General features: G+C 48.5%; 2 protein-coding genes and 1 long non-coding RNA gene across 4 annotated transcripts; 1 reads left to right on the top strand and 2 right to left on the bottom strand.

The window, feature by feature from the left end:
* The first annotated feature begins 9,971 nt into the window (after window positions 1-9,971).
* Window positions 9,972-30,052, top strand: MOB1A (MOB kinase activator 1A). The gene is made up of 6 exons (XM_074285470.1): window positions 9,972-10,186; window positions 14,449-14,615; window positions 20,337-20,430; window positions 22,708-22,841; window positions 24,567-24,730; window positions 25,784-30,052. Exons 1-6 carry the CDS (start codon window positions 10,173-10,175, stop codon window positions 25,859-25,861), a joined length of 651 nt encoding a protein of 216 aa, XP_074141571.1. The 5' UTR covers window positions 9,972-10,172; the 3' UTR covers window positions 25,862-30,052.
* Window positions 10,978-11,949, bottom strand: LOC141553982 (uncharacterized). 2 transcript variants are annotated; one of them, XR_012485745.1, is made up of 3 exons: window positions 11,807-11,949; window positions 11,525-11,727; window positions 10,978-11,210 (listed from the first exon to the last, which is right to left on the bottom strand). It is a non-coding gene; the product is annotated as an uncharacterized LOC141553982 (long non-coding RNA). The 2 variants fall into 2 exon arrangements; XR_012485746.1 differs by having other exon boundaries at window positions 10,978-11,200.
* Window positions 30,053-36,853: 6,801 nt separating the features above from the next.
* On the bottom strand, window positions 36,854-46,284 carry BOLA3 (bolA family member 3). The gene is made up of 4 exons (XM_074285471.1): window positions 46,120-46,284; window positions 40,655-40,778; window positions 38,630-38,718; window positions 36,854-37,859 (listed from the first exon to the last, which is right to left on the bottom strand). The coding sequence occupies exons 1-4, from the start codon at window positions 46,180-46,182 to the stop codon at window positions 37,794-37,796; spliced, it is 342 nt and encodes a 113-aa protein (XP_074141572.1). The 5' UTR covers window positions 46,183-46,284; the 3' UTR covers window positions 36,854-37,793.
* Window positions 46,285-67,362: the final 21,078 nt, after the last annotated feature.

The following is a 67,362-nucleotide window of genomic DNA, read 5'->3' as shown; positions in this document are numbered from 1 at the left end:
GGGATGGTCTGAAGGGGAGGCTGGTTGAAGATGGCCTGGGAGCACCATGGGAGGGAGTGCTCTGCCCAAGGAAGGGGATCCCACTCTCAAACCTGCCCTGCCAGTCTCTGGGCCGGGAGAGAACAGTGGAGCCTCTGCCCTCAGAGCTTATGTTCTGCTGCTCGAGGGAGAGGCAGGAGCCCCAGAAGCTCGCTCAGGGCCAGGGAATTGCAGCGGGGTAAGAGGCATAGAGTCAGAGACTTAGGGAGTAAGAGCTCTGAGGTCGTCTCCTTCTTCATCCCCATTTTTCTCTTGAAAACTGAGGCCCAGTGAGATGAACGACTCCAAATCCAAACTCCTTGGGAATAAGGTTTATTTGTTTCATTCATTTTCTTTGTATCCCCATTCCTAGCATACAGTAGGTGCTCAATAAATGCTCTTTAGCGTTTATTGCCAAAATGAGTCAGCATTTGAACTCAGGTCCTCCCACTCCAAGGTTCTTGTATTTTCCCACTGGTGGAAAACCAGCTTCTGGAGAGACCTCAAGGTCAAGCTCTGGGTGGACACAAGACGCCACAGACAAGCTGCCAGTGACTCTGGTCTGGAAGGACTGCGGGGGACCACTAGGAACTCCAGACTAGGAGCAGCTTCTAACCCAGGCCACAAGATAAAAGAGTGCCCCCTGAGCAGAAAGATGGGGACGTGAACCCCAGCAGGTTGGAAGGGTCCTGCAGTGACTGTAGACAACCAGCAGAGGGCAGCCCTCTCCTGGCCAAGCCCAGTGTAGACAGCCAGCATGGGCCCAACCCAGAGGCAGCAGGGGTCACTCTCCTGCCCTGACATAGGGTGAGCCCAGTGACGGCAGGAAAAGCAGGAGTGACATCGGGCGTCCCGTCCGAGCATGAGGTATTCAGTCACTGATGTAAACAGAATAAAAATAACTTTACCAGCTCACGGAGCCACACGACTGAAGACTTTCAAGCCCTTTCGCCGAGGGCTCCATCGCTCTTAGAGGGCACAGAACAAACATCGTTGTGCCCACTTTACAGAAGAGGAAACTGAGGTTCACAACTAGGAAGCATGAGCACTCAGATCCTATTCTAATTAGTCAATATGCATTTATTAAGCACCTACTGTGTGCTGGAGGTTAGAAGGAGGCAGTGTCCCTGCCCTCAAGGAGCTCAACTGATACAGATCCCTCTAAATCAGGAGTTCTTAATCAGAATCCCTGTTCAGGACAGATTTTAGAAGCTCTATGAGCTACGTCTTTATTTTCACTAAATTCTAACTGAAAGTTATTCCCTTTCATTTTTTTTTACATGCATGTGTGTATATGTGTGTGCATTCATTGTTTTGGTTGAAAAGATTATGCTTTTATTATATTATTATACTATACTATATTGTATTATGGGAACTGTTGCATAAAGAGCTATGAGCTTTTTGGTGACTTTTTCTTGTTTTGAGAAAAGAGAAGTGAGTGGACGTGGCGACCTTCACTTCCTCACTCTCACATTATGTGTGTGTGTGTATGCACACCATATATATGATTCTCAGACTCAATGTGCTTCCCCAGACTGGTAAAGAAGCCCTTCTTTCAAAATCAGTTGAAGATGTCCTGCTCTGCCTCAGGCTGGTAGAGATTAAGTCATTTACCAGGGTCACACAGCTAGTAGAGAGGCAAAGGTGAGATTAGAACTCAGCTCTTCCTGGCTCAGAGGAAATCTCTATCACATCCAATTGTTTAAAAAAAAAAAAAGGAGAAAGGGGCAGCTGGATGGTGCAGTGGATAGAGTGCTAGCTCCAAAGTCAGGGGACCTGAGTTCAAATCCAGCCTCAGATACTTAACACTTCTTGGCTGTGTGACCCTGGGCAAGTCACTTAACCCCAATTTCCTCAGGGGAAAATAAAAGGAGAATTAAAGTTTTAAAGAAATCACTTATGTCCCCAGAGAAGCAAACCACTGACTGGAATATAAATGCGCACCAGCCATAGCCTCCATCCTCTCTGCCCCTTCCGGCTGACCTCCCCGAGGCGGCCTCTCTCCTACCTCATGGGAGGCTCTGAGGGATGCTAGCGTGCACAGAGGTGCCCATTGTGCATAAAGTGATGAGGTGGGGCTCGCTTCCCTTTACTGGAGAAACTTAGAATAAGGCGAAGAAAAGGAGCGTGTCCATGTCACACAGAACGGTCCCTGGCTGTAACTTTTCTCTCTCTCCCATTCTCTGGCCCCCCAGGGTCCCCTCAGTGCAGGGGCCAGACTTGCAGTCTGGGATACCTGGCTTTGAATCCTCCCTCTGTGAGCACAAAAGGTGTGGCCAGGAGTGACTCACTTAACCTGAGGCTCTGCCTTCTCCTGTGTAAGGAAGGTGAAAGAACTCATGGTTCCCTGGAGCTTTCTGGAGCCTTCTGTAATCCTCACAATGGCTCCGAGAGGTCCAGAGGAGGGGTTCGGAGCTCTTTGGGTGCCATTGACTCCTTGGGCCTCTAGAGAATCTGGGGGTGGATGGACCCTTCCACAGAGCTGTATTTTTAAATGCAGAAAAAATAAAGTAAAATCCAAAGGAAAGCAAATATACAGAAACAGAGTGATCAAAACATGACAATCCATGTTCTAGACCCCCAGGTGGAGAATCTTTCCGGGCCTGAAGGTTCTTATCTCCTTGCTGCATAAACAGCAGGGGCTGAATGATGTCCCAGGGGCCCTTCTCCCCTAGAAAGGCAGGTCTGACAGAGGCTTGTTCCAAATCAGGGGGGAGCGGATGGAAAGAGTCCCTGCCAAGTCTGTCATGGGGGACGAGAGCTGGGACTCTTCAGGGTGCCTTGGACTGCCGATGGAGGATGAGCTCTCAGTCTCCCCCAGTTCTGGCGCTTTAATGAAAGCCACGGCTTTTAAACAAAGGCAGGTGGAGGCCTCCTCACCTGGGCGCTCTCTCGGTGCTCCATAAATGCTTGATTGGAGTTTTTCTTAAAGCCTTCCCCCCATGGTCTGAGAGACAAAGAAGAACCACTAAGCAAATCAGAGGGACGGAGGTGGGATTGGTACCAGGAACTCCTACCATGAAGAGCAAAGCAAATGGACGTGTTGGCCGTGCTCAGTGAGGTATGCCCTACTCTGCACCCATAGACCCCATCTCTTTGCAGAGGGGAGGGGATTAGCAGTCCCATAGAGGCTCTAAAGTCAAGGCTGGTCATTTTACTTCGTCGTCCTCACAGCCACAGCCAAAGGGAATTACTCCCAGTCCTGGTACAGATAGGAATTTTCCTACCTGTGTTAGTGCACACTCTTGTTTCTTATTCCTGCAAATTTCCAATCCCATCCCCAAATGCCCAACATCCTTAAAAGCCACTGTGCTCCCTAGCTGCCTTATGGATCTTTATGTACCCCAAACCACCTTTGTTATTTGGTACATCTGATAAACCTTTTCTTTCTTTCTTTCCTTCTTTCTTTTTCTTTCTTTCTTTCTTTCTTTCTTTCTTTCTTTCTTTCTTTCTTTCTTTCTTTCTTTCTTTCTTTCTTTCTTTCTTTCTTTCTTCTTTCTTTCTTTCTTTCTTCCTTTCTTTCTTTCTTTCTTTCTTTCTTTCTTTCTTTCTTTCTTTCTTTCTTTCTTTCTTTCTTTCTTTCTTTCTTTCTTTCTTTCTTTCTTTCTTTCTTTCTTTCTTTCTTTCTCTCTCTCTCCCTCTCCCTTTCTCTCTTTCTTTTTTCTTTCTTTCTCATTCTTTCTTCCTCCCTTTTCCTGCCTGAGACACTTTTTAGTTGGCAAATTAGTTTAACCTTTATCTGCCTCAGTTTCCTTGCTTGTAAAAGGGGGGGGGATAACAGCACCTACATCCCAGAGTTGTGAGGATCAAATTAAATATCTGTAAGCCTTAAAGTGCTAAATAGAAATATTAAGATGATGATCATTGTTCTCTTCTAACATCTTGGGCTTTCTGCATCTATAAATTACAGAGCTGCCTCTCAGGGTCCAGTGAGACGATTTTTGTAAAGCTCTTTCCCAAACTGAGCATCCCAGAGATGTTGATTACTGTCAGTGATGATGATGTGTCCTCCTGCTCTGGGATCAAAGATCGAGAGATGTCCCAGATGTTGGATATCTAAGAGAACATCCAGACATACTCAAGTTTCCAGATGAGGAAATTGTACTTAGAGGAAATCTCTTTCTCAGTCTCACAAGTCTGAGGGGCAAACCTGGCATTTGAACTCGTCTCTTCAGACCACCTGTCCAGGGCTCTTTCCGCCATCTCTGCAGAGTGGAAGCTCCACGAGGGCAGGCATGGGGAGCAAGACAGAGGCCACAATGTGAACTTCCTACAAAATGCTCCATTTATCAGCTGCAAGAACCAACCGCTCTCTTGTCTATAGGCCCAGTGAGAAAGGAGCTGGGAAGATTTCCGACAGACCGGGGGTGCCCTCCCCTTGAGATTTTCAGCTACAGCAACACTTAGAATGAAAGGAAGAAAAAAAGGGGGTTTTTTGGTTTTTTTTTTTTTTTTAAGTTAGCAGCCAGGAAATGAGCAGGAAACCACAGTTTTGAATAAGGTTTGGGGGAGGGGAGTGGGTAGCCCTTTCCTTTCCATTAGTTTATTGAGCTGAAAAATGGATGAATCCCCAAAAAGTCATCTGCAAGGGGTGTTCAAAGCGGCGTGGCCCACTCCCCCACAAAAACAAGCAAAAAGCCTTTATTTCTAGATGAGATGGAGTTTAAGGAGCATCAGAGCAGGCCTGAACAGAAGCAGACATGTGGGTGACAGCATCCGGCCTTTCCTTCCTTCCCTCCCTCCCCCACTGTCCCCAGCTCCTGGGCCCTCAGATATGGAATACAGATCCATGGCCCCCTGGGTAGAGCCTTCAGGGACCCATCCCCTAGCCTGGCTCCTCCCAAGAACCTAGAATGTTAGGGTTGGAGAGGACTCACTTCAAGGAGGAGAAACTGAGGCCCAAAGCTTGAGTGAAGGCCTTCTGCTTCTCAATACCTCCTTCTGCCACTTTTCTCCCTCTTCTGGATTTGGGCCATACTTATTATAATATAATCAATAAATAGTGAACAGTCACTGAAATGGTTTCCTGCCCTGTGGCCAAGCCTCAATGCTTACCCAGAACTACTATTTCTTTCTGGGAAATCAGCAATTTATTGATAACTAACTTTTGTTGGGTTGCATGGACACTGAAAGGTTAAGAAACACATCAGGGTCAGTTCAAGGATCTGTTATACCCACTAACTCTCATTTTATTATTATTTTTTTCATCATATCTTATTTTCAAAATACATACAAAGATGGTTTTCAACATTCATCCTTGCAAAACCTTATGTTCCAAAAGTTTTTCGCCCTCCTTTCCTCTCCACCCTTTCCCCTAGATGGCAAGTAACCCAATATAGGTTAAACATCTATCCATATTTCCACAATTATCTTGCTGCACCAGAAAAATCAGATCAAAAAGGGAAAAAAAAAATGAAAAAGAAAACAAAATGCGAACAAATGACAACAAAAAGTGAAAATACAATGTTGTGGTCCACACTGGGTCCCCAGGGTTCTCTCTCTGAGTGCAGATGGCTCTGCCCATCACAAGTCCATTAGAAGTGGCCCGAATTATCTCATTGTGGAAGAGTCATGTCGGACCACTGTATAATCTTATGGTTGCTGTGTACAGTATTCTCTTGGCTCTACTCACTTAGCATCAGCTCCTCCCTGACTCATTTTTAAAAGAGATCCAAATGGCTCCTCCTGGAAGGGACCTCCTCTTTTTGCCAGTGGGAAACTGAGGTCCAGAAGTAGGGACTTGCTCAAGATCACTGCAAATGGCAGGGCTGGTTCTGACCCCCGATCCTTTGGCCCCAAACCCCATGCCCTCTCCACCCTTCCCCGCTGCCTCTCGACATTTCTAACTGCTACAAAATAAATGTCACCTGTGACTATCATTGGGTTCCTATCCTGGCTCACTTCTCAGAATCCAGGCTCTCCTGTTCCATTAACCTTTCTCTGCCTCTGTCCAACTGAGGCTCCTGAGCCTCCCCCACCCGGGGACTCCCCTTCCTTCTCTCCTGTTGCTTGAGGGAACCATCTCTTCTCTCTTGCAGAGGGCTAATGCAGCTCTTGCCAACTCGTTACCCATGAATCCTCCCCGCTCAGCTTCCCTGTGGTCTCTCAGCCCAGACCCAAGGCTCTGATAACTAATCCTGTGGCTCAGCTAGGTGAAGACTGCTCTGGGCACCCGGAAAGCTCCCAGAAACAGATGGTGACAGCTTCTACCAGCCCAATTCATTCATGAGTCATTTTTTCAGGGCAGGAAATACAAACCGGCCTCCAGCTGGGGACAGGCTAAGTGCAGTTACTCATCACAAACATACACAGTCAGTGCTTAGTTTGGGGATGATTAAGAGACATCTAGACTTTCCCAAAAGTCTCTTTTCAGGCCAACAGCTCTCAAGACCATCCATTAAATCTGCCATGATAGACGGACCCATTTTTGGCCTTTTATTTTTACTTATTTGCTCATTCATTCGTTTGTTTATTTCACTAAACTTTTTCCTCTTTCCTGTGACTGGAGCAAAGGGTGGCCAAACTTACTAGGCCTTCTGCCCACCTTCAGGCATCGTCTGCCGGGGTCTCCCAAGCCTCGTTCACCCAAGATCCCCAGTCTATGCTCGTCTCTGGGGCCAGCAAGTCAGCCTGTAAGGTCACTATTCAATGCAGATCCATGAGCATTTATAGAGTTCTGTACCTTCATTTTCTGGAGGGGGCAGATGCTGCGGGTGGGCAGAGGGAGAGTGAATTAGCAGCTGCCCTCAGGGAAGCTGACTCAGGTTGGGGGAGGAAATGCCATTCCTTTGAGGGAGGGAGCCCTCAGGAGCCACCCAGCAAGGCATGCTCTCCCTTCCAGTGACTTAGAGCCAGAGAGTATTCTAGGGCCAGAGAAAGTTTCCTAGGGCCAGAGAAAGTTTCCTAGAGCCAGAGAAAGTTTCCTAGGGCCAGAGAAAGTTTCCTAGAGCCAGAGAAAGTTTCCTAGAGCCAGAGAAAGTTTCCTAGGGCCAGAGAAAGTTTCCTAGAGCCAGAGAAAGTTTCCTAGAGCCAGAGAAAGTTTCCTGGAGCCAGAGAAAGTTTTCTAGGGCCAGAGAAAGTATTCTAGAGTCAGAGAAAGTTTCCTAGAGCCAGAGAAAGTATTCTAGAGATGGAGAAAGTTTCCTGGAGCCAGAGAAAGTTTCCTAGAGACAGAGAAAGTTTCCTGGAGCCAGAGAAAGTATTCTAGAGATGGAGAAAGTTTCCTAGGGCCCGAGAAAGTATTCTAGAGTCAGAGAAAGTTTCCTAGAGCCAGAGAAAGTATTCTAGAGCCAGAGAAAGTTTCCTAGGGCCGGAGAAAGTATTCTAGAGCCAGAGAAAGTTTCCTGGAGCCAGAGAAAGTATTCTAGAGCTGGAGAAAATTTCCTAGGGCCAGATAAAGTATTCTAGAGCCAGAGAAAGTATTCTAGAGTCAGAGAAAGTTTCCTAGGGCCGGAGAAAGTTTCCTAGAGCCAGAGAAAGTTTCCTAGGGCCGGAGAAAGTATTCTAGAGTCAGAGAAAGTTTCCTAGAGCCAGAGAAAGTATTCTAGAGCTGGAGAAAGTTTCCTAGGGCCAGAGAAAGTATTCTAGAGCCAGAGAAAGTATTCTAGAGTCAGAGAAAGTTTCCTAGAGCCAGAGAAAGTATTCTAGAGCTGGAGAAAGTTTCCTAGGACCAGAGAAAGTTTCCTAGGGCCAGAGAAGTATTCTAGAGCCAGAGAAAGTTTCCTGGAGCCAGAGAAAGTTTCCTAGAGCCAGAGAAAGTTTCCTAGGACCAGAGAAAGTTTCCTGGAGCCAGAGAAAGTTTCCTGGAGCCAGAGAAAGTATTCTAGAGCCAGAGAAAGTTTCCTAGGACCAGAGAAAGTTTCCTGGAGCCAGAGAAAGTTTCCTGGAGCCAGAGAAAGTTTCCTAGGACCAGAGAAAGTTTCCTAGGGCCAGAGAAAGTTTCCTAGGGCCAGAGAAAGTTTCCTGAAGCCAGAGAAAGTTTCCTGGAGCCAGAGAAAGTATTCTAGAGCCGGACAAAGTTTGCTAGAGCCCCGGACTCAGGGGTTTGGCTGGGGTCACCAGGGTGGCCAGAGGACTCCAGGTGAAACGACTCATTGATTCCTTAAACACTTCTGCCCGCGGGGACCAGCTCCCGGCCATGGAGGGGACGGCTCTGGCTGCTGAGGGGACCAGCAGGGCCGCGGAGGGCCGCACTACGAAGGCCGGGAAGGCAATTCCTCAATTAGGGCCAGTTAGTAAGAAACAATCATTCGCGTCCGAGTCTGGGAACGGAGGGACTCTCCGGCCTGGAGGGGACAGTGAGCAGGAGCCGCCCCCCGGGGGTCTGTGGGCAGTCCGGGAGCCGGGCCCAGGAGGTGAGCGGGCCGGGTGGGGCCGGCAGAGAGGCCCAATCGGAGGCGGGGGAGGGAGGAGCCCCCACGGGCCTTTGGACCCCACCGAGGTTCCGGGCAGCGTCACGGAGGCCGGGCTCAGGGTCGCTGACCAGCGGCGGTCTCGGACTGGGGGATGCGGGAAGGACCCGAGGCCGCGGGGCGGGAGGCTGGGAGGGAAGGCGACAAGTTGCGGGACGTCGGCGCCAGAGATGCGCTTGGGACGCGGACGTCGGGGCCGGGGGGGGGGGGGGGGGGGGGGGGGGGGGTCCTTGGGACGCGGACGTCGGGGCCGGGGGGGGGGGTCCTTGGGACGCGGACGTCGGGGCGGGGGGGGGGTCCTTGGGACGGGGACGTCGGGGCCGGGGGGGTCCTTGGGACGCGGACGTCGGGGCGGGGGGGGGGTCCTTGGGACGGGGACGTCGGGGCCGGGGGGGTCCTTGGGACGCGGACGTCGGGGCAGGGGGGTCCTTGGGACGCGGACGTCGGGGCCGGGGGGGGGGGGGGTCCTTGGGACGCGGACGTCGGGGCCGGGGGGGTCCTTGGGACGGGGACGTCGGGGCCGGGGGGGGGGGTCCTTGGGATGGGGACGTCGGGGCGGGGGGGGGGTCCTTGGGACGCGGACGTCGGGGCGGGGGGGTCCTTGGGACGGGGACGTCGGGGCCGGGGGGGGGGGTCCTTGGGATGGGGACGTCGGGGCCGGGGGGGTCCTTGGGACGGGGACGTCGGGGCCGGGGGGGGGGGGGTCCTTGGGATGGGGACGTCGGGGCCGGGGGGGTCCTTGGGACGGGGACGTCGGGGCCGGGGGGGGGGTCCTTGGGACGCGGACGTCGGGGCGGGGGGGTCCTTGGGACGGGGACGTCGGGGCGGGGGGGTCCTTGGGACGCGGACGTCGGGGCGGGGGGGTCCTTGGGATGGGGACGTCGGGGCCGGGGGGGGGGTCCTTGGGATGGGGACGTCGGGGCGGGGGGGGGGGGGATCCTTGGGACGGGGACGTCGGGGCCGGGGGGGGGGTCCTTGGGACGCGGACGTCGGGGCGGGGGGGTCCTTGGGACGCGGACGTCGGGGCGGGGGGGTCCTTGGGACGCGGACGTCGGGCGGGGGGGTCCTTGGACGGGGACGTCGGGGCCGGGGGGGGGGGGGGGTCCTTGGGATGGGGACGTCGGGGCCGGGGGTTGGGGGGGGGGGTCCTTGGGACGCGGACGTCGGGGCGGCCCGAGGCCTTCAGGACACGAACAGAAGCCCCTCGTCCGAGGGCTAAGGGCAGGAGGGGCTTTAGAAAAAAGACTCGGGCCGTGGGAGGGGTGCCGTGACCCCGGGGCTCCCGGGTCCTTTACTGGGGAGGAAACTGAGGCCGGGGTCGCTCCTCCCTTAGCTCCTTCCCCTCCACTCCCTCCCCCTGCCCCGCGGTCGTGACCTTGACCCCCATCTGTGCGCCGCCCGCAGGTGCTGAGGGGGAGGGGGGCTGGGGGCGGGTCCCGACCGCGGATTGGCCGCGGCCTCTTTGGGGGCCGGGCGGGGCTCCCGGCCCTTCCTCGTTCCTGTGGCGGACGCGCGAGTTGGGGGGGGGGGGGAGGAAGAGTGCTTCCTCTCGCGAGAGCTGCGCGAGTTCCGCATTTTGGAGCGGGGGACTCGGGTGGGCGGCTCCGGTCGCGCGGCTGGCCGGGGGTCCGTGTTTCTGTCCGTGGGTGCTGCTCGTGGGTCTGGGGGCGCCGCCGCCCCTCCCTCCAGGTCCTCCGGTCTCCGCCCCTCCGGCCGCTCCGAGCCTGGCCCCGCGGGAACGAGATGAGCTTCCTCTTGTGAGTTGGGGGCGGGGCGGGGCGCTCCGGGGGGAGCTGGAGACCCCGGGCCCGGGGGAGGGTCTTGAAAGCCCGTGGGGTGAGGGGTCAGGGCACGGGAGTGGAGAGCCCAGGCGGGGGAGAGACCTGGGGACGGTGGAGACTGGGAGGGCCGGGCCGGGGCCGGGGCCGGGGCTGCAGCCGCGGGGTGACTGCGGGGAGGGGGCCGGCGGGGGCTCGGTCCGGCCCAGCGTGGGGGGCTTTGGGGTCAATCCTAAGGGAAAGCGGGCGAGCCCCGATCGAGGGGTGACTACCAGGACCCTCCCCCCACGCCTATTGTCTCGGCCAGGTCCTCGGGGGGCCATCCATTACCCCGAGGTGACAGGCCGCCGTGGCCGGAGCCTGCTGACCCTCCGCCGGCCTCCTGCACCCCCTCGTGCTTCCCTCAGCCCCCTCCTCTCCCCTCTTCCCCCCTCCTCCCCCCCACCATGTCCGACTCCCTCCCTGGGGAAAGTCCAGTTGCCCTAGAAACCACACTTAGCATCTTCCCACCAGAAACCCCTCCCCCCATTCTCTCCCAGCTTCTCCTCTGTTGGGACACCCTCCGGGCCTGGCCCCTCAGGGCGCTCCGGCCCCACTCATTTATGGAGCCCCAGCTCCTGGTCAGGCCCTGCCAAGCCCTACAGAAAAAGGTGCAAAGGGGCGGCCTCTCTGGGGAGAGCTCCCCGGGCTCCCTCTGGAGTCCCCCCCCCCCCATCACTTTGAGGGCCTCACTTCCCCATCTGCCGGATGCCCCTTCCAGCCCCCGTGACCTCTGAACTTACCTCCTCACCTCCCTGGGCATCAGGAGCTCTGGTCCTCCCCGTTCTTGTCCCAGAGCATAGTGCCCACATATAGTGGGAGCTTAATAAATGCTCGTTTTCTTCCTTCCTTGAATCTCTGCTGGTCTCTGGCTGCGCCACCTGGAGACTGCCACCACTTTGGCCTTGAGTGTCCTTATCTTATCAGGGGGGTTGGAGCAGCTTAAATCTGGAGCTGGGAGGAACTAAAAGTTATTAAATTCAAACCCTTTTGTTTACAGATGAGAAAACTGAGGCCTGAAGAGCATTATGGCTCAGTCAGGGCCCCAGAGCGCAGCCAGGTGGCAGAGTACCCAGAGCTTGAGGGTCCCCAACCCTTAGTAATGGGTGACCCTGGCCAGGCTATTTATTTATTTTTATAGTTTTTATTTACCAATTATATGCATGGGTAGTTTTATAATATTGACAATTGCCAAACCTTTTGTTCCAATTCCCCGCCCCCAGATGGTAGGTTGACCCATACATGTTAAATATTTTAAGTATAAATTAAATAGTGTACAATTAGCCTGTGAAGGAAATCACAAATACCGGCGGACAAAAATCGAGGGACTGGGAATTGTGTAGTGGTTCCTAGTCGTCTCCCAGAGTTCTCCTGCTGGGTCTAACTGCTTCATTCATTACTGCTCTGTTGGAGCTGATTTGGTTCCTCCCCTTGTTGGAGATGCTGGCCAGGCTGTTTAACTGATCTCAGCCTCAGTTTTCCTGTATGAATAATAGTGTAACACCCATTTTACACAGTGGTGAGGAAGCTCCAGTCAAGTAAGACAAACTGCAGTCTAACCTTAGCTGCAGGGATCCAGTCTCCTCCTCTTCCTCTTCTCTCTTATCACCCCCACCGCCCTTCCAGATTCACAGCTCACGGTCTGGAGCCAGCCCTTTAATCTCTCTGGATCTCATTATCCTGTGCTTGCATTACTGAAGCAGTCTCCAAGCTCCGGACCTCTCCGCTGTGGCCACAGTGGCTTTTTAGCTTCCCTGACCAGTAGCTACTTGTTGGTTACTGTTGGCTCAAGTTCAGACTTAACACGGCCTTCAAGGCCCTCCCATCTACTGGCTCCTACCCCTCCCCCCGAGGCTGATCTCCCTCCCTCAGCCACCCACAAGCCAGGCTCCTGTGCTCTTACCCTGCTTGGGCAGCCTCTCCCCCTACCTCTGAGCCCAATCTCTCCTTCCCAGTCTGGCTTCCCGCTGGGCTTCCTTCCATCTCCCCTCCCTGCAACCTCACTTTGAATGTCTCTGGCCCTTGAACTTGAACACAAGCTGCCACTGATCTCCCTGCTTGTTTTTGTCCTTATATCCGCCTCCCTGGCTGGTAAAAGATGTTGCTCCTCTTCCTTGTCTTTGTGAGGTCGCCTCCTCTCCAGGACAGTGACTTGATGACTGTTGGTGTGGGAAAAGAGAGCAGGCTCTAGGAAGAAAGGAGTCAGGAGGTGGTGGGGCCTTCCTGGGCATCCTGCTGGGAGTCACTAAGTTATAAATATTAAGTTAATTTGATGATGGCTAGCTAGAATTTATGTAACATTTAATTGCAAAGCTCTTTACAGATACTTCATTTTCCCTCACAGCAACCTTGGGAGGAAGGTGCTACTGTTACCCTATTTTACAGTTGAGGAAACTGAGGAAAAGATTGTTTTGACCAGGGCCACCTATCCAGTCAACATCAGGCAGGATTTTCAGCTTAGTGCTCTGTGCACTGCCTCACTGAGTTTGAGAAGACTATTATGATTTAACAAGCATTTAATAAGTTTCTATATACAAGGCACTGAGGGCACAAAAATCGAAATGAAACTTTCCCTGACCTCAGGAAGCCTACATTCTTTTTGGGGGGGAGATAGCACTTACCCATGGAATTTCCTCCATAGTAAACTCAGGGTCACAACTCGTGATTGGCTCATTTCTCCTTCCTGATGATGCACTCTCAGGTGTCGCTCTCTGGTCCTCTTCTCCAGCCACACATCTGCTTCTCTGCCCGTCCCAGAGTGTGGGGGAAACTCCTTGAGGGCAGGGGCCATTTTCGTCTTTGTCTCTGGATCCTGCAGTATATGGCATGTAGCCAGCACTGCGTGTCTGTGATTTGAATTGGGGCAGCTCCAGGAGAGAAGGCCTAAGTACATGCAGAGCTTTTCCTCTTCCCCTCCATGGTTCCTTCCCTGCACACAGGGCTCGGGGCCTGCTTCCCTTTTCTGGGAAACCTTTTGGGATTTTTCCAGAAGTTACATCAGTCAGTCCATAAGCATTAATTGTTTAATTTCTCATTTATTTGATTTACTTTTTAATTGTGAACTAGGAAATCACCAGCAGATATTATGGTCATCATTCAGAAAAATCCAAAACTGGAGGTGGGCCGGGATACCTTTAACTTGCTCCCTGTGGTTTGTTCATTTTCGTATTCATTATGCCTAAAGTGGTAGTCACTGCATGACCTCAGTTCTGTCTAAGCCTAACTCTGTGGTCTCTGGAGTTTTTAAATGTTTCACTTCCTCTCTTGCCTTTTTTTTTTTTTTTTTTTTTTTTTTTTTTCTTTTAAACATCACTGTTTCTGCTGTCTTCCTCCTCTCATAAAAGTCTCAACAAAATCTAGTCTGGCAAAATGCTTTTCAAGTCCTTTCCATCTAGGAGCCACAGAAAAGGACGGGAACTAATGGGTGAGGAAAAAAGAAAGCTAAAGAAAAACAGAGCAGGGGGGACAGAGTTGCCTTATTTCTATGTGGTATCAGAGGACCTGGATCCTGGATTCGAATCCTACCTCCACACTTAATAGCTACATATTTTTGAGTAAATCACAACCTTTAGGTGTCTTTTAGGTGTCTCTTTTAGGTGTCTTTAGGTTTCCTCTTTTTTTAAATGAGAGGATCTGACTGAATGGACTTTGATGTCCCTTTGAGCTCTATATTTACAATACTATGGTTTCAAAACAACAACAACAACAGTAGTCAGCACTTATTTAGCAGTTTAAGATTTGCAGAACATTTTATAGATATTATCTCCTTTGCTCTTTACCACAGCCTGAGGCACAGGAAGGAAGGAAGGAGACTAGTATTTTGTTTTTAGAGGCAATTAGAGTTAGGTGATTTGGCCAGAGTCACAGGTAGTAAGTGATTGAGATTGGATTTGGACTCCTGATTCCAGGGCTAGTGCTTTATCCATCTCACCACTTTGCTTCCCCAAGGATACAAATACAGTGTCAATGCTGTAATTGTCCCCATTTTATGGAAGAGGAAAGTGAGGTGGGCAGAGGTAAAGGGACTTGGCCAGGATTACTCCCTAGTTAGCATCTGGAGCTGGATTTGAACACGGGTCTTCCTGACTCCACTCGTGTGTGTGTGTGTGTGTGTGTGTGTGTGTGTGTGTGTGAAGTACTTCCTGTACATGGATACCAGCCTGCAAAGGTATTGACAACATATTCCCCTTTTCCCCCTGCAGTAGCAGCCGGTCCTCCAAGACCTTCAAGCCCAAGAAGAACATTCCAGAAGGCTCCCATCAATATGAGCTCCTCAAGCACGCGGAAGCCACTCTGGGAAGCGGGAACCTGCGGCAGGCCGTCATGCTGCCCGAAGGCGAGGACCTCAACGAGTGGATCGCTGTTAACAGTAAGTCCTTGCTCTCTGTTGGGGACTTATGGAGGAACTTTGGCAATGGGAGCTGTATAGTTTTTTATAAGTATAGACCCATGGGCAGAGGTGAAATTGACCAGGGGTGAAATCAATCAGGGGTGAAATGGCCAGAGATGGGGCAGAGAAATTAACTAGATGTGAAATCAACCGGGTGAAATGTCCAGAGTTAGGGCAAAGGTGAAATTGACCATATGTGAAATCGACCAGGGGTAGGGCAGAAGTGAAATGTCCAGAGGTGGGTCAGAGGTGAAATTCATAAGCCTTGGAACCCTATTGGATTTGGGGGTGGAAAGAGGTGTGAGACACAGTGAAACACTCAGGATGAATCCTGGGTTGGGAGACTGAGGGACAAGAAGGGTGGGGGTGCCCTTCACAGTAAGTGAAGACAGACATGAGGGGTGGTTTAGAGAGAAAGATGAGTTCAGTTTTGGACATAGTAAATTTCACATGTCTCCTGGACGTCCAATTGGAGATGAGAGATCAGAGGTCATCAGAGGCTGGAATGGGATGGGTAGATATGAGAATAGCCTAGAGAACGTCCTGTCCCTCTGGGAGATGGTCATTAAATCCATGGCCACTGATGAGATCCCGAGTAAAGGTGTCTAGAAGGAAGAAAGCGGGCCCAGGGCAGAGCCCTGACGGACACCAGAAGATGTGATCTGTAGGAGGATCCGGGCAGGAGACAGAGAAGAAGTGGTCAGAGAGGGAGGAGGAAACAGGGAATGGAGGGGCTTGAGGGTCCCAAGGAGGAATAACAATAATGGGGAATAAATGAGAGAAAAGTCATTTATCAAGCGCTTAAATTTACCAAAAACTGCTCACTTGAGACAAATAGAAAAGGTGAGACAAATGGCAGGTAAAAGAAGGTTCATCTTCAGGAGTATGGATGGTTCCTGAAAGCCTAACGGGGCAGCAGTGGGATGGCGGCCAAAGCCCCGGGATCCTTGTATCAGCAGAGCTGGGACCCGGAGGTTACAGAGTTGGGACTCCATCACACGAGGAGAAATCGAGTCCGTGTCAAAGCACCTGGATGGGCTGTGGGCACCCGGGGCCCAAAGGAGCCCTTGTCTGGCGAGTCTGTCCCTTTCAGGGGACGCGAGGGAAGGGCTTGGCAGTCCGGGGGGCATCAGTAACGTTGGAAAGCAGATTTCAGCTGGATGATGAAGCTGGAGAAGTGGAGGCAGCAAGTCCAGACAGGATGATTTAGAAAGGAAGGGGAGCTAGCGGACAAAAGCTCGCATGGACAGTTGGGACAGATGGGAAGACAAGGCCCGATTCATTGGCAGCTGGGAAGGAGCCAGCAGGCAGGAGGCGAAGATGAGCGCCATCTGGGGATAATGAGAAGGATGAGCTCCAGGGAGAGCCCCGGAGCGGTCACCTCATCACGAGGGAGACTCCGGAGTGATGGGAGGGGAGAGACAGCCTTCATTTGAGGGCCAGCTCAGAGACAGGGTGCTCAGTGGAGAGGGAGAAGAGCCGAAGAGGATCGGGAGAACAGGAAGGCTCTTGTCTCCAGCAGCGGGGAGAGCAGGAAAGCTCGCCAGGGAAAGGGCCCGACAGAGTTGGGGTGGCAGGAGCTCCTGGGGCCTGGGCCCGATTTCCTCCTGCTCTGCTCAGCCGTGTGTGCATCTCGTCCCCAGCCCGGCCTTCTCGGGCTGTTTTAAGAGTCTGCAGGAATTGTCTGTGGGCAGTGGCAGGGGTCCCGTCTGCCTGTTCCATCCTCTCCGGGAGTGGCCAGGCTGGGTCAGCCTCCAGTCGGCGTAGGGCCTCCACCTTGGAGAGCTTCCCCAGCTTAGGGCCTTCCTCTGCAGCCTTTGCCATTGGCCATCCCTGCACCTCAGAGACCACCTTGCCCACCCCGAGTCTGGCCGACTGCCCATGCCTCCATGTGCCATCTCTGCTCCTGGGCAGAAGCAGCCCCGCCGTCTCTGGGCGTCACTCCTTGGAGCGCCTCTGCTCAAGCGCCTCTTTGTTCAGGGCCCCCGGGACGTCTGGGCCTGCTCTTCGAAGGCTGCCTTGTGTCTGCTTTGCGGACTCAGGGGTGTGTTGTGTGGTGCTCAGATCACACAATACGTGTACATATCCAGGCATGCCCGTGTGCGCGGGGACAGGCCCCTGCGAGTCTGCTTGTGCATGAGCACATGTGCATGCGTCTTTGCTGTGTGTGGACACGTGTGTGATGGCCTGTGTGTCTGAATAGACAGGTGTGCATCCAGGCCCGGGTGCACGTGGGCACTCACACTCACACTCGCTCTCGTGTACAGCCCGGGCCCTCAGTATTTAGATGCCTGTGGATGACTGGTCTCAGTTCTGGATTCCCCCTGCCTACCCCTTGTTTCTGGGGGAAGTGCCCCCGTTCCCCCAGCCCTCTTCCTGTGCCACCCGCTGAGGCTCTGCCCTGTCCTGGTTGCGAGCTGTCTCTGTTTGCTTGGGGGCAGGGCCCAGCTGCCCTCCTGCCTGCGCTCCTGATGCTTGGCGCCGTTCTGGGCATGCGCTAACGCCGGGGAAGTGCTCGTTGGCTGCTGGTCCGATCGCTGTCCTCCCCAGCGGACCAACTTCTGCCACGCTGCCTCTCGTGTTGGCCAGCCCCAGGCCCCTGGGTGGGCTCCAGCACCCCGGCTTTTTCCCTCAGAGAAGGCCCTCCACAAAGGCTGATGGCGGCTCTTACTGACATTCCTATTTTGTAACTGAGTCCCATGGCCGCTGCACAGGAGCTGGGCAGATCCGAGCCCCAGTTTGAGAGACCGCCACTGTGCCAACCTCATGGGGGGAGCCCCTGCTATGTGCTAGGCCTGTGGGCATCCTGGCACCCCCAGCCTGGCAGCGTGATCCTGGGCGGGCTCTGCCTGGGTATGCCCTCATCTGGGGGCTCCAGGACCCCGACACCCCATGGCCCCCTCCCTCTGGCTGTGCCCTCCCAGGCTCATTTTGAGGTCAGTGGGCCCCCTGGCGGCCTTTCCCTGCCCAAAGCCCCAGCCTGCTGAGCCCTGAGCACCGGGACTCTCGGCAGGTCTCCGCTCCCTCCCTTCACTGCTGTTTGTTTGCATCTGCAGAATCTCCTTCCGGACATATCTGGGCCCTCTTGGCCTTCTTAGCGGGGCCAGGAGACCCCCCTTTTTCCTTCCTCTGAACTCTTCCCCCAGAACTCAGACCACAGCTGGCCTTCCTCTGCGCGGTCTCCCCAGCTTCCCGGACCCCCACCCTGAGAGAGAGCTCAGAACTCGTCTCCCAGGAGATGGCCCTGCCCACGGCCCCAGATGCCTCCTTGCCTCGGTGGTCACTGAGTCGCCGTGGGCCTGGAGGAGCTTCTGGTTCCCGGGGCCGTTTTCCTGACTGGCCATTTCTGTATTTCCCAAACATTCCCTCCTTGCAGAGAGCTGTGGCTCAGAGCAATAGTTTTTTGGTTGTTGTTGTTTTTTTTTTTTTTTTTTGAGAAAAAGAGGAAGAGGAAAAAAATCAGCAAAACCAATAGATGTGTCAGAATGACAGGTTTATGGGTTCACATCCGGGCCCCTCCCCCAAGAATGGGGGAGGGGTCACCCCAGCCTGAGTCCTGCTTGGGTTTTAACACTTTGAACACTTGTACATTTTTGTTGTTGCTTGTGTGAGAGTGTGTGTGTCTTCCTTTTTCTATTTCTCCCAGTGTCCCCCTCCTGGTTCCAGGGTTTCCTCCCATGACTCCCCAACCTCTCCACCCCTCCCCCATCCATCCTGCGCCTTTTGGGGGTCCCGCGTTCCAGGCCCGAATCCCCGGCCCTTTGTGGGGGGTACCCCTGAGCCAGCCTCAGGACTCAGAGGTCCCTGGGAGCCTCTGCTTTGGAGGTTTTGTCTGGATTCGCTTCTCCTGCCTTCTCTTGAGTCTAACATGGGGGTCTCTGCCCAGGGAGGCCAGCGCCTCTGACACTAGGTCACAACCAGTCCCTGGGCAGGAGCCCGTCCTGCTGGCAGAAGCTGAGCAGAGAACCCTCTTCTTGGGCCAAGCTGTTGACTGGCTGACTCTCCCCTTCTCTTTGAAGCCCCTTCCCTTTGTGCCTCAGTTTCCCCACCACTTACACTGTCCCTATTTTGCTCAGACCAGCCTCTGGCAGCCTCTTCCCCCAAGAATGAGAGCCACCGTCAGAGCCAGAAGGAACCTAGAAAGGGGTGTCAGGGTCGTGGCTGACCGGAAGGCCCTTGGGGGGAGGGGAGAGGAAAGGCTCCCTGCAGGGACTTGAGCTGAATCCCTGAGGAAGCCAGGTGGCCGAGGCAGGAGGGAGAGAACAAAGGAGAAGGGAGGGGGACAGATGAGAGGGCTGGGTCCCCGGGGTCACAGTGGAGGGGTCAGGTGGGAGGCGGCCAGGAGGGGTACGGGACTGATGAACACGCCTTCTCTGAGACACTTGGGGAAGACTCAGACCTCAGGGGTCCTTGGGAGTCAGCTGCTGCAGTCCCCAATCCCTGCTCTTTGATAAGTCCTGGAGGAAGAGCCCTCCTGTCCTCTGTTCTACTGTCTTCCCCTTCGGGACTGAAGATTTCTTCCTTGTGGGACACTGAGTCATGCTGAGCGACCCCAATGTCATTTCTAATTAAAGTGTTTGTTTTAATGCTGCGATGGAGAGGGGTTAGACATGTCGAGTAGGGAGCCAACCTTTGGTCCTGAAAGCACCGGGCTCAAGGCTTGCCTCGGACACGTGGCAGCCGGGCGACCCAGGCCAGGTCCCCGCACTCTCCCATCAGGGCTCGCCAGGACAAGGAGGTTCTTGTGGCGAAGACACTGCCTGCCCCAGAGAGGGGGTTTCCTCCTCTCTTGTTTGTGCTGGGAGCCCAGGGTGACCTTCCTGAGTCAGCCCCCAGGCCCCTTTGTTTACTCTGCTTTTTGTTTGTTTTGCTGGAAACACATCCTGTGGAGCTGAGCCTTCCCCTTCCCACCACTAACGTTCCTCTTTCCTCCTTCCTTGGGCCTGGGCTTTGTGCTTGGGCACTGGGGGGCCGGGAGCCCCATGAGTTGTTCCCCACACACCCCTCGCCCCATCCCCCTCTTCAGCGGTTCCCTAAATGGTTTGTCATCCAAGGAGGTTCGATTTGTTTTTATTCTGGATATATCTGAATGTACTTGTAAATGTACATAAAACCGTGTATTAGAGCTGAGAGGTCACTGAATCCACCTCCCTCATCCTACAGATTAGGAAACTGAGGCCTGGAACCCTTATAAGACCTGTCACATTCATATTGTCTGCTCATATAGAATGTAAGCCCCTTGAGGGCAGGGATTGCTTCATTTATTTTTGTCACATTTCCAGCATTTAGCAAAGTTTGTGACACACATTAGGTGCTTTATAAGTGCTCATTGATGAAAGGATGGGAGGAGGCAGGGATCTCTGGGAATGGTGATCATGATGGTGACGTTATGAAACCCTCCAGGTTTGTGCAGTGCTTTCTCTGTCAACTTGGCCCCTGGGGTGGAGATCCTGCCTCACATACATACTGACTGCGGGGGCCCTCAGGTGACATGCCCAGGATCAGGCAGTTAGGCCCAGATCTGGGCCAGCTGTCATCCACCCTGCCAGGTGGCCTGACCTGTCACAGCATTGTTATTCCTGTTGGACAGATGAGGAAACTGAGGCCCCAGAACAATTAAGTGAATTGTTCCAAGTTGCTCAGGTGATAATTAGAAGCATGGACACCATTTAATGCAGGACTTTTGTTCTTTCTTCACAGCCGTGGATTTTTTTAACCAGATCAACATGCTCTATGGGACGATCACTGAATTTTGCACAGAAGCAAGCTGCCCAGTGATGTCTGCGGGCCCCAGGTAAGAGGCGCTCCATAGGGCCTGTGATTGTCAGATGACTTACAGACGCATCCCAAGCCTTACCCACAGAGAGCTGGTCCCGTTTGTTCCACCCTCTTTGGGCCTGTGGGCTCAAAAATGTCTGCTTCTCCTTGGCAGCCTCTTAGTGCATTTCATGTACCCACTGATGCCAAGGAAATGTGCCAGGCCCTGGGAACACAGGACAAAATGAGGCCTTCTGGCCTCAGCTTCCATTCTATAGGGGAATCTGCCATGTACAGATGCAAATATATACCCAATAAATAAGGGGAGGGGTGCCTCAAATAGTGTTATCTTCAAGCCAGGCTTTGGAGAAACCTAGGAAATCTAAGGGGGACAAGGGAGCAGAAGATGCTTTCCAGGCATGGGGGACCACCTGTGCAAAGGCATGCTGATGGAGAATGGCAAGAAGGCCATTATGCTGGACCTCCATAGAGTATGTGAAGCAGAAGACCATAGAATGAAGCTGAACAAGTGCAAGGGGTCAGGTTGTGGAGGGCTTCGAATGTCAGACACAGGAGCCTGTTTTTGATCTTGAAGCTCCTGGAGTGACATGATCAGATTTGTGCTTTCAGAAATTCTCTTTGGTGACTGAATCTTTGGAGATGGACTGGAGTGGGGAGAGACTTGGGCAGGCAAATCCCCTAGCAACTAGTGTGATGGTCCAGTAGTGAGGGATTGAAGGTCTGTATCAGTGTGAGATGGAAAAGGGGGAGTATTTGAGAGAGGCTAAAGGAGTGAAATACCAGAGATTGGCCAGAAGTGACAATGACCAGAAATGCCCATGATGTGAAATTGACCAATGATTGGGCAGAGGTGAGATTGACCAGAGATAGGAAAGAGATGAGATTAACCAGAGATGGGGTAGAAGTGACATTGACCAAAGATGCCCTTGATGTGAAATTGACCAGAGATGGGGCAGAGGTGAGACTGACCAGAGATGCCTTTGATGTGAAATTCACCAGAGATGGGGCAGAGGTGAGACTGACCAGAGATGCCTTTGATGTGAAATTCACCAGAGATGGGGCAGAGGTGAGACTGACCAGAGATGCCCTTGTTGTGAAATTGACCAGAGGTGAAATCAATAGGCTTTGGCACCCTCCTGGATAAAGGGGGTGAAAGAGAATGAGTCTAGGATGACTTCAAGGTTGTGAACCTGGGGACTTTGGATGATGGGGAACCTCAGTGGAAATGGGGACAGGAGGAGAGAGAGGTAATGAGTCGTCTTTGGGCTCACTGCAGGCTGGATGTGTCAGGATTCTGCTCCATCATCCTAGTCCCTGAACGCCATTTCTCCATGGGGGCAGGTCTTCCTCTTTCAGCCTTTTTGCTTGACTTTTGACCCCTCTTTGGTGCCGCTCTTGTGGCAAATTTTCTTCAGAGAGACAGCTTCGAGGGGAGTCTGGAGTGACTCAGGTGGCTCTTGGTAGTGAGTTACCTCATTGAGTCAGTCAAAAAGCCCTTCCTCTTCTCTCCCAGAGATGTCCCCATGTATGTGTGCTCTGGGGTGAACAGCCTGCATATGTTCTTATTTTATGTGAAATTTAGTATAAAACTAGACTTTTTTTTTTTTTTTTTTTTTTAAGTTTCTCTGTATAAAAGTGTGAGAGGTGGCCCCAGTGGAGTAGGACTGGAAAACGTGAGCTCAAGTCCTATTGTCAGATACTTAGCCGTTGTGTGACCTGTCACATTTCCCCTCTGAAGCTTCAGTTTCTGCATTTGGAAAATGGGGATAATAAAAGCATCTTCCTCACAGGATGGTTGTGAAAATGAGTGAGCCCCGCAGGGAGGTTTTTTCCTTTTTTTCTTTGTCATCTCAGCACCTAGTACATAGTGAGTGCTTTCTTAATGCTTGTTGTCTGAATGATAGACATGAGAGTCTGTGACTTAAGGCGTCTCAGTGGATCCATGTCCATAAAGGAACTGCATAAAGGAACTGCACATCATTTCTTATATTACCCTTTGCTCCGGGTCCCAGAGGCCTTTGCAGATGGGTCTGGTATAAGAGAATTTTGGGAGGTGGGGAAGGAGGAAAACTGGAATAGCCCAGACTGAATGGAGCCCAGCTGGTCCTCTGTAAACTGTTCTGTTCAAAACTGATTCTGCTTTCAGACGGAAAGGCTCCCTGAGATGGGGACCAACTCGTTATTGAAGGGTCTTCGTATATATAGTAGTTTCATAAATGCTGAATGGCGTTGTCAAATTGACTGGGAAGGAGCAGCTCTCTTGCACCTTCTCACCGAAGCCTCTCTCCTGCAGATATGAGTACCACTGGGCTGACGGCACCAACATCAAGAAGCCAGTTAAATGTTCTGCTCCCAAATATATCGACTACCTGATGACATGGGTCCAGGACCAGCTGGATGATGAGACGCTTTTCCCCTCCAAGATTGGTAAGTAAGAGGGCCCCAGCAGAGCCCAGTGACCTTTTCCAGTGATGGAGAAGAGCCAGTCAGTCTGGCCACTGTGAAATGGTTACAGTCTAGCTAAATATTCAGGGTGAGTCTGGAAGCCAGGGCTGCCTGCTTCCCAGGCCGGAGCTCATTGTGTCCATCTTCATGGCCTCTCTGCGGGTGGATCCTAAGAGCCATGGACAGTTTTTTCCTTCTCCAGCCTAACTTTTCACCCCCTACACAACCCGTTTCCTAGTGGCATCTGCTACGGACGTTCAGCCAGTATGTCTGTAGCTCTTCCTTTGTACCTGGTTGGCTCGGTGTGGGAAAAGACAAAGATGGAGGGGATGGCCTCACCCTGGAGTGGCAGCATGGGGTCTTGGAAGGGGAAGGAGCCCCAGCTTTGAGCCCCTGGCTGTGTTAATAGTTCCCTTAAGACCTTAAATGAGGCAGACCTCAGTTTCCTCAAATGTAAAAAGAGACTTGGTAACCTTGGAGGTCTTTCCAGTTCGTGCCCCATAGAAAACCATTCCTAGCCTGCTCCCATGCCGTGCGCTTCAGTATCCTTTCTTGGCTGCTGGATCTTTGAGCCTAGTGCTTGTAGTAACTGCTTGTTGACGGCCCGCCTGCCTGCTGAGCACATGGGGCCTCTCCCAGTGGGAGATCTTTGAGAAGGGCCTGTTGTAGTGAGTCTGTGGGGAGGCTTGGTCCGGAGTCCCTGGCTGTTTACCCAGGAGCCTCAGCAAGGAGGGAGCGTCAGGCAGACTGTGGATGGTCACTCAGCCTCTGAGGAGCGCCGGGGAAAGCTTTCACCTTGTAGGAACTTCCCGGGACCCCCAGCTACACCCCAGATCTGTGAGGGATAAAGTGGCTGCTGCTCTCCAGAACACTGGTGGTTCCTGCTTTCAAAGTGTCCCCCCTTTTTTTTCCCCCCCTGAGGCTGGGGTTCAGTGACTTGCCCAGGGTCACACATAGGCAGTGTTAAGTGTCTGAGGTCAGATTTGAACTCGGGTCCTCCTGAATTCAGGGCTGGTGCTCCATTGCGCCCTCTAGCTGCCCTGTGTCCCTTTCTTTAAAAAGATTTTTTTGTTGTTTTTTCTTTTTGAAAATATATTAAAAGCTTTTGTTCTTCTTTCCCCTTCCTTCCACCCTTCCGTCCAACGGACTGAAAAAAGGGAGAGAAACAAGCTCAAGGCATTTGCACATGGGTGGTTTGGAAGCGAATGTACCCGAGGTCCCTGCCCCCTCCCCGCCCCCACCAGGACTGGAGAAGGGGGTGCCTCCTTGTCTCCTGGGGCTGCACCAGACCCTGGGGACGGGCGCTTTCCACGGCGCTCTCGCATTCCGGCAACTCCCCCCAGTCTCCCTTATCGCGCTAGCTCAGTGGAATCGGGCTGGCGCCGTGCCCAGCTTAGTGGTAAAAAGTAGGCGCTTAATAAGTGCTTGTTTCTTGAGCCATCATTGACAAGCTCCGTGGCCTCTCGGCTTTTCCATCAGCCGCCTCCCTCCCTCCCTCTCTCCTTGTTCCCCAAACCCTTCACAAAGGAGCTCCCTCCCCACAGTGACAGGGGGCGGGGCGGGGGCGGGGCTGCGTGAATGCACAGCCACGCCCACATGGGTCGGGGTGTGGGGATTGGCCAACCAGGGACAGCCCGGCTCAGCCACGCCCACATGACCGATGGAGCCGCTCTCAGAAGGACAGCCGAGCTTGTCTCTGCCCCCCAGGGGTCCCGTTCCCCAAGAACTTCATGTCGGTGGCCAAGACCATCCTGAAGCGCCTGTTCCGGGTCTACGCGCACATCTACTACCAGCACTTCGACGCCGTGATGCAGCTGCAGGAGGAGGCGCACCTCAACACCTCCTTCAAGCACTTCATCTTCTTCGTGCAGGTGCGGCCCGCTGGGGGAGGGGGGAGCGTGGGGGGAGAGGCGGGGGGGGGGGGGGAGTGAGAGAAGGTGTTATGTGTGGGGGAGGTGGTGGGCGCTTATTTGGAAAGGAGGGATTCGAACTCGGGCCTCTCTCTGCTCCAAAGCCAGCCCCGCCCCCATGCCCACAGGCTGCAGCCAGGCTTTGGATGTGGAGTGGGGGATGGGGGATGGGGCCCGGAACTGGTTGAGAAGGAAGCCCCAGGAGAGGGCGCCTTCTCTGCCTGAGGCTGCTCCCAGGATGCTCTACTTGGGGCCTTAAGCTGCCTTTCAGCACCGCCAGGCTCCACCCCCACCGGGAGGGCAGCAGGAGGCCCTGAGGCAGGCCTCAGCCAGGCGCGGCTCCCCCCCCCCCCACCTGCAGGAGCTTCCTGTGGCCTTCTGACGGGAAGCTCTGACCTGCGGCCCTCTCTGGAGCCCTGGAGGGGGGAGGGGAAGCCCTGGAGTCCGGTCCCACTTCTGGCCCACAGAGCTTGTGGGACCCCCGAGCCCTGGCGCCTCACGGCAGCTCCATGACCCGGGGTCACTCAGCCAGGAATTTCCAAGGCAGGATTCGAACTCAGCTCTCGCTGACTGCAGGCCGTGGTCCCAGCTGCTCTAAGCACCTGAGGATACAGAGAAGAGGCCGGCCTGTTTTGGTGGCGGGAGCCTCCTCCCCAGGACCCCCTCGTGTGTAGATGGTGCTTAATAAGTGCTTGTTCATAAGAAGTTTGAATTGTGAACTAATTTGGTGGCTTGGTCTCCTTTCTCCCCCTTCTTTCCTCCCCTTGGGCCTTCTCCCCTCCTCCCTCCGCCCTTCCTCTCTTCCTCCTCCTCCCCCTCCTCCTCCCCTCTTCTCTCTCCTCCCTTCCCCCTTGCGTCCCCTCTCTCACCCATCTGTCCCCTTTCTCTTCCTTTCTCCTCTCCCTCTCCCACCCCATTTCCCTCCTTTGCCCCTTTCTTCCTCTCCCCCTCTCGCCCCTCGACTTCCTTCTCTCTCCCGCCCCATCTCCCCCCTTTCCCTCTCTGCTCCTCCAGGAGTTCAATCTGATTGACCGTCGGGAGCTGGCCCCTCTTCAGGAGCTGATTGAGAAGCTCGGCTCCAAGGACAGATAGACGCCCCAGCAGGATGACCCCCAGCCTGACCCAGCCCCCAGCCCCACCCCCGATCAGGGGTCGCTTCCCCTTGGTCAGTCTGGGTGCTCACTAGGACCGACCCTCCTTTGTCTCACCTGGAGCCAGACTGGCCAAAGCTTCTGCACCCAGGCTCAGGCGGCTCCTGGAGCCCCCCTGCTCCTTCCTGGGCCCGGGTGGCCCCCAGAGCCCTCCTTCCTTCCCGGGCCTGGGCCCGCCTGGGTACTTCACCGCAGCCATTTCTTCTCAGTTCCCCGCTGCTCCGTTGTTCCCCAGGGGGTCCAGGGACCTTCGCGGGTTTTTCTTTTTAAGCAGAATTCCGATCCCGACCAGCCCCCGTTCCCCTTTCTTCTGTTGCTTTTTACAGTATTGGAAATGCTGAGAAGGTGGGCTGGGATCTGAGACTTGCCGCCCAGCCTCAGGAGACTTAGAGCACCTTGCCCAGGGCTCGGTCTTTCAGGTGCCCGAGGGACTCCTGGTCTCTTTAAAAAGTCTAAAGACAGAAGGGTGGCTTGATGGTTCTGCTAGATCTTCTCAAAGTGCAGGGGCACTTTTTTGGGGGTGGGGGGAAGAGGGTCTGTATTTTTGCGGGCATGGGAGAGGCCGCCCTCCTGGGCCAGCTCACGGCGTGGGCCTCCCAAAAACCAAAGGAAATGCTATCCAAGGCAGGACTTGGATTTCCTCCCCCAGGGAGGGAGCTTGGTGCTTTTCTTGTTTTCCCCTAAATGATTCCTAACAGGATTTCCAAATACAGACGCGAGGGTGCGCAAGGGCCGATTCCCTGATGCTTGGGAGCATTGGGGGGTCATTTGTGTTTGCAAAGCAGAGGTGCTTCGTGTGCAGACCCGGCCCCAAAGCCGCCCTCGCTCGGGCCGTTTTGTTTTTTCATTCTCCACAACGTTAGAAGTGTCGGACGGGGAGAGAACCTCTCATGGTGCGTTTAGTTCTGCGCGGACTCTTGTGCAAGTGTCCTCGGGTGTGTTCTGGTGTTTTTCTCATGCACTTTGAACCTTAACTGCCTTAAGGAGGCCATTAGCATAGGCTGGAAAGGCCGGGACGGGGACTCCGGGGAGCCTGGGCCTACGTGGGACAGAAGCATTTCCTTTCATGACCAGTGTATTTTTGTATCCCATCGCGCTGGGCAAACGTATTGTTTCTTTGGGGGGAAATGTCTTTTCTAGTTGGTTCCTAAGAGAGGAAATGACCTTGGCTTATGAGAAAAGCCCTGGCTTTGGAGCTCTTGGCAGGGCTCAGACGACAGACACCCCTCTGACAGGGCCGGCCCGTGTGACCTCAGGCACATCGTCGGATTTGGTGACCTCATTTGGCCCATCTGTAAAATGGGGGTTGGGCTGGACGGCTTTCCTTCAGCTCCTCTGATCCGCTGCTTCCTCTGGGCCTGTTCGGCTTTAAGCGTGTTTCAAGGCGGAGGCCAGGGGTTGGACCGGCCTCCTTGATCGGCCTCCCCTCAGCAGACGGGCCCTGGGTTTGGAGAGGCCCCTGGATGGCAGGCGCCAAAAGCGAGAAAGAAATGGCTCCTGGTCGTTCGCTTGGTTGGGCCCCACCACTTGTTTGTGCCACTCAGTGGAACCGACCCTGGGCCTGGACCCACTTAGAAAAACTTGGCTAAGGCTCACGGACAAACCGTGCACCTTGACCAAAGCCGGTTGGGAAGGCCCGCCATCTGCCAGGAGATCAGAGACCCTCCCCCCATCCTCACCAGGTCTTGCCAAGGGATGCGCCCCTGGTTCTGGTTCTTGGCGCGTTTCCCGCCCTGGTGCCACAGACCCCCTGGGAGCCCTCTCTTCCCTCTGTGCGGGGATCTCACCGTTGTTCAGTCATCCCTCTCGTAGAGTCTTCTGGGACTGGGTTGACTGAATCCTGAATGTGAACTTTAAAAACACATTGTAAATCCCACCAATGTGGAAGCCCAAGGATCTGGGTCGGCGAGTCTTTCTCGCTCTTCCTGCCTCTGTCACTGCAGGGGGGCTCTGCAGGTGAGGAGGGGGCAGACAGTCTGACCAAACAGGCCCAGAGCAAGGGGAAGGAGGGCCCAGGGGCTCAGACTCCAGCTCTGTGAGGGAGGAGTGGACCATCCACTGCTGCCTTGGTTTCCCCCTTTCTAGTTTTACATTAAATACATAGGAAATCCCCACCTCCCCAGGGGGCCAACAGTGTGGCTGAGCTCACTGACCCCTTAGCCTTCAATCCAGGCGGGCCTCTGTGGATCAGAGGTCCAGAAGGGCCCTTCTCTTAATCCAGAGATGCCCTGCTTTTTATAGATGAGAAAAGAAAGGTGACGGATGTGCCCGAGGTCACACAACAGAACAACCCGGGGCTCCGGGACCAGCCCAGAAACAAGCCGGGCTCTGGCCTGGCCCAGGACTCTGAGCCCGAGTCACAATTCTCCCCGGTGCTAATCTTCCAGTTTCACGTCGGGGCCAGAGCTGGGGCCGCGGACCTGGCTGGGGGCCGCGAACTTGGCATTTTTGTCTGTTTCAGTTGCTTTACTGCTGCCTTTAATCCTACATATTTTATGCATTTAGGTCCATGTTATAGAGAAGGGGTCCTTGATAGAAGGCATTAGGAACCCTCTTATCTGACGGTTGAGGTCAGTTCCCAAGCCAGCCTGTAGGGGTCATGCCTAATGTTGGGCAGTGAAGGAAAAGGGGAGCCTGGCTCCTCTGCCCAAGGATGCCGGGTGTGAAAGAGGTGCACTCTCCTGCCTTTGTCTCCCTCTCTTATTCTTAATGTCACTCTTCCCCAGGCCCTCCACTGCATCTCTCCTTTCTCCCCCCCACCCCTTTTCCAGCCAGGGGCAGCCACCTACCCAAGTCAGTCTGACTCAGAGTTGTTGGGACTGCTCCCGCAGTTTCTGTCTTCCTCCCCTGTCCAATCCAGGACCCCATAATCCACCAGCGGTCTTCTAGTGGGAAGAATGGCCAGCTCTTCATGTGTGGATCATTCATAAATGCTGCATTTATTGGTGAGGGCTCGCCAAAGTCTGTGGGATGGAAGAACCTGTCTGAAAAGTTACTAAGGGCTTGGAAAATTATTCTATTAAAATACACAACAAGTCCTTTGTGAGTGAAAGCCTGTAACAGGATTGTAACGAGAACCAACAACCTTGCAGACGTTCAGCCGTGGAAAGTGCTTTGAGATAGTGAACGGGGTCCCTTTAGTGGAAAGGTTGTAGGGACAGGTGAAAGCAGATGGCCTCCTTTGTCCCTTTCTTACTCTTATAATATGATTTTGGATGAAGACTGAAAGTCTTTGAGTAGATTCAACTGGAATTAAAAGACAGTTTAATCTAATCTGTCATCCTCCCTCCCTCCCTCCCTCCCTTCCTTCATCCCTCCCTCCCTCCCTCCCTCCCTCTTTTTCTGATGCAGGATTGGCCCAGATTTCCTAAGATAAAAAGGTTCCAATCCTTTCTCCAGATGCCTAGTAGGTTTCTCAGCCCTACCTGGAAACCTGTTTGTTCTTATTGTAGAGAAGATTTCCTGTTGGGTGATGGTCAGACTGGATGGCCCCAAGGCCCCGTTCATCTGGAAGATTTTGTGATCTCATCCACCATACTCATTTTACACAGACAGGAATCAAGGCTAGAGTGACCTGAGAGCCCCGCACCTTCTTCTCTAGTGTCTTTTCAGTGGATGGATTTGCTTTTAGCCTCCTAACAAAAGCAGAGCAGGTCACATTTTTTCTATCTTTGTTTTTATCAGGACAGCCTCTGGGGAGAAGGGTATGAATTAGAACAGAAGCTTCCATGGGATGAAATCTCATCATTTTGATTTCCAGGAAATTCTGTAGCCAATGGTGTGTGCCAGGGCTAATCAGGTTGGAGACATTGCACCCAAGATGCTCTTGGGCTCTTTTCTGTTAATACCAAATTCTCTTCCTGGAGAGTGCTCTGTGAGTGAGAACTGGTGGTGGCCAGTGGAATATGCAGCCCATTATAACCACTCTTACAGATAAACCGCCGCTTTTGGAAGTAGTCTGCCTAAGTTAACCTTGGTTATGGCCCAGAAAGTTTTTATAATGTTTTTTACATCAATTCCAGAAGCTTTAGTGACTTTTTCCTTCAGTAAGTTTCTTCAACTTTTTAAAAGAGTGTTTTGTATCAACTTTTGTAACTTTATTTTCACTAGAATAAAGCATGTGGAAAGAAAACGATGACTTGATCTCATTTCTAGTGTGTGGGGAAACAGTAGATTCTCAAAGCTGTGACTGAGAACAATCTCGATTTCTTTGTGTCCCGGTGTGTTTGGGGGGTCACAAAACCTGCCAGCCAACAGCACCCAGTCTGACCGGATCTCCCAGCTGGAAACGCCCTCGGGTGTGCGCCCATGGATGCACTCGTCCAACCTGTGGAACCAGCAGATCCAGTCCGGGCCAGCGAACCACCAGATCCAGTCCGGGCCAGCGGAACCAGCAGATTCAATCCTTACCATGGATACTCCATTGTGTTTATTCCTCTCCCTATGAAGCTGTATTCTCGGTCTGTGCCACCAGAGGGAGCCCACACATGAATAGTGGAAGTGTTTGTCCAATTGATGAAGAGGCTGAATTGATGGTCCCTAAGTGAACCAAGGATGCAGTTCAGTGACAGGACTAGACAGAACATCCTACTTGCAAGGCCGTTTGTCACCTCAGGAGCCCGAGCCACAAACGCAGCCCTTGGGAAATTCGTTCTTGACCACAGCTGACCCCGGGATGTCCTCTGTGGGGTTTCTTGGTAGCAGCCTAACTGGTCTCTCGGGAGCAGGGTCCGTAATGGGTCCGACACTTGAGGGAGAGCAGCGTCAGCTCCCAGAGGGAGACGTAAAAGTCTTGCGGGCGATTTTGTGGTCAAGATGAAACAGAGGAGGTCTGAAGGTTCTGGTGAAGGAAAACACGGATGGGCAGAATATTGGCGGTGACAGGAAAAAGAGCCCAACCGTGTTCTCTTTGGCACTCAAGGACTGGCAGCTGAGAGAGAACGTGAAAATTTAAAATGAGTTTTGAGTTGAGGACAGGGAAGCAGTACAGCTGGAAGAGTACATTATTTAGTCAAAGCATACAGGTTCAAATCCTTTCTGCCACTTAGTAAAAATATGTTTTGGGACAAGTCGCTCAAGCCTAACCCTCAATTTCCTCATCTGTAAAGTAAAGGGGTTGGACCGGATGGCTTCTGAAATTCTCTTCTTGATCTAAATCTACATTCCTATTCAGGAGGACCTGGGTTCAAATCTGGTCTCAGACACTTAACACTTCCTAGCTGTGTGACCCTGGGCAGGTCACTTAACCCCAGCCTCAAAAAAAAAAAAAAAGAAAGAAAAAGAAATCTACATTCCTGTGGTCAAATAAGTAAAAATCAAATGTATTCAAAGCAATTTCAGGCCCTAACAATAAGGCCTCATGTAGGAAGAAGCACCCAGGCTAGTTCAAGTGGATCTGGGGTCCCAAGAGAGTGGTGTGGACAAAGGGAGAACATTTGGCGAGAAAGGAGGTGATGGAATATGTGTAGAACTCCACAAGTTGCTGGTTGATTGGGACAAGAATGCAGAATGTGTGAGGGGGAGGGACAAAAATCTGCTAACATAGGTCTGGAACTAGATTACTTCGGAATCTGAATGCCAGAGACCGTACTTGCTGTAGTAATACCAAGGAGGAAAATGCCTTTCACGCTGGGTTCGTGCATTAAAATTTTATCAAGGAGGTAAGATTCTGCCCAGGTCTGAGCATCATATTTTAGTAGACATTAATTAGCTGAAGAGTTGCCAAGATAGTGAGGACCAGAAGCATCACTTTAATGGGATTAGTTGAAGGGATTAGTGGTGTGGGGAGGGAGCTTGAAGAGAAAACTCAGAGTAATTGTGAGAAATCTTCAAGGATTTGAAGGATGGTCGGGTGAAAGGAGATACATTTTCCTTCCCCATTGGCAAAGAACCAAAATAGTGTAATGGGTGGAAGCTACAGGGAAGCAACTGATCTCATCAGACAATTACAAAGAGCTTTCAGAAAATGGAAATAGGCTACCTTGAGATACGGTAAACTCCCTGAGACATTCATTAGGAAGAATGGGCGACTTCTTGTTAGATGAATGGATTGGATTCACAGACCTCTTTAGTCCCTTCCCCCTCTAAGATTTCTCCGATTATTCCATAGTGAATAGGACTTCATTGGGAAGACCTGCCTTTGAATTCCAATTCAGATACTTACTCAGGGGAATCCTGGGCAAGTCTCCTCACCTGTCTGCCTTAGTCTTCATCTGTAAAATGAGGATTCTGTCTAGGACTTCTGGCTTTAAAAATCTGTGCTCGAACGACCCTAAGTGAAATCTAGTCACGCAAAAGGTCCATACTTATTTCCAGCTTACCTCACCCATTAGAACCCGAGTTCTCTGAGAAAAAGATCATGTTTTTACTCTCATTACTTAGCATATGGTGTAAGCACTTAATAGATGCGTCTTGACTTACTGACTGCCTGAGATAGAAGATAGAAGTGAATTGGTTCAGAGAAAGGTTAAAATGGGGAGGAAAAAGATCATAGCCATTAAAGGGGGGATGACCTGGAGGTTCACAGTGAGGGGAAAAAATGGATGATGGTTGAGAGGTGGAGGGAAAATGTAATAGATTGTGATTAGATAAAAGTTTTGTGGTTTATGAACCTGGGGTGATGGCAAGATCAGGAGTGTGACCATCTCTGAGGGTTCTGGGAAGGACTGAATAAGTCATGGAAAATGAGTAACCTGAGGACAGGAAAGTCCGGTGTTTGAGGGAGTGGCAATATGTATGTTGAAGCCCTTACTATGAGGTCAGGGGTAGAATGGAAAGACTATGAGGTCAATGCTGAAGTTGTCGATGAAGGAAAGTGTGGTTATTGACACTGCCCTCTCCTGGTTTCCTTCTACCTGTCTGACCGCTGTATCTCCTTTCCTGACTTTTCAGCCACATCCTGCCTGCAAGCTCCGAGCCTCTCCAAAGCCCTATGCTGGGTGCTCTTCTCCAGCTCCTCAGTTGGTGATCTCATTAGTTTCCATGGGTTTAATTATCTCTAAGCTTATGATTCTCAGATCTATTTATCAAGCCTTTATCTCTGTTCTGATCTCCAGTCTTGCATCATCAACTACTTTTTAGACATCTTCAAAGATATCTTAAACTTACCATGTCTAAAATAGAACTAACCCCCACCCCACCCTTCCTTCCCAAATTGCCTATTACTGTCCGAGACACCATCAATTCCTCAGTCAGGGAGGCTCAAATCTCAAATGCCATCCTTGACTACTCTCCACGTAACTTAATCCTAATTCACTTTTTTTTTTTCTTGCTGAGGCAATTGGGGTTAAGTGACTTGCCCAGGATCACACAGTTAGGAAGTGTTAAGTGTTTGAGGCTGGATTTGAACTCAGATCCTTCTAACTTCAGGGCTGGTGCTCTATCTAGATGCCCTAACTCATATCTTTCATAAAGGTTCCCTGCTGTCCATTCACACAGCCGCCATTCTGGAACAAACCCTTATCCCTTATCACTTGGGCTATGTCTCTCTTCCTAAAGTTTAGGAAATCAGACCATTTTCCTCATGGAGATTCACTGAACACTGTCATTTGTGAAGACTTGTGGAAAGTTATGGCAAATTTGCCCAGAGAAGTTCACCAGTCTATTCCAGCTTCATTTGCCATACTTACATAGCTTCTGGGTAACGAGCAATGCCCTTGGGTTCTCCCTGTCTCCAGGAGAGCAGGGCCGGGTGCTCACTCCCATGCTTTTCTTTCAGCCATGCTATTAGACACCTTCAATGAGGGCAAACATGGCACCGAGCTCAGCAACTGACCGGAGGAAGGTTATTTAAGGAAAAGGCTACAAGGGAGACTGAAGTGGAGGGAAACCCTGTCCATAGAAGGTTGAGCACTTAATGCAGTCTCTGGGGCTGAGAGGCAAAAGTGTGGATCGATTCTTTGCTGCTTGTGCTAGTTTTGTCCCAACAACGAACACAAGAAAACCAGGGTTACCACACACTAGGCTGCGCCCATCTGAATTGTCTTGGAAAGACTGAAGCTCCCCTGGCGTTCTGAATACTGGACGCTCCAGCTGAACTACCCAGCATTCAGACGGCCCACAGACAGGGCAGCCCCAGTGTCTTGGCCGCCGGAATGCCCGAGAACGTTTATCTGCAGGCCACGAGGCAAACTCCCATGTGGACGGCAGAGGTGTCTGACTCTCAGGGTCTCCTGAATAACTTGGGCACTCATTGTGGGATATGGGAAATGCTGGCAAAAGGCTGCCCACCCAAAGAAGGTGTGTGCTTGGAGGGAAGCAGAAGTCAAATAGCTCAGAAGTTCGGTTACAGAATCCCCCCAAATGACGATACGGGAGGTTTGGGCTGAGCAGAGGCAGAGCCTTCTGGGTCCTTGTCGGTCTGATCAGCCACAGTCGGACACGCTGTAATACAGTGATGTCCTGTCTATCCTTGCTGAAGGTCAGTGACCAAATGACAGTGCTCCGGGATCAACTCTAAAATCCTCTGGCTTTCAAAGTCCTCCACGTCGGTCCCTTCCAGGCTCCTTGCCCCTCCCTCTGATTAGAAAATGGAAGGCTCCTTCCTCCCCACACTCGGGGCAGTCCCTTAATTTCCTATCAAGCTGCACTCACTCATCTGGACTTCTCCATCACTCCTTTCTCCTTTGAGCCTCCTTTTAAACATCATTTTCCTTATTAGAATGGAAGCTTCTTGGGGCTTTTTGCTGGTGTTTGTATTCCCAGGCTTGGCACAGTGCCTGCCACATCAGAAGGTGCCTAGTGAATGCTTATTGAGTGATTGAATGCCTTTCCACTAGCTGTACCTTATGCCGGGAACACACCCCTCTTCATCTCCACCTCCCGGCTTCCCTGATTTCCTTCAAGTCTAAGCCACAATTGCACCTTTTTGGTCCTCCTCACTGCTGGTGCCTTCCCCTTTGACTTCTCATTTATACTTGCAGGTAGCTGCTGTGTATATAGCTGTTTGCATGCCATTTCTTCCATTAGAGCGTGAAGATGTTTGGGTTCAAGAACAATGCTTTGTTTTTTTTTTTGCCTTTATCTTCAGTACTTACTTAGTACCATGCCTAGAATACAGTAAGCACTTAATAAATGCTGGTTGGATGACTGACGGAATCTCAGATTTGGCAGAAACCTTCAAGATCATCCAGTCCAATCCATATCCCGAAAGAATTCTCTTTATATCTCCCCCAATAAGTGGGAAAGGAGCTCTCTGAAATCTTCCAGGGAAGGAGAACTCATCACCTCCCAAAGCGATGGGAGGCAGCCATCCCATTTGTGGCCACCTCCAACGTCAGGAAATTTGTCCGGCTGAAATCTGGATCTCGGCCACTCCCGTCCATTACTCCTCTTCCTTCCCTCAGAGCCAGGCCGAACAAAGTCATAGCTTTCCCACACATTTCAAAGACAGCCAGATGACCCCAAAAGCCTGAACCAGATCCAATCATCCTGAAGCATTATCTTCTCCAGGATAAATCTGCCCTTTCCTCTGAAGTCTTCCTCCTCTGGCATGATTTCCAGAGTCTGCTACTTTGTGTTGCCTCTCTTTGGAAAAGTTAAAAAATATGTGGTGATGCTCATGAGATTTCACCAGGCTGTATGTGAACGTCCCAAGAGTGTGGCAAGTCAAATGAGTGCCATTCAAGTCCCCAAGCATTTATTAGGCACATTTATTAACTTAAGAGGCCAAGTGTGTGAAGGAAAAAAAAAAAAATATATATATATATATATTAATATATATATATATACATATATATATATATATTAAGCTTTGAGACATTGCATATATATATATATTAAGCATTTGAGACATAGGATAGAAATTAGGAAGAGGAAAACGTGTAGGGAGATGATGGTGAGTTCTACTTGGCATGTTGAACTTGAGATAAAATGGAATTAGCTGGAACTGATCAACAGCCTCTTGTTAGTGATGCTTCCTCTCACTTTTGGGAGAGCAAGGGGAAGAGTCAAAGGGGGAAATTAGACTGAAATTAGAGGCTGGGTGGGCTGAGTGGCTAATGTGAATTGTTCTCCTGGTTCTATGGCAGGACATTCCGAGCTCGTGGTGGTCTGATCACCACGTTGGACACACTGGATCTTGATCCCGACATAATGTCATTATGGTTTTCTTCAAGCATGAAGGACGACTCCCAACTCTCCATCAAGTCATGCAAGTCATTGCATTTGTAATTTCTCGTGTTGAGATAATATTCCAGCACATTCCTATATTAGTTTAGCTGATATCCATTTGATGAAATCTGCTCATCCCCACTTTCTCATGCCCAGAATACCTTGTATTTCACTACTTTGTATTTGTCCTCTTCATTCTGTGTATTACTCACATGCCTGATGGGCAGAATGCAAATTTTTCTAATTTGTAGAATTGTGTCCCCAGTTCCTGGCACATAGGAAATGCTTATCAATGGACACCCAATTGTTCCTGTTTGAATATATAATGGACCTGACTTTCATATTCAGATCCTCATGGAATATAAGCCTCACACTGCTATTGCTGGATCAGAGGCTAAGTTTGGTTTACGTTGTAAAAACTTTTCCAGAATAGTTGAAACATTCAATTCCACCAACCATCCATTTCTTTTCGTAGTCCCAAGTCATTTTAGAGATAAGGAAACCAAAGACCTGAGGGTCATTTATCCAAGATCAGACCAACTGTCAGTGATAGAGCTTCTGACCTCCTCTGGCCATGGGGTCCATGTTTACCAAGATGGTCCCGCTGCTGTCTTCCTGGCTATGTGACTGAACATTTTATTTCCCCTCTAGGCCTCAGTTTGCTCATCTGAAAAATGGAAGTTATTGTTCCTTTAACAAGCATCTGTTAGACACTTACTGTATGCAGAGCACACTGCTAGGTTGGAACAAGATACACTTGTTATAAGAGAACAAAGACTACAAAAGCTGATATTTCTACAGCATCTTCAAGGTTTCAAAGTGCTTTATAATTTTTTCTCATTTGATAACCATCAAGTATTTATTAAGCATTTACTGTATGCAGGCACTGAAAATACAAAGATAAAAAAGGAAATAATCCTTACCCTCTTATGTTCCAGCTGGGGAAGACTAGGGGTACATATACAAACAAAAATAAACAAAAAAGAGAACATAATTTGACAGGGAAGCAATAGCATCTGGCGGGGACAAGAAAGATTTCAGGTAGAATCTGGCACTTGGGCTGAGCACTAAAGAAAACTAGAGATTCCTAGAGTTAGAAGTGAGGAAAGAAGGCACATCTGACATGAGGGATAGTCAGGACAAAGGCACAAAGATGGGAGATGGGACGCCAAGTAGGGAGAAAGCTAATTTGGCAGCACTGGAGCCCGGGTGAAGGCGACTGACATGCAAGAAACCCAGAAACGCAAGCAGGGGTTAGCTTAGAACATTACAGAAACAGAAGAGTCTCGATCAGGTCCCAGAGGTAATAATCATCTGCCCACAATCACAGATAAGTGCCACAGGTCTTCCCCCCCCCCAGATGATTTGGTGGGGATCAAATGTACAAAATGCCCGAAGGCGAGTATGGGAAGACTCTCAATCACCCCTGAGCCAATGCTTGATTAACTGAGCTTCAATCAGTACCTAAAGGGGGTGAGGGCGGCTCTCCCTTGGGGGACAACTGCCCATTCTGATGTCCCCAAGTGGGTCCGGGCAGAAAACTGACTGATTCCAGAGAAAGCCAATGACTTGGGTCTGAGAAAGAAGGTTTCCAAAGAAAGGGGGTCTTTTGCCTTTAATGAACACGGAACAGCCCAAATACTCCATCAGGAGAGCTTGGAGAAAGAACCAAGGGAGAGCGTGGGGAGAACAGAGTCCACCCCCTCCCAGGACCGTCCCAGCAGCAGCAGCAGCTCACAGCAGGCCCGGCCTGACCCTCGGCCTCAGGACTTGGGGACCGAAGTGAAAATTCTCAGCCCGTGCATCGATTTAATCTCTTCCTTCAGTGCCTAGGAAACAAAAGAGCAATCTTGTATTTTTGGCAGCAAAAACATGAACAAAAGGAGCCTCCAAGACAGGAGTGGACTTTCTGAGGAGCCACAAGGGATGGAGGTGACCTTCACACATGACCCTGAAACCGGGCTGGCTCCTCCTGTAGGTTAGGGTCCAGGGTCTGGAGCCGTCACGGGTCACTTACAGGCCCTGATCAGGACTGTCGGAGTCTCCTCCAGTCCAAGCCATGCGGAAAAAGAATCCTGCAGGGGGGAGCTGGGGGGAGGGATGGGGACAAAGGCCAGCATGGGAGGCAGAGGGCCCAGGTCCCCTCCTCTCCGGGGTGATCGTGAGAAGATGGCAGTAAGATGGACAAGCAAGCTGGCTCCTCTACATCCTCCCCCAAGCCTGGTCAGACCTCACGTGGGGCACCATGTCCTGTTCTGGGGGAGCCACGTCCAGTTCTGGGGGCAACTTTAGGAAGGGCAAGAACAATTACGCTGGAGAAAGTCTAGGAGGCTACTAGGACAGGGAAGGACGTGAGTCTGACACGCAAGGAAAGGGAGGCAAGAAGGCTTGGGGTGGAAAGGCCGGACACAGCATTACCTTCAGGTATTACTAATGCCCCAGCTTGGTGACCCGGAAGAGAACACTTACTCTCCCAGACTCAGCTTGCTCATATGTAAAATGGGGCAATAACCCTTGAACACTGCCATGGCGGGGTGGATGTGAGGAACACGCTTCGAGGCTTATTGGCGGGCTGCAATGCCACGGCCGCTCTACTAACCTTGTTAACCATCTGGTGCTGTTGCACAGTTCGCTTGTCTTTAAATTCTTCTGACTCTATGTGGATTTCATACATGGCCCCACAGCCACCTGAAAACGGAATATTTGACGGCTTAAGTTAAAAGATCAGCTACAGGAGAGGAGCTTGAAGGACTGAAACATTGGTGACAGTCCCAGAAACCAGGAAGAAACCGGGGCTGCTCCTTTGTCCAGAGGTAGAAGCCTGCCAGGCAGAGGCTGTATACCCTGTCCGAGGAGGTCCGGGCTTTGTTTGCTTTTCTTTGTCTCCAGAAAGATTTCAGTCCTCCCCGCCCCCATGAACTTCTGTGATCCCAGGACAAAAGGTATCAAGGAATGTTTACTAAGAGAGTTTAAAGGTCAGTTTTCCGGGCTGAAGGAGCCTTTGTTAGCCACCTGCCTGCCGCAGCAGGGGCCATTTGTGCTTTGTCCCCAGGACCAGGCTTCTGACCCGGGCACAAACCCACCCGGATGAAGCCGTCTATGGTCAGGGCAGATAAGAGACAAATACTGGAGCGGGATGGGGGAGGGGGACAGGGAGAAGAGCAGCTTCTAAGTAGTGTGAGCTCCTAACAGCCAGATTCTAACCGTAGTCCTCCAGGTGGATGATAAACTCTATTTAAAAAAAAATATTTATTTAAATATAAATATAAAATATAAAACAGACTCAGATTTCTAGACCACGGCCGGAAATATAGGGATGACAGGAGTCTGGCCAGGGACGGAGGCTACCTGTGAAGTTCCAGCAAGAGATTTATATGTTTATTTACAATTATATATATATATATATATATGTGTGTGTGTGTGTATATATAATATATAATAAATATATGTAATATATATTTAATCAAAAGACTTCGACAGACAAGGAAAGGGGAGGAGGAGCGTGTAAGAGCGTCTGCAAACATTTTCATGGGCAGCGTGACAGACACCAGAGTTCCGGGACCACGAGTATAAACTGAGGCTGAAACAGGCCTTGGAAGCCACTGAGCCCGATCCTGCTGTTTTACAGAGAAGGAAACCAAGGCCAGCTTGCCACACAGCGAATATCTGATGTGGGCTAAACCCTGTGTTAGGGACTAAAGGCCATTAAGCCAGATACTGCAGAGAGCGGCTATCAATACAGAAAAAACAACCCGGGCAAGGCAGCGGGAGGGAGCTGGAAGGCCTCTTGGGGCCACAAGTCAGGGAAGACCCTGGACGGCCAGCCCGGCAGCCTTGATGGAATCCTCCCGCTCACCCATGTGAGGGGCCAGGGGCTTGATATCTGTAAATGGGGGAGGGAGGGATTCAGTGACTCCACCGCCAGCCTGTTGTGACTCATCCATATTTAGTCAAGAGTAGGAGGCCCTGACTACTGTGGTTTTAATTTTTATTTTGTTTTTGCCTCTCATTTTTTAATCTACTTTACATTTTCTCACTCTTGGAGGCTCCCAAAGTAAAATTTACTTTGCCAGCTCTGCTGCCCCCGGCACTAGCTTTTCAACTTCTCCTGGCAGTGCCCTGGAGGGTGGAGCAGCCCAGAGGCCATGGGTGCAGGGAGAAATGGGGCCCAGATATCTATCTGAGGGCACCATGCGTGGGCTCCCTGGGGGGGGCTTCTGGGAGTGGCTGACAGTTCCCCGTGAATCCCCAGCCAGCACAGAAGCACACAGGGCTCCCTACCCACCCTCCACCCTTAGACTGGCTCAGCTCACAGGCTGCGTTTTCAACGAGGAGCCCCAAAAGGTGCCCAAGATAAGGAACAATTGTGAATTCTGAGAATCTAACATGTCATCTGGGAGAAGCAGCAACGGCTTCCCCAGGGCAGCCCAAAAGTGCTTGGCTAGGGGGCCTTGTTGTGGGGCTCAGCACCCCTCATCTCCCCAGCCCACAAAGTCAGTTTGTATTTCCTTTTTGGCGGGCAGAGAATGCAAGATCCCCAGGGCAAGCTCTGGGCTCTACATGTTCCTAGTTCCTGGCATGGAGCAGAAATCTGTGGCCACAGGAGTCCCCTGAGATGCAATACCTGAAATGTCTGTGACCTTGATAGTTGTTGCCTGAGGAAACTTCTCTTTTAGGACGTGAGTCACTTTGAGCTCCCCTGAGGTCTGGGAGGCAAATGTTCTTTGGGCGCATTGGAGAAGAGTGACCTGTCCATGGAGAGAGATGGAGGGAGGGATATTTACCGGCCTTTACACGTCACTTGCTTCAGTTTGCCTCAGTTTCCTCATCTGTAAAATGAGCTGGAGAAGGAAATGACAAAGCCCTCCAGGATCTCTGCCAAGAAAACCCCAGATGGGGCCATGGAAAGAGTGAACCACAACAATCAGCAAATCTAAAGGCCTTTTCTCAAGGCCCTCATACTTCTTGACCCCTACAGAGCGACCCTGCCTGCTCCTCGATTCTCTCGTCCCTAGGTGTAGGGACACCTGTCTTTCCTCCTCCTCCCCCGACCCTCCTTTGTGGGTTTTTAAGGTCCCACCCACTGCAGATGGGGATTTCCTGAGGCCTGGTCCTGCACCCGCTTCTCTAGACTCCTTTTCCCAGTGAGCTCAGCAGCTCCCGAGGAGTGCATCCAGACCTCAATGGTAACGACTCTCAGGCCGACTTGTCCGGCTCTGAAATCTCTCCCAACCTCAGCCTTGCACCTCCAACAGATTTTCGGACGCTCGAACCCTAACCTCAATAATGGAACCTTTACAATGAGCTCGGTTTTGAACTCTTGCTGGTCTTGGTCATTTCTAAATCACTGTCAAGGCTGGAAATCTATGGAGCACTCTGTCGTCCTCTTCTTTCTCCCCTCACCCCCATCTCCAATCTGTGGCCCTGTCCCGACTTCCACCCTCATGGGATCTTTCTCGGAGTCTCTTCTCCTTTGGCCCGGCCATTGCACCACATACCTCATGCTGGACTGGCAAGAGCTCTGGCGGCTCTCCGAATCTCAAGTCTCTCCTCACTCAGTCTCCCTCAGCCGTCAGAAATCTTCCTAAATAAAATGGGGTCTGGCCACTTCACCCCTGTTAACCCCTTCCAAACCTGCCTCCTCCACAGCAACTTTTTCAGTCTTCTCACACCCCTGTCCCCTCCACAATCTCTGCCGACCAGCCACAAGGCCCTCCTTGAGTCTCTGGGCATTTCCTCTGGCTGTGTCCCATGTCTGGAGGGCCCTTCCTGCTCATCCCACCCCCTAAAAATCAGGGGGGCTTTCCCAGCCCTCTTCATTCATTGATATTTCCCATCAGTCTCTGGCTTTTCTGCGTATGATCATTTGTATCTTTCCTCCCTAGCAGACCAGCAGCTCCCATTTCTTTGTAATTCCCAGCACTCGGCACAGAGCCTGGCACACAGTAGGTGATTAATTAATGCTGATTCGGGGACCTTTATTCTTTAAAGTTCTGTTATTGTTATTGCACAAGAAAACACAGACAGTAAATAGCAGAGTCAAGATCCAACCCCAAATTCTCTAACTCCACATTAATGTATACCTACTGGACTGCCTTTCTTCAAAAGACCTCTTTGGGGGGAAAAGAAACACACACACATATGATATATACACACATCTACATACATTTACATAGATATGTGTGCACACATTCCCCACGTGTACATATATACATATAAGGTTTACAACATCCACATGAACCAGTGATAATGATACTAGCACTTCCACAGCACTTTAAAATTTAGAAATTGTTTTCCATGTTAACAGATGATCCTCACGACAATCCTATGAGCTAAATGCTATTGTTATTCCCATTTTGCAGATGAGAAAACTAAGACCAAGATAAATTAACTAATTTACCTGTGGTCAAGAAGTATTAAATGTCTGAGGCAGGTTTTGAATTCTGACTTCCTGACAGTGCCTTGATGACAAGGGACCATCTTTTGTCTTTCTGTGTAATCCTAAGGCGCTAAGCAAAGAACCTGGCACACAGAAGGAGCTTAATACATTCATACTGACTGGCTGAGCCATGGTTTGGGGAAGATGGACAAAAGACTGATGTAAAAAGCATTAATTAAGGGCTTATAATGTGCCAGGCGCTTTCTCGACTTTGGGGACAAATTTGGTATCTCCGAAGAGCAGTCATTCCAAAGGGAAAGACAGCACACGTGGGAACTGCTGCCAGAAGGACAGTGAGAGGCTGGGGAGGCCCTTGTTAGTGAGGAAGGATCCTCCCCAGGTTCAGGTGAGTGTGAGGAAGGAGAGTGAGAGACTGTCCGGCCTCTGCTGGGGAGGCCCTTGTTAGTGAGGAAGGATCCTCCCCAGGTTCAGGTGAGTGTGAGGAAGGAGAGTGAGAGACTGTCCGGCCTCTGCTGGGGAGGCCCTTGTTAGTGAGGAAGGATCCTCCCCAGGTTCAGGTGAGCGTGAGGAAGGAGAGTGAGAGACTGTCCGGCCTCTGCTGGGGAGGCCCTTGTTAGTGAGGAAGGATCCTCCCCAGGTTCAGGTGTAAGGGAAGGAGAGTGAGAGGCTGTCCGGCCTCTGCTGGGGAGGCCCTTGTTAGTGAGGAAGGATCCTCCCCAGGTTCAGGTGTAAGGGAAGGAGAGTGAGAGGCTGTCCGGCCTCTGCTGGGGAGGCCCTTGTTAGTGAGGAAGGATCCTCCCCAGGTTCAGGTGTAAGGGAAGGAGAGTGAGAGGCGGGGAGGCCCTTGTTAGTGAGGAAGGATCCTCCATTAAGTTCAGATGTAAGGGAAGGAGAGTGAGAGACTGTCCGGCCTCTGCTGGGGAGGCCCTTGTTAGTGAGGAAGGATCCTCCCCAGGTTCAGGTGAGTGTGAGGAAGGAGAGTGAGAGACTGTCCGGCCTCTGCTGGGGAGGCCCTTGTTAGTGAGGAAGGATCCTCCCCAGGTTCAGGTGAGTGTGAGGAAGGAGAGTGAGAGACTGTCCGGCCTCTGCTGGGGAGGCCCTTGTTAGTGAGGAAGGATCCTCCCCAGGTTCAGGTGAGTGTGAGGAAGGAGAGTGAGAGACTGTCCGGCCTCTGCTGGGGAGGCCCTTGTTAGTGAGGAAGGATCCTCCCCAGGTTCAGGTGAGCGTGAGGAAGGAGAGTGAGAGGCTGGGGGAGGCCCTTGTGAGGAAGGATCCTCCCCAGGTTCAGGTGAGTGTAACTTTCCTTTCAGCCAGCGTCCCCTGACCAGCTGCAGCCATTTCTGCCTCCCCATTTTCTGTGGCTGAGCTGCCACTTCTGACGTCCGCTCTCCCGCCCCTTTCCGGCTCGGCCCTTCTCCCTGCATCCCCATGCAGATGCCTCGGAGGGTCGGGCGGCCCTCCTGGCCCAGCCGGCTTCCTGCTCCCCGCTCGCCAGGCCGTCAGCAAGGATTCACTGAGCACCTACTATGTGTCAGGCACAGAAGGAATCCTCTCTTCCTTCAGCCCACTCTGACTTCAAAGTCCCAGCACGATGGATACCAAAGAAAAGGAACTTTCGCCGTGACGGGGATGCAACGGGTTCAGAACTGGGCGCACACTGATTGAAAGAGCGGATGGAGGGGAATCTCAGCCGCTCACCACCTGCAGAGCTCATCAACCAAACAACCGGCAGGCATTTATTAAACACCTACTGTGTGCTGGGCTAAGCACTGCAACACTGGAGCCTTGAAGAAGCTTACACTGCGTCCACCTCCAGCCCAGCCATTTGCCAAGTGGGTTTTCCCTATGAGACGCTTCCGCGGAACTATCTGCTTCTCTGCACGGCCCTTGCTCAGCTGTTTCATGAACAAATCTGTGTGAGACCACTTGGGATTTTCTCGCCATTTTGCAGATGAGGAGACTGAGACCACCGAGATGAATGATTGCCCAGAATCCCCCAGCTCATATAGGTCCCCTCGAGCGGGGCTTCCTGATTCTCTGCGCTCCGGGGCCGCCCTTCTCTCCTTCAGCGTCCTGGTTCCGGGAGCAGAGCCCAGACAGCAGCCGCTCTGGAGTCAAAGCTTCAGGTCCCACCTGACCGCTCGCTCTCCCCTCGATCTTCACCAGGTCCCTGAGCTGCCTTCTCCGTCCGCCACGGACTTCTAGCCGGCTCATCCAACTGGTCATTCTCTGGCTGGGCCCCGTCCCCCAGCAGCGGCCAGGAGCACCTCCCACCAGGGGGCGCTGCCCCTCTTACTCCCTAATCAAAGCCTCCAGGAGTTCCCTCCGGTCTGCAGCGTCTCTGCGGGTTCCCACATCTGACCCCCGGCCGTGACCGGACAAATGACTCTCGAGGCAATCCTTCCAGGGAGGTGTGAGCTGCGTTAGCAGAGGGAGTTTCCGTACCGGGAGTCGCGCTCTCTCCCCAGCGTCCTCCTCACCCCCAGCCCCACGGGAGGTTCATCCTTCAGGAGCTCCCGGCCTCCTCCGGCCCAGCGACCGTCTCTCTTCCATCCCACCTGCTCATCAGCAGACTCCCGGATCTGTGCATGCGGGCGGCGTGCCCCCGGAGAGCAGCACGCGCGCTGCCGGGACTCCCTCCGGGCCATGGGGAGCCAAAGAGGGCTTCTGAGGGCGGCAGCAGCAGCGCAGCCTCGGCGGACGGGAAGGCGGCGGGCGCCGCGTGTACCAGGGCAGAGAACCACTCTGAGGTAACCGCTCACCCCTCCCTATCTCCGTTTTTTTTTTAACCAACCTAGTTGCATTCATTAAATGCCTACTGTATACCAGGCGCCATTATACCAAGACAACACACAAGATCTTGCCCCCTCCGCTGCTCCTCCCAATTCTGACCTTTGCGCCGCTGCCCCTCACACCCCCTGTCAGATCCCTCAGTCCCGCTCCCGGCGCCTCCTCCTCCGGGCCTCTCCCGGCTCCAGCTGCCGCTGTCCCGCCCACGCGTGGCCCGGAGAGAGCTGGCCCCGGGCCGGACTGTGGGGCTGACAGCCCCCACCTCCCCTCCAGCTCGGCCGTCTCACACATGGGGGGGGGGAGCAGCACCCCCCCCAGTGACCCCTGACATGGGTGGTGACCCCGGGCCGGGGAGCGCTGCACAGGAGTGGGTGTTTATGGAGCGCGTGTTTATGCACGTGCGCATGCTCCCCCCCTCCGGACCGGAGGCTCCCGGGGCGGGGCTTCTCGCACTCCCAGTAACCCGGGAAGCTCCCTCGATGCCCGCGGGTCCTGCCTCCAGGCCCAGTTCTTCCCTGAAACGAGCGGAGGTCTCAGCCGACACTCCAGGACCCCGGACCCGCAGACGCCCCCCTCAGGGGGTCACCCCGCTAGATCACAGGGTGGGCCCCCCCAGCACCCACCTCCCAGGCTGCAGCGCTCCCGGGGCCTCAGCCTCCGCACCCCACGAATGCTGCACCCCCTCCCCCGTCTGGGCCCCCCTTCTTCCAGGCTCTGGAGTCACCCCCGCACCGCAGTCTCGCCCCCCCCCCTCAGGTCTCCCGTCTCCCCGCCGCCCCGTCACCCCCTCTTCCGCCTCCCGAGGTCCCCCTGCAACACCCCTCCCCCACAAGGCCCCTCCTCCTCAGGGTCCCCCTCCCCCACACGCCCCCCCGCCCCCGAGGGCCCCCGGCTCTCACCACGCCGAGGCTCCTCCGGCAGAGGAGTTGGGAAGCAGTGGCAGCAGCGCCCGGGGCCGCCATAACGGGCGCGGAGGCGGGGCAGGGAAAGGCCACCGCGGGACCGGAGACTCACGCCGGCTCAATGTCACCCACGCTGGGAAAGGCGAGAGGGCCGGGCTGGGGGGGCGGGGAGAGAGCCGAGGGCCGAGCCCGCCCTCTGTCGCCTCGGAGGCCGCCCCTGCGGCCGGCCCTCCCGAAGGAGTGGAGGGGCGGGGCGAGAGGAGGGGCTAAGATGCTAGCGGCGTTTTAGGGTCAGTCTGGTCTCAGTCCGACCGGCTCTGGGACAGAGTCCATTTCGCTTTGCCTGATCCGAAAGTTCCTCTGTGGGGGCCTCTTCCGGCTCCGACACGCAGCGTTCTAAAGTGAGTTTCAGCCTGGAATTCAGCGGCTTCTGTGCTCTGCGTTCTAAAGTGAATCTCAGCGCGGAGCTCGGAGTTCTGTGATCAATTTCAGCTCCTGTGCTCTGCGTTCTAATGTGAGTTTCAGCCTGGAGCTCCGTTCTGTGGTTAATTTCAGCCCCCAGGCTCTGCGTTCTGAGGTCAGTTTCAACCTGGAGCTCCAGTTCTGTGGTTAATTTCAGCCCCCAGGCTCTGCGTTCTGAGGTCAGTTTCAGCCTGGAGCTCCAGTTCTGTGGTTAATTTCAGCTCCCAGGCTCTGCGTTCTGAGGTCAGTTTCAGCGTGGAGCTCGGAGTTTTATGGTCATTTTCGCCTCCAGTGCTCGGAGTTCTAAGATCCATAAACTTGTTTTAAGCGATATACCATGTAACAGGCATTGGGCTAAGCGCTGGGAATAGGAAGAAAAAAAAAAGACAAGTAGTCCCTGTCTTCGAGGGACACAACAAATATCTGCAAATAAGCATTAGACCGACACATGGGCAATAATCAAGAGTGACTCGCTAGAATTGAGCAGGTTTGGGACTTCCCGCAGATGGGATTTTAGTTAGGACTGTACTGGGAGGTAAGGAAAAGGAGCATTTCCAGGCTTAAGAAACAGCCAGAGAAAATGTCTGGAGCAGGGAAATGGAGTGTCCAGTTTGTAGACCAGCCAGAGGGAGGCTAGTGTCAGTGGATCGATTTCAGTTGAGTTCTAAGATCAGTTTCAACTCTGCTAAGTCTGCGTTTAGTGTCCTTAAGCCTTTCCAGTTCTCAAAGTATGAGGTCTGCAGTCCATTCACCTGAATGGATTAAAGCCTTCTTCACCCCCCTCATCCTCCGCTTGTTCCAAACTCTTTCCAGCTCTGGTGTTCTAGAGCAAAGCTTCTTTAACTTTGTGACCTCATATGGGGGTCTCCTAACTGAATGTGGGTGTTCGGGAAAATATAACAATTCTTTTTGGGGTGGCAAAAAATTCAAATCAACGGTGTGTCCAATAATTGGGGAATCGCTGAGGAAGTTATGAGATAGAGATAATAAATGTATGTGATGGAATGCTATTGTGCTATAAGAAATGATGAAGAAAGTTGGGGGTGGGGCCAAGATGGCAGAATACAAGTTGCGGCCCAGCCAAAGTCTCCCAGCATCCTTCCAATCAACTTTAAAACAATACCTCATGGGCCCAGACCTGGACAGAGAGGTCCGTGCCAGGGGCAGACGGCAGAGGTAGTTGTAACAACCATTGCAGTAGCAACATCAGCTTTAGAAACTCGAGGCCTAGAGACAACTGGTCAGAGAGAACTTATAGGGACCCTTTGCTGACACTGGGTGCAGCTGGCACTGATTCACAGCTCTATGGCCCATAAGCAGTTCTGGGTCACAGTTCCAGGGCCCAGAGGAGCACTTGTACTTGCAGCTACAAGGGAGCAGAGGCAGCTTCCTGGGAAAAGACCAGAGTACCCACAAGGAGGGTGGTGACTGCGGCTCTCAGTATCATTCCACCCTGGAAGCACCGAAAACTTGTAGACCCTTAAAACTGGCTCTGAAAATATCAGCAGGAAAAAGCCTGAAACTTGGGATAGTGCCTTCCCAAACCCCAACTTCAACATAAAGTACAAAATGAAGAAATAGCTGGGAAAATATGATCAGAAGTGATACAAGGATGCCCAATATCATTACTATTCAGCATTATACCAGAAAAGTTAGCTTCAGCAATAAGAAAAGAAAAGGAAATTGAAGGAATTAAAGTAGGTCATGAGGAAACAACACTATTACTTTCTGCAGATATGACGTACTTGGAAAATTCTAGAGAACCCACTAAAAAATTACTTGAAACAATTAACAACTTTAGCAAAGTTTCAAGATATAAAACAAGTCCATATAAATCCTTGGAATTTGTTACCAACAAAACCTAGCAGCAAGAGATAGAAAGAGAAATCCCATTTAAAATAATTGTTGATAATATAAATTACTTGAGAGTCTACCTGTTAAGACAAAGCCAGGAACTATATAAACACAATTACAAAACACTTGTCATTCAAATAAATTAGATCTGGAAAAATATCAATTGTTCATGGGTAGGCTGAGCTACTGTAATGAAAATGGCAATTCTTCCTAAATTAATCTACTTATCCAGTGTCATTCCAATTAAAATGCCAAAAAATTACTTCATAGAGCTGGAAAAAATAACAAAATTTATCTAGAAGAACAAAAAAATCAATAATATCAAGGGAATTACTTTTTAAAATGCAAAGGAAAGTGGCTTAGCTATATCAGACCTAAAACCATACTATAAAGCAGTAGTCATCAAGACCTCTTGGTACTAAGAAATAGAGCAGTAGATCAGTAGAATAAATTAGGCACATAAGACACCATATTTAATGTGTACAGTAATCTGCTCAATAAACTCAAAGACTCCAGCTTCTGGGATAAGAACTCATCATTTGACAAAAATTGCTAGGAAAGTTGGGGGGAAAAAAGTATGGCAAAAACTAGTCATAGACCAACATCTTGCATCATATACCAAGGTTAAAATGGTTCATGACTAAAACATAAAGGGTGATACTATAAGCAAATTAGGAGAACAAAGGATAATCCTCCTGTCAGATCTTTGGAGAAGGGAGGAATATAGGGCCAAAGAAGAGCTGAAGAACATTATGAAATGCAAAATGAATAATTTTGATTGCATTAAATCAAAAAGGTTTTGAACAAACAAAACCAATGCAGCCAAGGGAAGGGAAGCAGAAATATGGGGAACAATTTTTGTAGTCAATGTTTTTGATAAAGACCTCATTTCTAAAATACATAGAGATAGAGTCAAATATATAAGAATACAAGTCATTTCTCAGCTGATAAATGGTCAAAGCATATGAACAGATAATTTTCAGTTGGAGAAATTAAAGCCACTTTTAGTCATATGAAAAAATTACCCTAAATCCCTATTGATTAGAAAAATGCAGATTAAGACTCTGAGGTACCACTTCACACTATCAGATTGGTTAAGATGACAGGAAAAGAAAAGTGGAACAATAATGCATTGTTGGTGGAGGTGTGAAATGATTCAACCATTCTGAAGAGCAATTGGAACTATGCCCAAAGGGCCATAAAACCATGCAATTGGGTCTCTATCCCAAAGAGATGAGAAATGAGGGAAAAGGACCCAAATGTGCAAAAATGTGTGTAGCAGCTCTTTTTTTTTTTTTTTTTTTTTTTTTGGTAGTGGCAAAAAATTGGAAATTGAGTGGATACCTAACAATGGGGGAATAGCTGAATAAGTTATAGTATATGAATGCAATGGAATATCTTTCTATAAGAAATGATGAGCAGGCTGATTTCAGAAAAGCCTGGAAAGACTTATATGAACTGATGCTGAGTGAAGTGAGTGGAACCAGGAGAACACTGTACACAGCAACAGCAATATTATATGATGATTAACCATGATAACTCTTCTCAGCAATGTAGTTTCAAGAGATTTGAGATGGAAAATTCCATTTGCATCAGAAAGAAAATTAGGGAGACTGAATGTGAATTGCAATATACCATTTTCATCTTTTTCTTTCTCATGTTTTTTTTTTTTTTCCATTTTGGTCTGATTTTTCTTGTACAACATGACAAATATGAAAAAATATTAACAAGATTGCACATATATAGCCTATATCAGATTAGTTGGTGTGTTGGGGAGGGGGGAGATAAGGAAGAAAAAGACCAAAAAATTGGAACACAAAATCTTACAAAATTGAATGTTGCAAATTATCTTTACATGCATTTTGAAAAAAAAATTACTATTGAGTAAAAAGAAATAGTTTGGAAACTGAGCAAAGAGAATTTAACTATAAAAAACTTACTACTGTGACAGGGAAGACAAAAACATAAACTTAGAAGACAATAATGTGAAAACAGCTACAAAGTTTCAGAGAAAAATGATAATTTGATCCAAGGTCAGGAAGAATTCCTGGAAGAGTTAAAGAAAGAAATAAGGGGGCGGATGGGAAAAGAAATGAGAATGTTTAAGAACATTACAAAAAGAAAATTAGTCTATATCCAAAAGACTTCAAAGAAAAGGGACTTAATGTGTACAAAAATATTTATAATAGTTCTTCTTGTGATGGCAAAGAATTGAAACTCAAGGAGATGTTCATCAATTGGGGAATGTCTGCACAAGTATATGATTATGATGGAGTACTATTTTACTGTAAGAAATGATGAGGTGTTGATTTCAGAAAAAACATGGCAAAATCTGTATGAATCAATGTAAAGTGTAATAAGAACTGGGAGAGTTCTACACAGTAATAGTAATCTTGTAATGATGACGAACAGTGAAAAACAAAGCTACTCTTATCAATCTGATCTGGTCTGATCAATAAAATGTTCTGATCAATACAATGAACCAAGACAATTCCAAAGATCTTGTGATGAAAAAATTGCTATCTATCTCCAGGGAGATAACTGATGAACTTTGAGTGAAAAATAAAGGATAACTTTTTTTTTTTTTCTTTTTTGTGATATAGTTAATATGGAAATGTTTTACAAGATTTCACATGTATAATTGACTTTTTTGCCTTCTCAGTGGATCAGGGAATGATGGGAGGGAGAGAATCCAGATCTCAAAATTTAAAAGGAATGTTTAAAATAAATAACAAAAAAAGAAAAAGAAACAATGAAGGGGATAGTATCAGAAAAACCTGGGAAGATATATATATGAATTGTTGCAAAGTTAAGTAAGCAGAACCAGGAGAACAATCTATAAAGGAAAAGCAATATTATGAAGTTTGTGGACTTTAGAAAACTAAGATTAATTTAATCTAACGTTGGGTTTTGGAAATCTAATTACTAAAATGATCAACTACAATCCCAAAGGAATAGTGGTGAAAAATGCTACTTACCTACAGATAGAGGATTGGTATACTCAGAAGGCAAATTAAAATAATCTTTCTTTTTTTCTTTCTCTCTCTTTCTCTCTCTCTTTCTCTCTTTCTCTCTCTCTCTTTAGCTCTTTTGCTCTTTCGCTCTCTCACGCTCTTTTTCTCTCTCTCTGTCTCCTCCTTCCTTCCTTCCTTCCTTCCTTCCTTCCTTCCTTCCTTCCTTCCTTCCTTCCTTCCTTCCTTCCTTCCTTCCTTCCTTCCTTCCTTCCTTCCTCTTCCTGCTCTTCCTCTTTCTCCTTTCTTCAATTCTTTGAGTCTTCTTCAGTTTTTCTTTACCTTCCTTCCTTCCTTCTTTCCTTCCTTCCTTCCTTCCTTCCTTCCTTCCTTCCTTCCTTCCTTCCTTCCTTCCTTCCTTCCTCTTCTTCTCATCCTTTTCCTGCTCTTCCTCTTCCTCCTTTCTTCAATTCTTTGATTCTTCTTTAGTTTTTCATTTCTTTAAAGAAGAAGAGAAAGAAGCAGCCTGAAAAAGAGATGAGAAAATTCACCTCCTCCCACAGAGTCCCTTTGTTTCCTTTGGCTGCTTTCCACCTCTTTTTTTGCTCTTTGCCACAAGGAACAACTTTCTGGAGTGTAGTGGTGGTTGTGGTTGTTTTTGATGATGATTATTCATGGTTTTGAAAGAGCACTAATGGCATTATGAAAGAGATGTTTTGACTTGTATGTGACTTTCATTTAGGCGAAAAAGCCATCAGCCTCCCTCTCTCTCTGGGTCACTGAAATCCAGCAGCACGACAGAGGCCACAGCTGGTGATGGCCCCTGGGGCGTCATCATGGCTGACCAAGCTCTGAGGGCTTCCTACTTCAGCTGCCTTTGGGGCTGTTCCTAGTCACCCCTTCCCTGGGGGAAGCCTATACGTGTTTATGGTAGACACCCCCCCCCAACTCACCACTGGATCTGAGGCCTATAGTTTTAGCCCATCTGTCAGACAGTTTTGCTGCAGTGCGGCCACTGGACATGCTCAGCTTCTCTGAGCCACAGGTGAGAGTCAGGTGCCAGATAGATGCCAAAACTGGATGAGCAGCCCTGAAAGGAGGCCGGTGACCTTCACCCCAGGAACTCCCGTCCTCCCACAGCACAAAGAAAACAGCCCTGGAATCCTTGGTGTAGGAAGTTCTCCACGGATGCAGAGTCCTGATTCTGAGCCACCCTTCTTAGAGGCCAGGGCAGAGATCCTGTCTGGCCTGGGTCACTACAAGCGGGAGGGATTTCTTTCATTCATCTCTCCCTTGCTATCCCTCCATATCTCTGTGCCTGTCACTCTGCCTCTGTGCCTGTGTCTCTTTTCTTCTCTCTTCCTGCTGTCTTTCTGCCTCTGTCTCTGTCAGCCTCTGTTTCTCTATTACTGTCTCTACCACTCACTTTCTTTTTTCTTTTCCTTTTTTTTTCTTTCCTTCCTCCCATTGCTCACTTCTGTTCCAGTTTCCTGTTAGAGTCCTTATAATGTCCATCAATTATTTCCCCCCAGAGCACCAGGAAAGCTTTTTTTCTTTTATTCTACACCTCAAATAAGAGGGGGGCTGGGGAGCTGGAGGAGAAAAGCTGTGCATTCAGTCATTCTGTGGGGATTCTGGAGTAGAGTGGAACTTTGTTAGTGTCCAGTATCCACACTGGACAAATGTTCCAGGCAATGATAAACCTCAGTGATTTACAGTTTATCCTCTATAAACCATCTAGATTAGTCTTAACAAGATAAACATCCTGTCCACATCCCTATCCCCTTCTGAACTTTTTTCTTTGGAATATTTCAGATTTTGCTGGTTTTCTCCCTAATTTTTTTTTTTATAATGAACATTTCATAGGTTTGTAATTTCATCCTTGGGGAGACCATGCTCTCTGTCAACACCAGAGATAACTTAGGAGGATGCCATGTGGCGTTGCTGGAACTGAAGAAAGAAAGGGAGGAGGCTTTTCCCTCTTTGGAGATTTATGGACAGAGGCTAATAATAATTAGCATTTATGTGGCCCTTTAAGGCCTCTGGAGCGTTTTATGTGTATCTATATGATCTCTGCCAGAGCCCTGTGAAGTGACTGCTGTTATTACCATCACTTTACATGTGGAAAATCTAAGGCCCAGGAAGGACAAGTGGCTTGCCCAGAGTCTCACAGCTAGGAAGTATCAGGCAGGATTTGAATTCAGATCTTCCTGGCTGGGCTAGGTACTTCACGTCTCTCTCCCCTCCAGTCTGTCCTTTCTTCAGCCGCCACATTTATCTTATTAAAGTCAGTCCTTCCTTAATAAACTCTAGGGGCTCCCTGCCACCTAAAATCCTGTGTTTGATTCAGAGCCTCTTGTGATTACTACACACACACACACACTATGCACACCTATGCATAAACACTCACACACACTTTGCACACACACTCACATGCACACACAATTTGCACACATGCTCATACATACACAAACATGCATTCTCACACATTTGCATACACTCACATATAAGATCACAATGTACTCATGCACTCACACTCTTGCTCACACACTTACATTTACACACTCACACACACACTTAAGCGCATATGCACTCACATGCAGACACCTTTCCAGTGTCCTTTCATCTTCCACCCTCCCTGGGCGGTTCAGTCCCCCTCCCTCAGCCTTGGGCCTCCACACCTGGCTCACTCTCCTGCCCCATCCCCACTTCCCAATTTCTTTCAGAGCCCAGCTAAAATTCTACTTGTCCCAGGAAACCTTTTCTGCCTCTGCTCAATTCCAGTTCTTTCCTTCTGGTGATCATTGCTAATCAATCCTATTTATAGCTTGTTTGTACACAGTCATTTGCAGTTGTTTCTCTCACTAAATTGTGAGCTCCTTGGGGGAAAGGACTTTTTTTTTTTTTTTAACCTTTTTTGTATCCCCAGTGCTTAGAAGCACGTCTAGAAATATGCACATATACAGTAAATGTTTACTCATATTTATAAAGAACACAGCTCAATGCTTGGCATTAAGTAGGTGCTTAATTCATGCTTATTTCCCTTAATAAATGTTTACTGACTGACTTTATCATCTTCCTGAGGGATGGAATGGATCACTTGTTCCAGTACTGGGCTTCTGTTCCAGGCCCTCGCCTCAGGGCCCCCCAGACTTTGATGCCTCATCAGAGGCATACAAATTAAGATACAAATGAAATATATAAAATAAAACAAAATAATTATGAGTGAGCGGAAGATCCGAGTTAAAGTTATCTTATTTATATAGGACATATTCCACAGCATATCTGAATACAACTAAATTAAGCCAGCCAATTGTCTTTTTTTTTTTTTTCCAGCCAATTGTCTTAAATTAGAAAGGATAGTTGTGGATTCTGATAGCTCCAGATCCCCCGACATGGCAGAGTCCCAGAAAATGTTCCACATTTGGCTCAGGCGCTGCTTGTCCCACATTTTCATCAATATTGCTTATTTGTAGATTTACCATTCATTATTTGCTCTCATCAGCTATTTAAACATACATTGCTACGGACATATATGTATCCTGTCAAGCGGATATTTTGTCACAGATGATAACTAGAATAACACAAATGTGTACTAATAAGTACAAAAAGGATTGTGCGCAAGAACTGTAGGCATTGTACCCAAGAAATGGGGCATGAGAAATGAGGCTCTGTTGGCAGTCAGGCACAGTAAAAAATAGGTAGTGTGAGCAATGTTGACTGCCAAATTCTAGCCTTCTGACCTGAAAAAAAGCACTTAAACATTGCTGCTGAATCGAAGGATTTTCTTTTGACATCTGAAAGACATATCAGATTTTAGAAGCAATTTTTTTCATATTGTAGTTTGAGAATATTAATCTTTATATATCAATATTAGAAACATATTCTCTATCCTGAGGCAGCTAGGTAGTGAAGTGGATAGAGCGCTGGCCCCAAAGTCAGTTAGACTCATTTTCTTTTCTTTTTTTTTTTTATTATAGCTTTTTATTTTCAAAACATATACATGGGTAATTTTTCAACAGTGATCCTTGCAAAACCTTGTATTCCAAAATTTTCCCTCCCTTCTCCCTTTCTTCCCCTAGATGGCAAGTAATCCATCTTAAACATGTTAAAAAATATATATGTTAAATCTAATATATGTATACTTATTTATACAATTATCATGCGGCACAAGAAAATCAGATAAAAAAGGAAAAAATGAGAAAGAAAACAAAATGCAAGCAAACCACAAAAAAAGTAAAAATGCTATGTGGCGATTCACACTCAGTTCCCACAGTCCTCTCTCTAGGTGTAGATGGCTTTCTTCATCACAAGATCATTGCAACTGGCTAGACTCATCTTCTTAAGTTCAGATCTGGCCTCAAATACTTATTAGCTCTGTGACCCTGGACAAGTCACTTTACCTTGTTCACCTCAGTTTCCTCATTTGTAAAATGAGCTAGAGAATGGGACAAGAAAACTCCAAATAGTGTCATGAAGAAATGAACAAGACTGAAATGACTGAACAAAACTGTACATACTGATTAATAGCTTTTGATGTTCTATGTTTGGTTCTTAGAATATCTAATGCATCCCCCCAGATCAAGGAGAATATATTACAGCAACAAGAAAAAAAATCCAAATATGACAAAACCACAATTAGAATTATACAAGACCTGATAGCAGTTACATTAAAAAAAAAAAAAAAAAAACAACACAGGTCTTGGAACATTATATATCAAACAGCAAAAGAATTAGGATTGTTGCCAAAAAATATAATACCCATCAAAGTTAAGCATATTCCTGAGTGAAAAAAAGGATATTCAATGAATTATCAGAGTTTCAGAATTTTGCCAAAAAGACCTAAACTTAATGGGAAATTTGACATGTAAGATCTAAGAGAAATACGGGTAAACATCAAAGATCAATTTCAAGGGACTCGACGAGAACAAACTATTTATGTTTTATATATGAAATGTAAATCATACGTCTTAAGATTGTCATTAGAAAGTGAGTAGTTTGAAAGTAAGACTGGTGTTTTACATTGATTGGCTAAATATGATGTGATTCTAAAAAATAACTGTAGAAAAAGGTAAAAGAATGGTATATGGATAAGGTGTGAGAGCAAGAATTGGCACAGAGGGGGAGGAGGCAGGTAGTTCTGGAATCCGACTCACAGCAAGAATGAGTAAAAGAACGAAAAATACATATATCTAGAAGAAATATTTACATATTTATATATCTAAAAATCTTATAAATTTATTAAGAAATAAAGAGAGGAAGGAAATAGGACAAAAGGGATATAGAAAGAGGTAGAGATTAATGGGAATGGGATAAGGTGTATAGATTTAATAGGAATGGGATAAAGAAGGAGGGAAAGGGTAGGAGATAAGAGTATAAGGGGAGTAATCCTTGAGGATAAACCAATGTAATACAACCTTACAAAGCTCTATATGTGCATATATATCTATGATTATAAATATCCATGTATATGTAGCTGTCTAAGCACATGTGTACATGTATGTGTATACATGCATTTTTGTGGTTATAGGTATCCTTGTATATGTAGGTATATGTGTACATGACGGTCTGTATATATACATATATGGTATACACATATGTGTATGCACATGTATGTATGTATGTCCATGCTTAACTTTTTTGAGGAGAAGGAGGGGCAGGAAATGGAGAAAAAAGAATAAAGTAAAAAGTGCACAGCAGAGAACAGAAGAAAGCCTACAAGGAAGCAAAGAAAAGATGGACAGTTCTGAATACAATGTGTAGTATTTATTATATACACTTTCTTGAAATGGAAATTTATTGTTTCATATTTTGAATCCTCTCATATTCTTCCGGGCACATTATAATGTTTTTCTCTTTCTATGGTATATTTAAGTTTTTTAAAAAAACTATTGTAAAAAGAATTTCTAATATGTCCCACATTGTCTGAGTAAAAATCTTGGATGCTTTACCTAAATCCCCCTATGTTTACATCTAATTTTAATTTTATTTTTCTCAATTTCACATAAACAAAAAAATTTAACATTCACTTCTTAAAATGATAAGTTTTAAATTCTCTCCTTGCCTTCTCTTCCCCCTCCTCGAGAAGGCAAGCAATTTGATATAGATTACACATGTACAGCCATGAAAAACATCGAATTAGCCGTGCTACAAAAGAAAATACAGATCAAGAAAAGCAAGAATAATAAAGTCTCTAGGTATGCTTCAATTTCGCATTCAGACTGGATCAGCTCTTTCTCTGGAGGTAGAAAAGTTTTCATCATGTCTTTCTGAATTGTCTTGGATCATTGTATTGTTGGGAAGAGCTAAGTCATTCAGTTGATCATCAGACAATATAGCTTTTGATGTTCTGTGTTTGGTTCTTAGAATATCTAATGCATCCCCCAATCAAGGGGATCAAGGAGAATATATTACAGCAACAAGAAAAAAAATCTAAATATGACAAAGCCACAATTAGAATTATACAAGACCTGATAGCAGTTACATTAAAAAAAAAAACACAGGTCTTGGAACATTATATATCAAACAGCACTTGCTTGCTCCTATAGGAGTCTGAGGTAGGTGAAAATAAGGGTATGGGTGATGTCTTTGGATTCATGTGCATTGGATTTATGTGAGGCAGACTTGTGTAAAGTCCTCTTTCAGAGTTGTCAGAGGCCACGACAATGTTCTGATTCTGCTCATTTTTATTTTGTATCGATTCATACAAGTTTTTTCCTAAATTCTTACTAATTCATGAAATAAGCTGTAATTTCTTCAAATTTGTTTTTAAAACATTTCTTCATCCCTCAGATTATTACCATGGTCACAACCTTTTGGTACACTGATGATGAAGGTATCTGAGTCTCCGTAAAATTTTTATTTGACTTCATCAGGGCGGATCATGGTGGGAACATGGGCAATGATGATGGTGGGATGGTGTTTTCCTGCTATTGGAAATCCCATCATCATGAACCCATCATTCTTTGCTTTCAGTAGACTTACAAACTTGTTGATTTGATTAGTTTTGATGGCAAAACCTGTGCCAGCTTCCCAGCACTCCCTTTCACTTCAAATAAACATATATCCAGTGGGCTGTTGTTCGGGTGTGACACCTGCTGAGTTTTCTCACAATAAGAGCTGCTCATCTTTCAGATCTACTGGATTTCATGTGTCCATAAGTGTGTGTGCATTCCATGTGCCAGTGGAATGATGGGTGGAATCATCTTTGAAAAAATGTTTGTACATTTTGGGGGTATTTGACCATAAGGTGGGATTCCCACCTGCTTCAGTAATCAGCACAGGGTTGGGGGAAGCAGACAGTTTTTAAGACAGGAAGTAAGTTTTCACACCAGAAAGTAAGTAGCATGATCCTTCAAAAAAGATGGCTCAGGCTCTTTTTGTGGTGGCAAGAAACTTGGAAACTGAATGGATGCCCATCAGTTGAAGAATGGCTGAATAAATTATGGTATATGAATGTTATGGAATATGATTGTTCTATAAGAAATGACCAGCAGGATGATGTCAGAGACACCTGGAGAGACTCACATGAACTGATGCTGAGGGAAATGAGCAGAACCAAGAGATCATGGTACCCGGCAACAGCAAGATTATAAGAAGATCAGTTCTGATGGACCTCTTCAACAATGAGATGATTCAGACCAGTTCCAAATACCTTGTGATAAAGAGAGCCATCTGCACCTAGAGAGAGGACTGTGGGAACTGAGTGTGGATCACAACATAGCATTCTCATTCTTTTTGCATTTTATTTTCTTTCTCATTTTTTTTCCTTTTTGATCTGATTTTCTTGTACAGCAAGATAATTGTATAAATATGTATGCCTATATTGGATTTAACATATATTTCAACATGTTTAACATATGTTGGATTACTTGCTATCTAGAAGTGAGGAAAAGGGGGGGAAATTGGAACACAGGGTTTTGCAGAAGGTAATGCTGAAATATTATTCATGCATCTTCTGAACATTTAAAAAGCTTTAATAAAAAAAAAAGGCTGCTCAGACACCTAAAGAGGCTGCTGACCCACTGCTGCTTCCAGTGAGAAGATGACCACCTTTGTACAGGTTGTGACTACAGCCCCCGGAGCATCTGCACCTGCTGCTCTGTCACTTGCTTGCTCCTATAGGAGTCTGAGGTAGGTGAAAATAAGGGTACGGGTGATGTCTTTGGATTCATGTGCATTGGATTTATGTGAGGCAGACTTGTGTAAAGTCCTCTTTCAGAGTTGTCAGAGGCCACTGCAAGAAAGAAGTCCGGATGACCAGTGTGGCTCGGACTGTAGGGAAAGCCCGTGGTATCTTTGTCTCTTACCAAGCTCTCGGCTCAGCTGCTTCCATGACTTGGAACACATTGTTCTCATGCGCTGGTCTGTCAAGGGAAGTCTTTGTATCCTGGGGCAGAAACGTCCCTAACTCACTGACAGGTCTGGGAGTCCTTAGTTACCCTCAGCCTGGTGTAGCCCATCTACCCACATGGCTTACCAGGTGTATCTGCTGCACATGATATAGTTAGTTGGAGCCATGGGTGAGAGTTGGTGAATCAGGCAGACACCAAAGGGAAAGTTGCCCCGAAAAAACACTCCACAGAGTGGTATCGCATTTATGTAAATGGAAGACAGTATTAAGGATGAGAAGGTCATCAGACACAAATCTTCAATATTAAGTGACTCTTGCTGTTGCTATTTCCTTTTTTTTTTTTTTTTTTTCCTCTCTCTCTGAGGCTGGGGTTAAGTGACTTGCCCAGGGTCACACAGCTAGGAAGTGTTAAATGTCTGAGACCAGATTTGAACTTGTCCTCCTGACTTCAGGGCTGCTGCTCTATCCACTGCGCCACCTAGCTGCCCCGCTGTTGCTATTTCCAACTCCATTGCTCCCAAGGACTCCCTGTTGTGTCTGATAGTCATGGCTTCCCTGGCATTAAAGACACCCAGAATTATAAGCTTGTTCTTTTATGGCACAATCAGACATAAATTAACATAATTTTTCCTACAATACCTGACAATACCTGAATAGTCTTGGAGATGGATGAGACAGGTTTAGTTTTTAACTGTCATTGACTACACAAGCTACTTAGAATTGTAATGTGAGTGCACAATAATGGTAATCAAAGTCTAGACAATCATTTAAGTTCTGTATAATTTGGTGTTTTCATTTTTTTTAAATAAAAAGATGAATGTTGTCTAATTATTCCAAATCCCCAGCAGTAAGTCAGTATACGTCAAAGGAACACATGAATTTTGTCAGACATTTCTTAATCAATTTGTTTATGTAGACAGTGAATTCAAACACGCTCAAGTTGTTTGTGAAGAAGGGTTTGCCTGGATGAGAAGGGCCATCTAGGTGAGGGAAGAGATAGTAAGAAAAGACCTCTGAATAATAGATGAAGAGGTAGAAAAAAAAAAGTGCTATTTATGACTTGCCTCAGTAATTTTTTTTTAATATGAGGCAAGATTCTTGGCTGAGAGAAGTTGGGGAAGGAGCCATGTGTGAGACTTGAGAAGGGATGAAAAAGTTCTGGAAAAGCACTGTGATGAGATAGTGAATCAGCTTGGGAGCTGTCGTAACGATCCACTTTAGATTAGGTAACATAAATGTGTAATGGACCCAGTCAACACGAGCTCGTGATTTTCTCCAGTTTTGTTCAGTAGCTTGGAAATAGGAGGGAAGACACCAGATGGTGGTAGTATTCCAAGTCTGGGGTTTGGCAAGGCACGGCTGGAGAAAGGAAGATGGGAAACCAGATTCTTGGGTGGAGGATAGTGTCAAGTTGAACTGGTTCACCAAGAGGTTAAGATTGGGAAATAGAGTATAGAAGCAGGGCCAGAAAAGAACTGAGGGATGCTGGTAGGGACTGTGGTGAAGAGGAAGAAAAGGATTAGGGATCAGGAGGTTATCGCTGGATCAATAAATTTCAGAGTTCACGGACATGGAAGAGGAACCCTTGTTGGGTGGTCAGAAGTGTCTCTGTCCCTGTGGATGACTGAGGTGAGGTGGAGGGATAAATCCCAGGGACTGAGTAGACTGCAACTGGGAAATTAAGGCACTGGAGTATGTTAGAGTTATCAATATAATGACTATATTATCAAGTATGTTAATATCAGTCTGAAGTCTCCTAATGTGAGGAAGGGAGTTGGGGTAGAAAGAAAGGCTGTGAGCCAAGCACTGACCTCACTGGGGAAAGAGAGAGCGTAATGGAAAGGGTGGATGTATCTCGAGTAGGAAGCTGGGATGGGATGGAGGGCAGCAGTCTGCACATAAGGAACTGGTAGCTAGGGAGGAGGATGAGCCACATGTAGGAAATCACTATGTTGAGGAGCATCATGGGGGCTGGGAGTATGCTAACTATTAAGTGTCTGGAGAATGGTCTATTGAGGGGGTGGATAATTAGGCTGCATAAAACCCTTCCTCCAGGAAGTGAAAGCAGGCAGTGCTCTTGTGTCCTATGAGGCTCAATAGGACCACTGCACAGCAGGTAGGAGCTGGCAAAGGGACAGCCTGGGAGAGTCTGGTCATCAGGCAAAAGCTACTGGGTCAAGGTGGGTCCGATCTGGGAAAGACCTCCACAGACCTGGTCTTTGGAGCAAAGAGGACCAATGCCTCCATCTGGGGATGACACAGGGAAGTTTCTTCAAGGACTAGGGAGCTAGAAAACAGACCCATTCCTTGATAAATCTCTCAAGTCAATAAGCATTTATTAAGCACTTACTGTGTGTCAGGTATTGTACCAGGTGATGGGGATTCAAAGAAAGGGGAAAAAAATCCCCATTTTGAATCCTTAAATTCCTAAATTATAGAATAATTAGAGGTAAAACAAATTATATCAAGGAAATCTCAAATTAATTCATCTTAGGGTGAAGGCACTAAGATTAAGACTCTTGGGTGGGAGTCAGAAAGTGAGTTTTCTTTGGATTGAACCTGAGAGAGAGACAGAGAGACAGAGAGAGAGAGACAGAGAGAGAGAGACAGAGAGAGAGAGAGACAGAGAGACAGAGAGAAAGAGAGAGAGGAGAGAGAGAGAGAGAGAGAGAGAGAGAGAGAGAGAGAGAGAGAGAGAGAGAGAGAGAGAGAGAGAGGAGAGAGAGAGAGAGAGAGGAGAGAGAGAGACAGAGAGACAGAGAGAGAGAGACAGAGAGAGAGAGACAGAGAGAGAGAGAGAGGGAGGGGCCTGGTGCAGTGGAAAAGATGCAGGAGTCGAAGGACCTGGGCTCAGATGGCAGCTCTGCTTTCCTGGCTTGTGACTGGAAATGTCACTTCCCTTTTTGGGCTTTAGTCTCTCTAGTGAGAAGTGTTGGATTAGATCATAGTTTCAGAAGTGAGTGGGATATTAGAGGTCATAGGATCATCGATTTAGAAGTGGAAAGGGGCTTCTGATTCCTTCTAACCCAACTCCACAAATTAAAGGGGAGAAAACTTGAGGTTCGAGGAAGTAAACTGATTTGTCCAGTTTTGCACAGGTCATGAACAGCATAGCAGGAATTGGAACCCAAATTCTCAGTCTATAAATCCAGCAGGAATTCTAAGGCACCATGTGGTTCTCTATGCCAAGAGGACTGCCAGTCTCAAAATCCTATAATGTGCATATTCCTTAGCTCCAGGAGGATACTTTGATCAGTTCTCTGTGTCCATTTCTGGGGGACGATCCACTGCCAGCTCGAAGTAGGACTAATCCAAGAGCTAGATGTCCATATAGCTTTGATTTCCCATCTCCTGCACTGATAGGTGTTTGCTCCAAGGATCTGCTTCATGAGTTTCTCCCTCTGGGAAATGAGGTTTGTTTCAGGTATAAACGAAAAGAGAGAAACTCATTTTATAAAAGAAATATCCATTCCAAAGCTGAATCTGAGTCTGTGACCCATTTCTCTATTGATTAAAGATTTAAAATGGCTTTTTTTTCTTATCACAGCTTATGAAGTAGTCAATTGATCAATCAGTAATCATTTTTTAAGTACAAGGAACACTAATTCCTTTTCAAGAACACCAGTTGCCTTTTTCAGGGCTTCTCCTTCACTTTTGGTGTTCATCCAACTCACACGTAGCTCCAAGAAGCTGTAGCACATGCAGCAGTCATACTCTGATTAACTGTTTCAGCAGATGAACAAAACTAGGTTGAGAGTAACTGAGGAGTCTCAAAGCTGATGGTGAATTTAGGGTTAGGGTCAGGTCAGGGTGATTTCTATCCTAGCATATGAAGACTTCCTGGTCAATTGTGAGCATGGGAGACACAGGCACGGACCATTTAGCATGGTGTACCTTCATCAAAAAAGGTCCTCTGCTCTATGAGCTAAGAATTGCAGTAGCTCAAAAGAAATATGAATTGTGCAGACTTAGAGACATCTCTACTCCAAATGCTCAGATGGACATTTGTGTCCAAATAGGGGCGAAGCTCCTATTGATCTGATCAGCCATAGACAAATATGCTGTACCTTGACCCCAAAATTGTGATGCCATTTTGGTTTTCTTTGACAGTGAAGGACAATAACCAGGCAACAAGTGACTGACCGACCACTATATACCCAGTTTACTGAAGTCGGATCTATACACATTTTCTTGATGTGGTTGTAGAGAAGGGGAATGCCATGAAGTAGGTATAAGTCCCACCATTAAAACCAATCCAGTCAACAAGCTTGTATGTCTCCCCAAAGGAGTGACAGACAGGCTTGTGACAGACAAGATTGACACTTGTAGGAAAACACCACACACTGAGCGCCTGTGCTTCCAGCTTTACAAACCCTGATGAGGTCAAAGAAAAAGTTTATGAAGGCCTCTTCATGAAAGTGCCAAAAGGGAATAAGCTTATAATTCCGGTGACTTTAATGCTCCAATAGGCTCAGACTGCCAGATGTGGCAGGGTATCCTTGGGAGGAATAGAGTTGGAAATAGTAATGGCAACATCACTTACTTTGGAAGATATCCATCTCATATCCTTCTCATCACCAACACTATCTTCCATAAATGCAATAAAATTTTGTGAATGCACCCTTGCAGCAAACATTGGCATTTAATAAATTGTGGCCATTATAAGGAGAAAAAAGGGGATGGGAGAGTGAAGACTATGTGTGGCACAGAGTGCTGGACCAATCACAGATTTATCATCTCCAAGATAAACATGCCCATGCAACAAACATAAGAGCTCCAAGGCAAGATAACTAGTGGAAGACTCAATGTCAACAGATTGGAGCTCTTTCGGAACCATTTCATGGTAATTTGGAGGGAAAGCTGTGCTGGCAACAGTGGAGCAGAATAGGAGCGGATGGCTTTCAGAGGTCTGGTGTACAGCACTGGATTTACTCTTCTTATGAAGTGGAACATTCATAAACCTCAAGATTGGTTTTATGAATGATGGGGAAATTCAGAAACTGCTAAATGAAAAATGAGAACTCCACAGGATTTACCAGCAGGATAATTCATCCATTTCTAAGAAGGCAGTGTTTAATTCTATCAAAAGTAATGTACAATAGCTTAGTATAGAGCTGGACTTTCAGTCATGTTCTCTTCCCTTCTCATACTTGCCTTTTTCCTGCCCTGCTGTTCATCCTTTCCAGTTATCCCCAGAACTGTCGTTAATGATTTGAGCTTCTTTAAGAATTACTTCTATTGATTCTTCTTCACCAAAGAAGAATCCCAGGACTATTCTCTGGAGACTCAGTTGTGCTTCTTGAAGCATTTCTTCAGGGTGGAAGAAACTGGCTGGTTGGATGCACTTCATCTGGCACTCTCAATGTGGGGTCTGAAATATTGCTGACTACTCCCTTTTTCTGGGATAACCAGAGTTGAAAATAACCCTATAACCTGTAGAATCATCACTATCCAGAGGACATGAAGCACAGGAGAGATGAAAAGATCTTGGAGAAGGCAGACCAAGTCTGAAGTAGCATGACCCCCTTGGAATTCTGGAGAGTCTATAAAGCAGATTATAACATTGAGTTTGCTCTCTTGGCTGGAGAGCATGGTGATACTCATACCTTTGATGGAAGAGGAAACATTTTAGCTCATGCTTTTGCCCCAAATCCTGACTACCAAAGAGCTGTCCACTTTGACAGTGATGAAGAATGGCCATATTCTAAGGAAGGAATCAACCTCTTCCTGGTGGCTATTCATATGATAGGTTACCCCCTGGACCAGGGACACTCTCAGGATTCAAACTCCATCATGTTCCCCCACTATCAATATTAGGATTCAGACCATTTCAGACTCAGTGAGGATGATATAAAAGGGATCCAGATCTTTTATTCAAGCAAAAAAAAACAAAAACAAAAACAAAAAAACACAAAATATTCTAAAGTTCTTGACTTGGTGCAGATGGATCCTTTTCCATAGAAAGTGTAAATTTCCTTAAGTCAGGAAGCAAACTAATAACTCATGGAGAATCCCTATGTTCTCCTTGAGGCCTTGTGAAACAGGGGGGAAAGAATAGGATTTCAAACACAAACAGAACAGAAAAAGGAGTATTTTAAATAAGAAATTAAATGTCCATTTTTCTATTGCCTTTTATATAAATAAAATGTACATATTTCTAAAAAAAAAGTGTAAGTGAAAATTAGAAAGATGCAAGATTCTTGGTTCAGAAAGAAGGCAGATGAGATACAGTTTTTTTTAAATTTTTTATTATATATATATTTTTTATAATATTATCCCTTGTATTCATTTTTCCAAATTATTCCCCCCTCCCTCTATTCCCTCCCCCCGATGACAGGCAATCCCATACATTTTACATGTGTTACAATATAGTCTAGGTACAATACATGTGTGTAAATACCATTTTCTTGTTGCACAATAAACTTTAGATTCCGAAGGTACATGTAACCTGGGCAGACAGATATTAGTGCTAACAATTTACATTCACTTCCCAGTGTTTCTTCTCTGGGTGTAGCTACCTCTGTCCATCATTGATCAACTGGAAGTGAGTTGGTTTTTCTTTATGTTGAAGATTTCCACTTCCATCAGAATACATCCTCATACAGTATTGTTGTTGAAGTGTACAGTGATCTTCTGGTTCTGCTCATTTCACTCAGCATCAGTTGATGTAAGTCTCTCCAAGCCTCTCTATATTCCTCCTGCTGGTCATTTCTTACAGAGCAATAATATTCCATAACATTCATATACCATAATTTACCCAACCATTCTCCAACTGTTGGACATCCATTCATCTTCCAGTTTCTAGCTACAACAAAAAGAGCTGCCACAAACATTTTGGCACATATATGTGAGATACAGTTTTATGCTGATAGTAACAATCTAAAGCACTTTTATGATGCCCTGAGGGCCATTTGTGGGCCAATGGAGCCACATTGATGAGTGATAGGGACTAAAGAGATAGGTTGAACCATCATGTTCTCAACAGACTGTCATTAGTCAATGCTGAGGCCATTGACCAATCACAGATTAAAGTCAATCCCTCTCTAGCCAAACTTCCACCCAAAGTAGTTTTGATTACCATTAGATTTCTCATGTGACAAAGTATCTAGAAATAATTTTCTTCTAAGCTTAGATTTATAAAGCAATGGGATCCAGCTCATATAAGAGCTGGATGAATTTTTCGAGGTTATATGGCAAAAAAAAAAAAAAAAAAAAAAAAAAAAAAAAAGGTTATCTCCTAGGAGTTTAAGGATGGTGCCTCCACTGACTATGTTTTGGGTTTTTTGTTTTTGTTTTTCTTTTTTTATTTGTTTGTTTTTTTTTTTTTATTTTTAGTGAGGTAATTGGGGTTAAGTGACTTGCCCAGGTCTAACAACTAGGAAGTCTCAAGTCTGACTCAGATCCTCCTGGCTCCAGGTCTAGTGCTCTGTCCATTGCACCATCTAGCTATCCCCGCTGACCATCTTTGTAAAGGAAAGGGAAATAGGTTGTCCTGTGATAATATCACAAGGACTCTCTCTCTTAGTCACTGCAAGAAGATTGTTGCCAGAGTCCTTCTTATTAGGCTAACTTTTCACCTGGAAGATGGTCATCTACCCAAGAGCCAGAGTAGTTTCAGAA

This window comes from Sminthopsis crassicaudata, chromosome 2 (genome assembly GCF_048593235.1).
Source record: "Sminthopsis crassicaudata isolate SCR6 chromosome 2, ASM4859323v1, whole genome shotgun sequence".
Classification (NCBI taxonomy): Eukaryota; Metazoa; Chordata; class Mammalia; order Dasyuromorphia; family Dasyuridae; genus Sminthopsis; species Sminthopsis crassicaudata.
Note: the sequence above shows the minus strand (reverse complement) of the source record. Positions and strands in the feature narration are given on the sequence as shown.

Bases quoted from the DNA above. Each gene is read 5' to 3' on its own strand.
- BOLA3 (XM_074285471.1), bottom strand. From the start codon at position 46,182: ATGGCGGCCCCGGGCGCTGCTGCCACTGCTTCCCAACTCCTCTGCCGG. The intron at 38,719-40,654 runs GTATTGCATCTC...TTCCGTTTTCAG, and splicing joins CAAGGTCACAGACATTTCAG to GTGGCTGTGGGGCCATGTAT. The intron at 37,860-38,629 runs GTTAGTAGAGCG...TTTGTTTCCTAG, and splicing joins AGCACCAGATGGTTAACAAG to GCACTGAAGGAAGAGATTAA.
- MOB1A (XM_074285470.1), top strand. The intron at 20,431-22,707 runs GTAAGAGGCGCT...TCTCTCCTGCAG, and splicing joins GTGATGTCTGCGGGCCCCAG to ATATGAGTACCACTGGGCTG. The intron at 24,731-25,783 runs GTGCGGCCCGCT...CTGCTCCTCCAG, and splicing joins ACTTCATCTTCTTCGTGCAG to GAGTTCAATCTGATTGACCG.